This window comes from Arvicola amphibius, chromosome 1 (genome assembly GCF_903992535.2).
Source record: "Arvicola amphibius chromosome 1, mArvAmp1.2, whole genome shotgun sequence".
Taxonomy (NCBI): domain Eukaryota; kingdom Metazoa; phylum Chordata; class Mammalia; order Rodentia; family Cricetidae; genus Arvicola; species Arvicola amphibius.
The window spans coordinates 152,539,572-152,600,519 of NC_052047.1; the positions used below are offsets into that span (position 1 = coordinate 152,539,572).

Consider the following 60,948-nt stretch of genomic DNA (forward strand, 5'->3'; position numbering starts at 1 on the left):
CAGTAGAAGCAGAGTGAGGGTTTAATAAAAGAGACTCTCCCTCCCTCCCACCCACCCACACACAGGGTTTCCTATGTTTGGTTCTGGCTGTCCTGGAACTCTGAGATCTGAGTGCTGGGATTAAAGGCGTGTGCCACCACTGCCCAGCAAAAAAAAGATTTTTTTTAAATAAATGTTTTAAACCACAGTGTTAAGAGGAGGGACGACCTAGAGAAGACACAGCACAGATCATGGGTGTGGTTTCTGTAAGAGACACAGCTTCACAGTCTTTTCAGCAGCCATGTATAGCTAGCATTTGGTGGGTTCTAAATCTCTTGAGTTTTAAGAAAACTAAATGAGACCACAAGGTGGTTCTGAGGGGTATGGACAGGATTCCAACTGATATGGTAACACGCTAGGTCCCTGGGATATGGGAAAACCGGATCTCTTCGCTGTAAACAAAGTTAATTAGCTTTTTGGAGACTCTCAGAATATGTCTGGGGGAAAGAGTGAGGCCCTGGCTGAGGCCTTAAGCTTAGTTCATTGCTACCTTAACATAAGAAATCTGTGTATGAATGAGATGTAGCTTAGGGCCCACAACTTTCACAGCTGATGCTGTTTTGGGATTCCTGCTTCTCAGCTGTTGAGAGGTGTCAATCAGACTCTGGGGTGGGCTCCTTTGCTTTCCTACAGCCCCATAATTTTTCCTGGCTTTCTATCTTCAAAATCAGGTGAGTTAGAAACAATGTGCTTAGCTGGACAAGGTGCCCCACGCCTTTAATTCCAGCACTTGGGAGGCAGAGGCAGGTTGATTCCTGAGTTCAAGGCTAACATCGTCTACAGAGAGAGTTCCAGGCCAACCAGGGCTACACGGAAAAAACTGTCTCAAAATAACAAAATAATTAAATAAAAGAATATATGTGCTTAATTATAATTATTTTGAGGGGCTATTTTGTTTGGTTTAGTTGTTTGTCGGTTGTTTTTTGTTGTTGTTTTGTTTTGAGACAGTGTCTCTCCATGTAGCTCTGGCTGCTCTAGAATTCACTGTGTAGACCAGGTTTGGCCTGGAACTTATAGAGTTCTACCTGCCTCTGGATTAAAGGTGAGCACCCTCATACCCAGCACAACTGTAACTTGGAAGAAGTATAACTTGACAAAACAGAGGTTTTCAGTGGCGTCCTAAATTCTAGTCTCAGCCCTGGTGTCTTCCACGGGCTTTGAGAAGTGGCTTCCTAAGCTTAGTGTCATCTGTGTTCATTGTATCCACTCTGAGTCATCTTATGGGTACCCAGCTTCCTGTTAGGGACCCACAGGGAGAGCTTTTGGCTTCCCAGAACATACAGAGATGCAGTCCACCCACTACGTAGGAGAGGAAGCTGGAAAAGGAGGATGTGGCCCAAGAACTAGAGTTGAGGTACAGGGGCAGCAGAGGCAAAGCACCTCTGGGGAGGGGAACAGTCACGAGGCAGGAGACAAGGCTGGAATCACTAACTTTGTCCCACTCATGTCCCTGTTACTAACCACCGTGTCCCCACCCTATTTGCAATGGATTGGCCAATGGCTGGAAGCTTTGGTGTTAGATCAAGAAGAATGGCAGGTGTGGATCTTGTCCCAGAAACACCTCTGCTGGGGGCTCCAACTGTCTGACAGTCTACAGGAAGTGTCAACTCCCCGTTAGTGAAGGTGCTAAGGAGCAGTGATGGAGGGACTCAGATTCAGCCTGTCTGAAGTTCCGGGACGAGCAAGGCTGACAGAAGGTAAGGCCATCTCCTCCCTTGCAGCTCTTCTTCCCCTGCCAAGCCACATCTTCCTCACTCCAGGGCAGTAAGAGAATGGTCCAGGGAGTGCTGACAGGTCCAGCCTCCCTCCTCATTGTGGACACAGATGAGACCGACATGGGGTCAGACAACCTGGGCGCATGCACAGTAAGAGGCAAGACATGCTCCCAGAGCTGAGATGATGGCACAAGGCCTAGGAGCTGCTGAAGTCATGGATTCCCTGTGTGCTCATGCATCTAGAAGCCAGAGCACAACCTGGGGTGTCATTCCTCAGGTGCCAGCCATCCTTGTTCTTGGTTATTTTTCCAGATTTATTTTATTATTGTATTTTACATGTGTATGTATTGGGTCTCCTGTAGCTGGGGTTACGGGAGACCCCTGAGCCTTCATGTGGGTGCTGGGAAGCAAACCCCAGTCCTCTGTAAGAGCAGCAAGTGCTCTTGCCTGCTGAACCATTTTTTCTCCAGTCTCCTCTTTCCCCAGGCACATTCGTCTTGTTTTTTCAGTCTCTGGCCGATTTGGAGCTCACTAACTAGGCTGGGTCTAGTTTACCAGTCTGTGGAGTTGGCTTATGTCTGTCTCCAGCTCTGGGATCACATGAGCCCACCACCACGTGTACCAGGCTTTTTCATGTGGGCCACCGACCAGTTCCCAAATCATGACAGAGACATTAATTTTGAATGCTCCTGTCAGGGGGCATTGGACCCCCGACAGCTCAGCCTAGCTTAGGCACATTTCTGGCTCTTTTAACTTAAATTAACCTGTTTCTCTTTATCTACCTTTTGCCTTGGGACTTATTACCTTTCTTTTTTCTTTTCTTTTTTGTTTTTGCTTTTTGAGACAGGGTTTTCTCTGTAGCTTTGGAGCCTGTCCTGGAACTAGCTCTTTAGACCAGGCTGACCTCGAACTCACAGAGCTCCACCTGCCTCTGCCTCCCAAGTGCTAGGATTAAAGGGTGCGCCACCCCCACCACCTGGCTTTTAGAATTTTGTTTTGTTTTATTACCTTTCTTACTGGATACCTTACTTTCACAGCTTTTCTGTGTCTGTCTGTCTGTCTGTCTGGTGTCTGCCTGGCTTCTTGCCCTTGGCATGTCCCTCGTTCTCTCCTCCTCCTCCTTCTGTAGTTCCTCTTCCTTCTTCCTCTCAAGCATAGATTCCTCCCCCTATTTATCCTCTCTCCCTGCCAGCCTCACATATCCTTTCTCCTGCCTAGCTATTGGCCATTCACTTTTTATTAGACCAATCAGGTGCCTTAGGCAATCAAGGTGGAACAAATGCCACACATCTTCTCCGTAATTAAACAAACGCAGCATAAACAAAAGTAGCACACCTTTACACAGAGAAATATTCCGCAGTATAAACAAATGTAACACATCTTTGCCTAGTTAAAATAATAGTCCACAACAACCATGTCCAGCTTTTTCACGTGGTTTCTGAGGCTCAAACTTGGGTCTTCATGCTTTGCAGACAGCCATCTCCTCAGCACCCACCACAATTTCTAGGGCCACGTTACCTCTTTTTTCTCCCAGTACTAGGAACTGACCCTAAGGCCTTGTGCATGTGAGACAAGTACTCTTCCATGGAGCTCCAGCTCCTGCTTTTTACTTTTTATTTGAGCCACGGTCTCACTGATTTGCCTAGGCTGGCTTCAAACTCATTCTGTCTTCAGGCAGATCTTGAACTCGGATCTTCTTTTTTCAGCCTCCTGAGGAGTGGGAGTACAGCCCTGGATCACCAGTCTGTGCTGCACTTTAACTCTTAAGCTGTATTTGATTCTATGGAATGAAGAGCTAAGGAAGGCACCCGTATTAGAGCTGCTGAGCTATGAATGCTCCTTTGGCGGTAAAGCAGAGGCTACAAAGTCTAGGGCACTGAGCTAGCTCTCTGGTGGCTCACAACTAAGTGTAACTCCAGTTCCCGGAGATCCAATGCCCTCTTCTGGCCTCTGCCAGCACTGCACACACATGAGGCATATACATACATGCAGGCAAAATATGCACATAAAATAAATATCCAAAATGTAGTTCAATGAACAATAATAATACTTAGAGAACACTTAAGTCACATGGTATACGTCACATACCTCAGCCTCACAGTGACTTATGGAGGTGGAAAGAATAGGAATTACGTCACACAAATGGAGAGAGGACTGAGAAAGTTCTCTGCTTCCTGGTCCTGCTCTGCTCTAGACCTTTAAGGTCTCCCATTACAGGAAAGAATTAAAACCTGCTAGCCTCCCAAAGCCTGCCTTCCATGTGCACAATCCTTGCTGCAGGCAAACTGGCTTATTAAAAATTGATTGGTCCTCAGGCTCCAAAGCTACAGAGAAACCCTATCTCGAAAAACCACAAAAAAAATTTTTGATTGGTCCAATGCCAATCCATCAAAAACCACGCCAACAAATCCACCCTAGTGTCCTAAGTTGTAAGACTTCCAGAAAGTTTTTGACAACTTGCAGGAATCATTCCGCCACGTGGGGCCTGGGGACCCAGGGGCTCCCACTCAGATTATCAGGCCTACACCGCGAGTAAGTCTACCCACTTAGCTACTTGTCAGCCCTGGTTTCTGATACACAGTCTTTCAATGTAGCTTCTACTTGCTTCAAACTTGGCATCCTTATCCCTTGACCTCAGGGGTATTAGGATTATAGGCGTGTACCACCACACTCAGTATTATTGTTTATTTAAGAAATGACAATTCAGTATATAATTGAAGATTATCTCCGGCAGTCAGCTCCTTAGGCCCCTCCTTGTCTTAGAACTTATTCATTCCTTTTAGAACCCGGCATCTGTACGACGTGCTATGATACTATGCCTGTAGCTCCCGTGCCGCTACAGGTTGGGACATGAGCTGCGAACTGGGCTGACCCAAAAACACAGAGACACACACACAGTGACAGAGACGTGGCCACTCTTGATACAACAGTGCCAAGTTTACTGCGCTCAGGGGAAGCTTATATAGGGCTCTGGCCAGGCCCCAGCTCTCAGGATGCAGCTGCAGACCCACCAGCCTGCCATCAAGGCCTCGTGCTCAGAGCAGCTGCAGCTGCTCAGAGCAGAGGAAAAACAAGTTGTTTTGCTCAGTTCACTCCAGCAGGCAAAGGGTCTGAGGCAGGCAAAGAAAATCAAGGGGTCAGGGATCTATAGCTCCCAACACATTCCTAACCAGCATTGCTGAGGAGCGAGGCCTCTGAGTCACAGAGATGCACTGAGCCTGACTCAGAAGGCGAGGCTCGGGCCTCTGTTCATGAAGCATCTGTGCAACGCTTCCAGTTCTCAGAGCACAGAGCTTGGGTGTCTGTTCCCCGCCACACACGCCAGGTGAAGGGTTGGGCGGTGTCTTGGTTTTCCTCTCCACAAAGCACCAGCTCTGTGCTTTCGATGGACTGGATCATGTGCTAAGGGTGTATGTATGAACAGGTGGGTAGGCAGCTGGACAGATGTTGGTCCTATGTTCTTAGGGAGAAATGCTCCTTCAAGGGTGACCCTTAGTCACTGTAAAACTTTTAATGTTTGTTCCTAGCCATCTCTTCCCAGGAATGGAACAGGGGTCTCCTCCACCCAGTCCTCCTCCATGGCATCTTGTACTCTGCAAGTGAGTTTTCAGAAATTCTCTGTGCTAAGTGTGTTATTAGTATGGATTTGGACAAACAAGCTTTCCTCAGGTGGGAGGGCACTTTGAATCCCAGCATTTGAGGGGTTAAATCAAGAGGACTGACATGAATTCAAGGCCAGCCTTGGCTACACAGCAAGTACCAGGCCAGAACAGACCACGGAGACCCAGTCTCACTAGACAAGGTCCCCTTCTCAAGACCATCTGTCTCCAAAGCTTCATCTCCATGCCTGGAGCAAAGAACTGTTGACAGGTAAAGTATTCCCTTGCCCCAAAGCCAAACCCACCCTCTTCCTGCCCTGCAGATGCTATGCCTGGTGCTGTGTTGTCCTGGATAGGCTGTGCTTATGTTAGGGAGGGCCTAGGCAGAGGCAAAGGACAGGAGTTCACTCCTCTGGGGAATAGAATATGAACTCAAGAGAGCAGCCCTACTGCCGGCAGAGAAGAGGAAGAAGGCAGCACCCCAAGCCACAGGGGAGAATGGGTGACACCGGGCTAAAAGGAGGTCACATGGATTCAGAAACACCTAGACACCTCCCTTCTTCATGCTGCTGACCAAGAGGCCTCCCGAAGGGACTGGCGATTCAGATGTAAAAATGAAACTGGGGAGACAGGCGATGGTGGCACACACCTTTAATCCCAACACTTGGGAGGCAGAGGCAGGCGGATCTCTGTGAGTTCGAGACCAGCCTGGTCTACGAGAGCTAGTTCCAGGACAGGCTCCAAAGCTGCAGAGAAACCCTGTCTCAAAAAACAAAAAATAAATAAATAAATTTTTTTAAAAAATGAAACGGGGGCCGGAGATGTGGCTCAGTGGCTAGAGTGCTTGCCTGGCATGCACGAAGTCCTGGGGTGGATCCCCAGAACCACAAAAATCAGGCATGTGGCACTTGTGATTCTAGCACTCAGAGGGCAGAGATAGAATGGGGACTTCAAGGTCATTCTCAGACGCACAGTGAGTTGCAGGAGGGCAGCGTGAGAGTCATGAGAACCTGCCCCCAAAAGTATAACTATAACATTGTAAAAAATAATACAGATAAGGTCTCCTATAATTTAGGAGTAGGACAAACTTTCCCAATTCTCATACAACATCCAGAAGCCATCATGAGAAAGATGCACAAGAAATTGAATTCTGTATGGCCAAAAAACAAGTAATCAAATAATAAAATCGTTTCTATCAATAGAGGCTAGACAGGTGGCTGTGGTTAGGACTGCTTCCAGAGGACAGAAGTCTGCTTCCCAGGACCCACATCGGTGGCTCACAACCACTCATAACTCCAGCTTCAGAGAACCTGACGCCCTCTTCTGGTTGCCAAGTACACTTATACACATGTGGCATACACTCAGACACACATACACACAAATGAAAATAAAAAAGTCTTGAAAATTTATATAAATAAATGAGCAAAATTAAAACAACAAATAACTGCCTAAAAGCTTGATTTATATTGTAGACAAAATTTATACATTCAGTATAATAGATAGATAGATAGATATTGATATTGATATTATTAATATACAAGGGGTTTCTAATATAGATTAAAAGTTTAGTGACCTGGTTAGAAAATACAGTAAAGATACCAATAGTTAAAAGAAAAAGGCAAATGCTTCAAAACTGTGCAAAAAGACACTCAACCTTGCTTACAGTAAAGGAAATGCTAATTGCCCTGGAGTACTATTTCTCACTGATCAGATTGGCCAAAACACAAAGATTCAACAAAATGCTTTCTTGTTTCGGCTATGAGAAAGCCAACATGGTCACACATGGCTGGTGGGAATGAGGATGGTGCCATTTCTATAGAAAGGAACTTGGCAATGCTCAGCAAAAACAGCCTGCACTTGCCCTTTGAGCCACACCCACTTCCAGGAACCCACCCTAAAGATCCACTGCAAACAAAACAAAGTCCTGGGACAAGATTATTTACTGAAGCTCTCTGTGACAGTCAAGAAGCCAAATGTCCAGGGTGAGAGAGGATATAACCGGCACATCACACAACAGACCACTCTGTGGCCATGGAGGGAACAAGGAAGATCTCTACAAAGTGGTCCCCGGGGCACCCTGTGAAAGGGAAAAACCTGACAGAGAAGAGCGAGAGAGATGCACTCAGAAACAGGGAGAAAGAAGACAAAAGCAATTTTGAAAATGTAGATATGTACATCCTCCTAAACAAGGGTGGTTTAAATGGAGGGGAGAGAGAGAGAGAGAGAGAGAGAGAGAGAGAGAGAGAGAGAGAGAGAGAGAGAGAGAGAGAGAGAGAGAGAGAGACTAGAATACTATAAGTGGGCCTTCTTTTCTTTCTTTTTTTTTTTATTTTCGAGATAGGGCTTCTCTGTGGCTTTGGAGCCTATCCTTCCTGGAACTAGCTCTTCCTCCTCGCTCTCCCCCGCAAGACAGGGTTTCTCTGTAGTTTTTGGTGCCTATCCTGGAACTACCTCTTGTAGACCAGGCTGGCCTCGAACTCACAGAGATCCGCCTGCCTCTGGGATTAAAGGTGTGCGCCACCACAGCCCAACAATGGGCCTTATTTTTATATGTGGCATGATTCTATTTGTTTTACATAATTATAAAATTAGGCAATTATAAAATTATATTAGCTGGGCAGTGGTGGCACACATCTTTAACCCCACCACTCAGAAGGCAGAGGCAGGCAAATCTCTGTGATTTTGAGGCCGGTCTGGTCTACAGAGTGAGTTCCAGGGCAGGTTCAATAGCTACTGGGAAACCCTGTCTTGAAAAAAAACAAAACAAAACTATATTAGGGGTTGGAGAAATAGCTCTTGTTGCTTTTGCAGAGGACCTGGGTTCAATTCCCAGCACCCACATGGTAGTTCACAACCACCCATAATTCCAGCGCCCAGGGATCCATTGCCACCCTCTGTGGTCCTTGGGCACCAAGCACATACATAGTACACACACCTACCTGCAGGCAAAGCACTCACACACATAAAATAAAATGAACGGATCTTTTTTAAAATTAATAACATTAAATTAAAATTTGCATTTATTTATCTTGCATGTGTATATGTGTATGGGCACCTGTGCCACAGCATGCGTGTGGCTGTCAGAAGACAACTTTCAAGAGTGAGTCTCTCCTACGTGTGAGTCCTGGGGATCAAATTCAGACCATCAGGCTCAGCAGCAAACACTTTTACCCACTGAGGCATCTTGCTGGCCCTGTATTAAAATCTGAGAGCAATCTCAGGCCTGAGGAGCAGCTCAGTGGTAGTGTGTGTCTTAGCACGGTCAAAGCCCTGAGTTCATCTCCAGCACCACCGAGAGAACGACAATGAAAAGACAAACTGAGGACACCAAACACAACCGCCACCTCAACAGGAGGAAGAGATGATCTACTCTGAGCCACTGGAGTGTCCAATGGCTGAGAACTGGATTCAGCTTTCCCAAAATAGCATTCTCTAACAGCAGATCATGTTATAATAACGTTATATTGACAAAACAGGCGTTATAATAACAAATCAGCAAAAAGAGATGGCAAAGTCAAGGCAAAAGAGAACTGTGCAAGTCAACGCATCCTTTATGTGATTGTTTGGTTGGTTGGTTGGTTTGGTTTTTGGTTTTTTCCCAAGATAGGGTCTCACTATGTAGCTCTTGCTGCCCTAGACTTCACTTTCACCAGGCTGGTCTTGAACTCACAGAGATCCGCCTGCCTCTGCCTCCCAAGTGCTGAGATTAAAGGTGTGCACCACCACATCCAGCTAATCAAGGTATTTTCTAAACACACTACTGGGCACATCAGGTTACAGTCAAGCAAGGAAAACTCCGCTATGAATGTTACGGACATTACTTACAACATTCTTAGGTTTGGGTTGACAGAAGCCAAGAGTTTGTTAAGATGTTCCCAAACATTTCTTATGACAGTCACAAGAATGTTAGGGCAGACACAGGGGGAACTATTACGGACTCCAGGGGAATCAGGTTCTGGATGGGCAACACTCTAACTCTCCACAGTCTAAAATTCTCACCCATCACTCATCCTTGCAGATTTTTTTAAAACTCGGATCTGGCTTTTTTCTAACAACTTCATTTCATAAATCAATTCCTAAAATTTGAAAGCAAACTGTCCCTGTGTGCTGGCAGAACGTGTGCAGAGGAACTCTCCAGAGAGACTTTACCGCCGTCATTCCATATCCCTGGTGAGGTTTGCTCCGAGAACGATTCAGTAAATTGTCTGAAAAAATTGACAGTAAGCTGTCTTCAATAACATGAGTTTTAAAAAAATGCAGATAAGGACTTATGATGCTGTTCTTAAAAAAGGAGATTTAGGGCAGAGGGGAAGCCATTTAGACCCAATATCTAACTGCCTGTGTGTGGGCAGGGTATCTGCGACCTTCATGGCCAACAGAGTGACGAGCCAAGCCATGGGAGGCAAGAAGCCAGTTTGGCTCACCGCCACTCAGTAGTCGGTGTTGGTTCAAACTTCAGGAGTCTGACCCAGAGTTGTTTGTTTTAGGTATAGTTAAGCACAGCATAATCTGGTGAAAACTACTCTGGTGATAATTAACTCAGTTCCATGTGCACAACCAAACATACACAATAAATCTCCCTGAGGAACAAATTAAGCCAAATACAGATCAGATTGATTCCGTGGAAGCCAAGATACATTCTATAGACTGATGAAAAAACAAATTTATGATAAGGGTCTGGGGAGGACCAGTGCCAAAAAAGTCTTTAGCCATGTGGATAGCACAAAGGTCATTCGGCTAGAAGGCACGTCTGCTCCAGCCTTCTGAGCAGATAACATGTTCTGCCTTCCTTCCCATGAGGAACACCCTGTGTGTTTAACATTCCAGGTTCTTCTAGCGCGTGTCTGTGAGCACAAAGACCTCCGTCTGCCCATGCCACCGATTTAGAACTTAGGTAAAACCCCAGACTTATATATTTTAGTAGGAAGCCATTCTGAACTTATTTCTTCTTAAAATTAAAAAAGAATATTGATCAGGCATGGTGGCTTGTGCTATAAGCAGGCAGACTGCCCCAAGTCTGAGGCCAGCCTGGGCCACACAGTGAGAAGTAATCAAACCAGAACTCCATAGCAAGATGCTGACTCAAAACAACAAATAACAACAAATGAAAGAACTGTGTGTGTGTGTGTGTGTGTGTGTGTGTGTGTGTGATGCCCATGAGTTACATATGCATGTTCGCATGTGTATGGGCACACGAGTGTATGGTGCATGTGGAGGCCAGAGGGTAACATTATGTATCTTTGTGTTATGTAATTACTGCTCTCCACCTTACAGTTTGAGGCAGAGTTGATCTCTGAACCAGCTGCTTGCCAGTTCTGCTAGTTAGCCAGCTTGCTTCAGGAATTTCCTGCCTCTCTGCCTTGCTGATGCTGGGATTACAAATAGGCTGCTCCACCCACTCTGAATTCCATGGGTGCTGGGAACTTGAACTCAGCCACCTCACTCGTGTGGCCTCCATTTTACACATTGAGTCATCTCTTCAGCCCCCAAATAAATATTACCAAAAAACAAAAAACAAAAGCCAGCACAGTGGTTGTGGCGCACACCTTTAATCCCAGCACTTTGGAGGCAGAGGCAGGCAAATCTCTGTGAGTTCAAGGCTAACCTGGTCTATAGAGTGAGTTCCAGTACAGCCAGGGCTGTTACACTGAGAAACACTGTCTTGACAAAAAAACAAATAAATATATAAATAATATTAAAAGCTTTACTTGCATCCTCTGAAAAGACCTAGTGTTTTTGAGCAACACAAATTACAAGTGCACATCTAGTCTTCCACGGTGGTCTCTAAATGCCATTCAGAATAGAACAGAATGAGAACAGAATGGAAAGAGCTTGTTCTAGACCTCTAATGGCGAGATCGTGTCAAAAGGACTCAGGCACAAGGTGAAGAATGGCTACCACCAGATCCAAGGTGAGACCCTCTGAGAACCAGCACAGCTAATATCTGGAGTGCCAAAAACACATGAAATACACTAAGAGCCAGGCTATGTAAATGAATTTAACATTTATTTTTAATATCTCTGTCTGTATCTCTCTGTGTCTGAATCTCTTTCTCCGCCCACCCCTGGTGTGTGTGTGACTGTATGACAGAGAATTTGATACTGGATTCTCTGGGGCTGGCATTACAGGCTAGTTATGAGTGGCCTACATGGGTTCTGGGAACCACCCCCCCCCCCCATATTTTGGAAGAGCAACAAGTGTTCTCGATGATTCTGCTATCTAGCCCCTTCATAATAATTTTCTAAACTAAAAATTTACCGTGGTACACGCCTGTGACCCCAGCACTCAGTAGGTAGAGGCAAGACGGTCAGAAGCACAGGGTCATTCTCAACTACATAGTGAGTTTGAGGCTAGCCTGGGACACATAAGACCCTGCCTCAAAAACAAGACACCTTATTGTCTGAATTTAGTGGATGCTGTGGTTCAGATGAGTGTCCCTGTGTGATAGAGTCTTGGTCCCTATGGGTGACGTCCTTTGGGAAGCAGCAGGACCTGGAAGACATGGGGCTTGGTGGGAAGGTCTTGGGTATCAGGAGCATGCTATCACATACTACTATAATACTTTACCGGCTTCCTCTTCCTGGCATGAGGTCACTTCCTTGTGTTCCCACCATAATGTACCACCATCACCAGAGTCCAAAAACAGTAGTGTTATGTAATCTTGAAATGTAATTTCCAGTCCCATCAGCAATAAAGCCTTCTTCTCTTTATAAGTTAATTGCCTCGGTTTCTTCATTATAGTAATGATAGCTGACTGTTACAGAGGACACTAGAAAACCAACTTATTTAGAAAACAAAGGGGGGGGGAGTCAAGCTCTTATTTTGCCTTCTTTGAGCCTTCTGTGTCTCTGCATTGGAGGGATGTCATTCAGCGAAGGTTGAAGGAAAGGATGTTAGCAGGAAAATGGAGAGGAAGAACCTGCTGCAGAGCTGGTAGCTGCCCACTTAAACCAAAGTGTGGAGAAAGGAAGAGTTTGGGGGGTCAGGGAAGATGGCTCGGTGGATGGGAGCACTTGCTGTGGAAGCATAAGGACCTGACACTTGTGTAAAAGCTGAGCATGGCCTTACAGGCCAGTAATGCCAGCATTTGACGGGCAGAGACAGGCGGACCCCAGCTCATTGGCTGACCAGCCTAGGTGAAACTGTGAGCTTTGGGTTCAGTGAGGGACCCTGTCTCCAGGGCTCAGAGTCATGTCCTGCTGCTGCTGCCACTGCTGCCACTGCTTCTGCCACCACACACACACATGCACACACACACACACACACACTTTTCACATTTTTAAAAAAATGTAAAACAAGGTACAGTTTTAAGATAGAAAGGCTTAAAGAGAAGCAACAGAGGTAGGACCACACTGGACCTGCGGGGCACAGCAGAGACTGAGGTGAAGGACTTAAGGGACTCAGGAGACCTGAAGAAGGGATGTCAGGGAATGAGACTTCATTGCCTGCCCTGCCAACTGTCAGGCATATCTGAGCCTGGACTCAGAGGCAGCTGCTAAGTAGCAACTGTCTGAGAGGTGAGCGATGTCAGCTGTGGAGCTGGCAACATGAGGAAACAGGGCAGCCGGGCAGGGCATGGCACCTCAGCAGGCTCCCTAAATGACCTGGTCCCAACAGTCCTGTTCCTCTCTGTTTGACTATTGGCTAGAGATGCCTTGCTAGTTTGGAATTTGCCCTAACCACTCCTAGATGGTGATTTATCAGACTCCATTTGCGACGGCTAATTGCTGCATGCTGGCTTAGAGGTTACACCAGGGAGATAGTTGCCTGGGTCCACAGCAACCCTGGCACCGAGCAGGTGTGGCAGGCAAACGTGGTTATTAAAACATTTGCAAAGAATTTGTGTTAGGCGGGGCTGTGAGGTTCCCAAGGGCAGCCGAAGGCTTGTTTGTCACTGGTTCCCTGATGGCTCCACAGATCACTACCAGACATTTATTGAAAGAATGGCTTGCTAGATGGTTCATTTTCAGTCCTTCTCTCTCGTGCTACCAAGAGAGTAAATGCGAAGTGGATGAGGCTGCTTCCCGAATAACCTGGCATGTTGTTTGACAGTGAACTTGGTTCTCCATTTTGTTTCTCAAGTAAAAAAAGAACGGACTAAAAGAACGCTAAGAAATATGCCATAGTAAATAAGCTAAACCAGGAGCAGAGACATTTCTTACCAAGTATGACACACTGTGCATAATTGTATGTGTCGTACTTTTAGCCAAATGTCAGTGCGGTTGCTCTGTTTACACAGGCGTCGCCACACGTGCGTAAGTAAGTAAACGTCACCAGGTAATGGGAATGCAGAACCACTGTCGTATGAGCGATCCTTCATTAACCCAAGTGTACTGCGGTGTGTGACACTGCGTGTCCTGGCAACTACGCCAGTTACCTGGATTCTTGTTTCTCGCCTCCCTTTTCTCCTCGTTTCCTTCCCTCTGCCCCCAGCTCAAGAAACCGAAGACTGGGACATTATACCCATGCTTTTTCACGCCTTTAGAACTGTGAGTAAACACCCTGACAGGCTTTGAAGGAACACAATTAAAAGTAGCTGGCTCAGGGGTCGGAAGGCATGATCATGATTTTCGACTCCATCCAACTCTTCTCTCGTCCAGCACTGGGGTTGAACTCAGCGCTGACCACAGTGTAAGCACGCCCTCCACCACACATCCCGTCTTTTTAAAATGTTTTGTTGCTAATTTGAAACAGGGTCTCCCTAAGCCTCCCAGGCTAGCCCTGAACTCACCCTGTAGACCTAGATCTTGAACTTTTGATTCTCCTGCCTCAGCCTCACAAGTAGCTGAGGTTACTGGCCTGTGTCATCAGGTCAGGCACAAAATGCGATTTTAAAGTGAGTTGCAGCCCGGCGGTGGTGGCGCACGCCTTTAATCCCAGCACTCGGGAGGCAGAGGCAGGCAGATCTCTGTGAGTTCGAGGCCAGCCTGGTCTACAAGAGCTAGTTCCAGGACAGGCTCTAAAAAAGCTGCAGAGAAACCCTTTCTCAAAAAAAAATAAAATAAAAAATAAAAAAAAAAATAAAAAAATAAAGTGAGTTGCAGGCTGGAGAGATGCCTCTGTGGTTAAGATGGCCTACTGCTCTTCCAGGACCCAAGCTCCCCAATTGGGTGGCTCACAACTACCTATAACTCCAGCTCCAGGTGATTCAACACCTCTTCTGGACTCCAAAGGCACCTACACAGACACACAGACACAAACAGACAGACATACACAGACACACATGCACAATTTTTTTTTATCTTTAAACAACTTTTGGTTGAGAGGCAGGGAATGTAGCTTAGTCGGCCGAGTGCTTGCTCAGCACACACAAAGTGCTATTGGATTACAAGCACCACACAAACCGAGCTTGGTGTCACATACTCAAGGTCATCCTAAGTTACATAACAGGCTCAAAGCTAGCATGGGATACATGAGACCCTAGCTCCAAAAATGAAAGAAAATGTTAGTTAAATGACAGAATAAGTCTTAAATTAGTCTCAAAGGCTCCTTCCAGGCTTGACACACCAAGAAGTCAGCTGCCATTTAGGTGATTTAAATGGTAAAATGATTGAAGCTGGGTGTGGTGGGTCCCCCATGTAACCCCAGGTAGAGGCAGGTAGGAGTGCAAGGTCAGCCTCAGCCTTACAGCGAGTTCAAGGTCATCCTGGGGTGTGTGCAACGTAACTCAAAGTCAGGGACCATCGACCTAAAGGATAGCAGAGGTCATTGCCCTAAGGATGTTTACGGAGATCCCACCCCTCATCCCAACTATCTTGAGAACTATCTGTTAACGGAACAGCCCCTTACTCCAATGTTAATGGGTCACATGTTTCGGCTTACACCAGGTGCTGACTGATGACCTTCAGTTACCCTGGCAGAGTTCCTGCCTACCCCTACCTCCACCCCATTCAAGGGGTATATAAGCTGTAACTGTTGTGTTCTTTTAAAAAATGCTATGAAGTCCCAAATGGTGGTAGCAGGCCATGTGGCGGCAGACAGCGGGCCCTGCGAGCAGCCAGTCCCAGGCAGAGAAGGCTGCCGGTCTTAGAGCGGTGGCCTGAGCAGTGGCGGCGGCCCATGTGGTGGCAGGCAGTGGGCTCTGGGAGCAGCCAGTCCCAGGCAGAGATGGCTGCCGGTCCCCGAGCAGTGGCTGGTCCCGGGCAGGGAGACACATGGCGGGCGGGCAGAAGACAGAGACATGGGTAGACATGACTTACAGAGTTAGGTTGAATATTTATTCAGGGGGGTTATGAAGGGGGAAAGGAGATGGGGGAGAGAGGGGGGTAAGCTGAGAAGTTGGGAGAGAGGCAGAAGCAAAGCTGCCTCTCCGAGAGGAAGATGGAAAAGAGAGCAAGCTCAGGCCGGAAGCTGAAGATCAGCCTGCCTCAGCGGAAGGGGGAGGGAGTGGGCGTGGCTTGTCTCTTAAAGGGTCAGGGACCAAAACCATAACAGTAACCTTCACCCCAATAAACGGAGACCTTGACAATAGAATCTTGCTTGGTCTCCATTTCTCTCTCCAGCCCATGTTCTTTCAGGTTAGCGCCCCTTCAGAGGACCCTGAATAGCTGACCTGCCAAGCGGGGTTACAACTCAAAAGAAACTACAACAACAACAAAAATAATTTCATTAGAAATTTTGTCCCAAGTAACAGAAAGCATGACTACTGCTGAGTGTGGGGGGTGGGGTGAACAGTTCTAATTCTAGCATATAGCAGAGGTAGAAGGGAGGAGACAGCTTACCAGAGGAAAATCTAGATGTGGAATCTGGAGAGAGGTAAATTCTGGGAAGTGGATGAGGATCTAGAAAAGTCAGCAATCCCAGAATAAAAAAGAAAAAACAGAATCTGCCCCTCACCTGTACAACCATATACCCACACACAACACCTGCACAACCATGTACCCGCACACAACACTGGAAAATCAGGTAAACAGTAGAACGAGTTGGGAGGGATTAGAGATACTTAATTCCAATTAATTAAAATTCCAGGGAACTGAAAAAAGGCGGGGATGTCAGAGGGGGTTAGAATATCATTCGTACCTCTAAAGCTAGAGAGATGGAAGAGGAGAGACATGAAAGATGCTGGTCCCTAAGAGAGCTTCTCCTGGGTGTCACTGAAGGTACAAGCCTCAAACTGCAGAGGAAGCAGGGGATGGGGTCTGGGGCTCTGCCTAGAAGCTGGTACTGATGGATTTCACAACAGATCACCCCAAACTCTATGTGTGATTTACTTCTGTTTCAGGGATATCAGACACTGACAAAGTTGTACAGTCCTCAGCTGCCACACAGGAATGAGAAGCCATGAGCTCCTTGGAGAGACCTATAGCTCCCTGATATGGTCTTGCTCGGCTATGACTGGCAAGAGGCTCCAGCCTCTGGGGGAACAGTCTAGTTTGCAGAGTGCACTGCGTAGGCAGAGGCTGCTTGTTCATTTCCCAGCCGCCCAATCTGAAATAATCACATCGAAACTATATTAATTACAACACTGCTTGGCCAATAGCTTAGGCTTCTTATGAACTAACTCTTACATCTTAAATTAACCCATTTCTATTATTCTGTGTATTACCACGAGGCTCATGGTTTACCAGGAAGGTTCCAAGGCATCTGTCTCCTTGGGCAGCTACATGGCATCTCTCTTACTCCGCCTACTTTCCTCCTCTATCTGCTTGAAATTCCTGTCTTATTCTATTCTGCCCTGCCATAGGCCAAAGCAGCTTTATTCATTAACTAATAAAAGCAACACATATACAGAAGGATTTCCCACACCAGCCTGGGAGGGCTGAAGAGTCAGTCTTGGTTCCTAAAAACAGTCAATATATACCTTATGTCCCCTCAGGCCTCTGATGAGCTGCTCAGAGACATCCTGCAAGATGTCCTTTACACACATGTCTTGGCATGTGTGGGCCCAAACACACACACACACACACACATATGCACTCACACCCCATATATTTAATATATATCATTAATATAATTAATTTAAAGAAAATAAAGAGAACCACAACAATGGGCCAGGGAGATGGCTTAGTAGATTCTTACTGTACAATCCCTAATGACCTAATGGCTCCCTGGGGGCCATGTTAAAAAAGAAAGGAAGGAAGAGGGGAGGAAGGGAAGGGGAGAGAGACAAAGGGAGAAAGGAAGGAAAGAAGGAGGGAAGGAAGAAAAAAGGCTAGACACAGTGGTGTACATCTGTAATCCCACTCTCCTAGTCAAGATGGGAGGCAGAGACAAGAGAATCTACCAGAAACTCATGGTTCAGCTAATCTGAATTCACAACAGTAGTAAGCAACAAGAAACATCCTGCCGCTGGGTGGTGGTGGCGCTAGCACCTGGGAGGCAGACGCAAGTCAATCTCTGTGAGTTTGAAGCCAGTTTGGTCTACAAAGCAAGTTTCAGGACAGTTAGGGTTACACAGTGAAACCCTTTCTCAAAAACAACAGAAAAAGGAAGGAAGGGAGGGAGGGAGGGAGGGAGGGAGGGAGGACGGAAGGAAGGAAGGAAGGAAGGAAGGAAGGAAGGAAGGAAGGAAGGAAGGAAGAAGGAAGACCCTGCAAAACAAGACCTCCACACATGCATCAAGGAACACACATACAAAATACATAAATATTGAAAAGGACCATAAAAGTGACCTACAGTGCCAGGCAGTGGTGGCACACACCTTTAATCCCAGCACTCAGAGGAAGAGGCAGGCCTCTGTGAGTTGGAAGCCATCCTGGTCTACAGAATGAGTTCCAGGACAGGCTCAAAAAGCTACACAGAAAAACCCTGTCTCAAAATAACAAAAGCAAAACAAAAAAAGTGGCCTACAGTTAGTATGCAACACTCACTAAGGTAGGAGAACCAGGAGTTAGAGGCCAACAAAGACTACAAATTGAAGTCCTGGGTGCTGGGGCGGGGAGGGAGGGGGCTGTGAATGGGTAGTGGATCACAAAACTCCACCAACAAGCAAACTTCAGTTAGGAATCAAATCACGAATTAATTTGGAAAAGAACCTCTTATAGCAAACCCAATGGCTTTGCTACTGGCAGGGTCACAGCGAGCTCGGAAGTGGCTGCTTCTGACTCCAAGTCCCGAAGCTGGTCCAGAGGGCCCTGCCTCACCACTGCCTGGGGATCAGGCTGCACCTACGGTACAGACACAGAAGGTCGTCTGTGCTAGCCGCTACCTTCGAGAAAACCAAACTGGCCCCCTTGTCATCATTCCATAAACACAGCATTCAGTATTATAAGTAAACTAGACGGGATTTAAAGTCTGCGAGAGAGGCCTGTGCTGGTGGCCCACATCTTTGTAATCCCAGAACTCAGAGCCTGAGGCATAAGGATTACTCTAAATTTGAAATTAACCTGAGCAACATAATAAATTCCAGGCCAACCTGAGCTACAGTGAAACACTGTTTTAAAAAGAGAGGGTACACAGCACAACTGATTCATAACACAACCTAAGGCTCAGGGAACAACACTGAAGAGGGGACAGAAAGACTACACTTGCCAGAGGCCCAGAAAATCTGCTCCATTGTGTCTTCCAGCTATGACAGGGAGGCTACATCCATGAAATCTCAACAATATGGCTGCCTAAACAAAACCTGAACAATGATGCCAGTTGCTATGCCAAGATAGATGGGGGAACCTCAAAGGGTTCCACCTCCATATGAAGAGCTACAGGGGCAATTAAGAGAGAATGGAGAATACTGAGAGCAGAAGAATTCATGTTCCTTTAGGGACAGATAAGCCCCTAACTGGTTATCCGATACCAACTGATCAGTCCTAACATCATATATATGCAAGCAACACTAATGGGACTCAGCAGGTTATGTATATATATATATATATATATATATATATATATATATATATATATATGTAGCAATGATTATTATTGAATAATAATTGGAGAAAAAGAGCCATAAAGTTGAGAGGTGTTGGGGCCACAGTGGTCCTTGTACTTACAGAGAAGCACTAAGAGAACCAGGAATGTTAATTACGCAGGGGTGTCTCCTCAGTGGAGGCAATAAAATCAAATGCCTGTCCCATCCAGAAAGCTGAGGCTGTTAACGACCTAGTGACTTTTGGCTATCTGTAGGGTTAGACGTCACCCTAATTCCCCAGAATGATTACCCCAGACTCTTCCCTCCCTAAACCATTCCCCATGCTGAGGGGAGATGTCACAAGTACTTTATGGCCTGCTGACCTCTACACTATTGGTCAGAGATCATACTAGATCCTAGGCCTTTTGGCTATAAAACCCACCCTCATGGTCACATGTACTTTGTAAGAGTCTCTACGTAGTCATACCTTAAGCTTTATTGTACATCTGGAATTGGACTGATTGTTGCCTGGAAACCTTTTCCCAAGTTGTACTGCGTTTTAAATATGCTGACAGTGAGCCGCCTGGTACTAGACTCCCCAAAGTCTGATCCAGGCTGACGAAGTCAATCTCCACAGGGTTTTCATTCTCATCTCTTCAAATGGTTCACCTCCTTATGTGACCCCTGTAGCAATCCCCTCAGAGAGGGATGGGGGAGAGGATAAAAGATGTCATCATAGTTTAATCAAATGTTTTATAAAGAGGTGGAATGAAGAGATGACCCAATGGATAAACTAATTGTCTGCTAAGCAAGTGTGAGGACACGAGCTGCATCCCCAGCAGCCGTGTAAAACTCCAGGTGTAGTGCACACATCTACAGTCCCAGTGCTGCAAGGGCAGAGAGCAGATCCCTGACGTCCACTGAGCAGTCCAACCAAACTGGTGAACACTAGGTTTCAGTGAGACCTCGGGGTTTTGTTGTTTTGTTTTGTTTTTTGGGTTTTTTTTTGTTGTTGTTTGTTTTGGTTTGGTTTGGTTTTTTTGGTTTTCCGAGACAGGGTTTCTCTGTAGCTTTGGAGCCTGTCCTGGAACTAGCTCTTTTAGACCAGGTTGGCCTTGAACTCACAAAGATCCGTCTGTCCCTGCCTCCCAAGTACTGGAATTAAAGGCATGCACCACCACCACCTGGCTGAGACCCCGTCTTAAAAAATAAGGTGGAGCATGAGAGAGAAAGACACCGGTGAAGGTCGACCTTCCACACACATGCATACAAATGCACTCATGCATCTACATACATGTACACACATACACAGACACACACATACAGAGACTGTGTGGGAAGATGCACCTAGATCATGTGTAGACACTATGCCATTTAATGTGTTAGAATTGACGCTGGGGGTGGTGCTCAGTTGGTAGAGAGCTTGCCTTACGTCCACAACATCTAGGGCTCTAACTCTAGCACTGCATAAAACCACTTCTGGTGGCACATGCAGTCAAAAGGTAGACACAAAGGGACAGAAGTTCAGATCATCCTTGGCTACACAGAAAGGCCTGCCTGGGACACTGGAGACCCTGTCAAGAAGGAAAAAAGAAGAATTGAGTATCCATGGTTTGGGGATTATACTGGGTCCTACCTAGAAGTCACACCCTCAGCTCAAATTCCAATTCCTATGGATACCAAGAAGCAGTGACATTTCAGAAGTCTCTGACAACCAGAATCTGGGGACTCTTCCTCCACACCTTTGCACAAGGCCATGGGTTTCAGGATGTTGCCACCGCGGCTGCATCAACATGCCCCATTAGAACATTTCCCCACAGTGAGGACCCAGGTTCCAGGCAGGGCCCCGTCTCCTGCCAGCTATGCAACCTTAGGCCAGGCAGGCAGTGACTTCACCTCTGACCTCAGCTTCCTCATCTGAGGACAGCATCAGGGCTGCCCAGCCTTCTCAGCAGGGGTGTTGTCAGTTTCAGCCATAAGGGATCAACAGCTTTGTGTAAGTTCTCTGGCACAGTGCCCAGTACCACCCTCATGGGGTGACAAGGATCTCAAGATCATTCTAGGCCTTCACCAGGAAGCATGTGGGATTTCCTAGTCGTGAACTTGCTACAGAAATCCTTCACTTCTGCCCTGGCCTCTGTGACAGTTGAGGAACTGTTCGTCATCCACGGGACGGCAAAGGACTTACTTGGCCCTCACAGCCGTGGAGCCCGTGACCGGGAGTCATCTCATTGTCCCCATAGCCCAGCTGGTCCTGGGCCCCCTGCATTACATCCAGGACATAGTCCTCAACCCCAGAAAACTGGCCTATTCTCTGTACCTCCCATGTGCGAGGAGAAGCTGGTCTGAATTTGGTGAAGGGGGAAAACCAAACTTCTGAAGCAAAGGGTGTGGTGACTGAGCTCCTCAATAATGGTGAAGTAAACAGTGAGCTAAGGCCAAGGTCAACCCAACCTGTATTTCTCCATAACCCAAGGCTGCTATTTTGCTGGATACTGAGGTGAGGGGCAGGAAAGGCACTGCCATGAGGAACAGGGCAGGCCTCCTTCCAATGACGAGGGTTGGCAAATGCAGGCCACTCCAGCAAGGCATGGTATTGGAGACACCAGAGCAGAAAGAGGCTAGAAATTCTCCCCTTGGCAAGGAGGGAAGTCACCAGGGATATCTGAGCTGGAGGCTGTTGAAAGCTAGGTTGTTTTTCTGAAATAAAAGCCAGAGGCAGGAAGTCTAGGCTGAGCAAATGAGGTGAGAGGGGATTTGTGAAGGGAATAGGCTCAAGAGGTGAGCAGTGGAAAAGATGGTATCTGCTTACCCCAGTCCATAGAGAGGACGGGGTTCCAACATTATCTCTGGAGCAGGGGTGAGCCCTGCAGGGCTTTTAATACCAGAAAGGGAATGTTCACCTTTGCTTTTGCAAGACTGGGATAAGTAGAACAGAAGGATCCTGGGACACTGGTAGTGTCCCCATGATGACTGAGACCCCTTAGGTACATCTAGTGAGGCCACTGGGATCCTGATTCTTTCATGGGACGCTCAGATTCCTGTCTACTGCCCAGCTGCTGGTCCACATAGACATGCTAGTTCTTTTAGAATGGCACCCCAGGGACCTTCATCAGAGAGAGAAATTGCCTAGCTTTTCACCTGTGAAGACTTCTTTTGACTTCCCAGTTAGTCAGTCCTAGGTTTGTCCTTTGTATCCACCCCATAGGCCAGGCTGCCAACTAGACTTCCACTGGGCTGTGTCCGTTCCTCTTGTCTTGCAGACCACGGCAAGTGAATCTAGAATTCCCAGCCTAGGCTCCGCAGCTGGACTACTAACTCAGGTCTCCTCCATCAGCTCCTCAACCTTGACCCAGTGCGGGATGTTTACACTGTGTGAAGCTCTGTCATTATGATTGGTTTAATAAAAAGTAAAATGGCCAACAACTAGGCAGGAGAGAATAGGCAGGAAATCCGGAGAGAGAAGAACTCTGGGAAGAAGAGAGGCAGAGAGACAACAGTGAGAGCAAGTAGGATATACAGAATGGAAGAGAGGTAAAATGCCTCAGGGCACAATGTAGACTAATAAAAACAGGTTTAAGTTTTTATGTTGTAAGAGCTGGTTGGGAATAAGCCTAAGCTAAAGGCCAAGCTTTCATAATTAATAATAAGTCTCCGCAACATTATTTGGGGGCTGGCAGCTGACAGTAGGTTTGCATAGCCTCCCCTGAACAGGTGAGTACCTGGTGACAGACCAAGACATCCAGAACCCCCATTTCCTCAGGAGGTCTCCCCAGGCCCAGGAGGCGGAGGCCTTTGCCATGGCTTAGAAGTCATCTTTCTTCTCTTGTCACTACTGAAGCTTCCGGCTGTCATTCCTGCTGATCCTAGCCTTCCTGACTTGGCCAGGATGGGCCCAGCTGAGCCTAGACTAGGTAAAGTAGGCACAGCATATGGCTGGGTAACTGCTGATAGCCTGGACCATGAACTGTGGTGTAGAGGGACTGTGAGCAAAGGCATCCTTAAAGAAGCTGCATTTGTTAAGGCGGTTGACTGCCTAGAACTCCAGTGATTCTGGAAGGATCGGAATGCGCAAGCCCAGAGCCTCACTACAAATTATCTTGAGCTATCGTTAGCTCTCTTAAACGGCCACTGATCTTACACCTTCGTAGGTGGCCTACCGACCTTGTTCCTGTTAGATAAATCCTTGGAACATAAACAGACCCTGGAGCTTCTTCAACTCAAAAATCGACGAATATCTTCAGGTAGCATCTGAGGCCTTTCTCGCTTTTCATTGTTAACTCGCCTATCTGCTGTACCCATGAATACACTGCAAACGTCTGATATGACTTTCATTTGTTCTGTTATTATGAGAACTTCACAAAATTGCTGCCATGCTAGAAAGTTATATTTGGCGTAACCTAAACCTGCATTACCAGTTACCACTCCCATTTGGTTTCACGAGGAAAGATGTATGGAAAGATGTATGGGGGAAATTGGGCCTCAAATACTGTACCTCAGTACAGGAACAGAGCTCAGAGAGGCCAAAAGGGATGTGGCAGATATCCAAGGGGACACTGAGAAGGACAGAGTAGAGCCCTGGTCCCCAAGGGCTCTTGGGCCAAAGCAGGAACCAGACATTCCATAGGGTAGGATAACCAGAGGGAAATTAGGCTGCAATCGGCAGGAAGGAGAAGGGCCTCTAGCAGGGGACAAAGTCTGGAGGGAAGGTGAGCAAGCAAGCAAACAGTCAAGGGAGGCAGGGCTTCCATTCACAACAGTCCCCTAACATTCCAGGTTGTGAATCTCAACAGAAGAGAGGGATTCTGGGTGTCTGTCTAGACTTTTAAGTCTACATGACCTCATGAATTTTTAAGAAAAGATTTAAGGACATGCTCTCTGAGTGACAGTTGCTTCACCTAGAATGTACCAGACAGAATCTGGCTGAGTGGCGCTTTTGCAAATGTCAGAATTTCCTGCACAACTCTCAGGGAATCCCACATTTTTGCAACACTGGCTGTTTAGCCTCGAGAGCCTTCAGCCCATTTCCACGGAGTCTTAACCTGTTTGCAGTCCTGTGATGTTCTTTCGGTACTGGCTTCCAGGAACTATTTTGGACTCTGATTTCTCACTTGACATTATTCCATATGCACACTCTGACAACACATTCATCATATATCTAACGAGCACAGGATGTTTAACGATCGCCCTGGTGTTCCATGACACACTCTGCTCTGCACTTCATTTAACGGTCACATGATGTGTAATGATTGCCCAGGTGTTCCAACGCATACTTTGCTCCACATTTCATTTAACGGTCACATGATGTGTAATGATCACCCTGGGGTTCCACCGCAACACAGTTTTAGTTGGTGATTATTTCCCTGAGCAAGCCTCACCTTCTTTGGGTCTCACTTTCTGCCCTACAAAGTAGAGTGATCTGTAAGCTCTAGTGTCCCTTGGACCCTAATGTACCAAATGTCTAAGGCTTCTTGGATGTGGCATCCTCAGCAGCTGTAACTGCGGAGGGGCAATTACTAGAAGGAAAAGAGTTCCACTATCTGCTGAGAAGTCCCTACAAGAGACAGAATTTCTCTTTCTGGCAAAAATATCATCCAAGCCTGGCTGGGTGATCAAGACTTCTTTAGTCTCAGTCCAGCTTCTGTGTGCCATGGGGAAAGGGGGAGCTCTCACATGTTGCCTCTTGCTCCTCTCCCTCTCCCCCTGCCCTCTCTCCCAGAGCAAAACCACAGCCTCCCAGACTGCCCTACCCCTCCATGACAAAGCACTTTTGGAGCCCAAGCCCTCTGAAAGAGCAGAGTGCTGAGTCATGGTGAACAAAGCCTTCCACCACAAGGCTTCTCCACCCCCACCTTCTGTCAGCAACAAGCTAGGATTCTACAGAACAGAGGGGCCTGCATCTCTCTCCAGGCCTGCATTTGCTGTGTGGCTCCTGGCTCTGGGAGGCCACTGTTCAACTTGTTCTGGGCAGCTAGCCAAACTCCCTCCTCAAAGTCACGAGGAGTAGAGGCAACATGGGGGTTGGGGAGGCAGAAGCCTGATCTACAAACCTCTTAAGACCGGGCCACATCTTCAGAATCTGGAGGCTTGGAGATGGCAGTTCTGGCACCCAATGCTCCCAAAAGGTGGGAACCAGACCCAAGCAAGATGCTCACACACTTCCCGTTCCCTTTGGAGACCTCCTCCCTCAGTGACCTTCTACAGTACACAGTACCCCTGTTTTACTACGCTGTTTTCTGTAACAAGGGATGTATTTAACAAGCAAGGAGCTAATACTGATTCACAAAACTTACTTTGACAGCCCAAACTTCCTTTCAGTGAGGCTAACTTTAACTTTATGCTGTCCTGTTCACCTGGGACTCTTAGAGACTCAGCACAGCCAGTCCAAAACCAAGCTGCCCTTTCCCAACAGCCTTTCCCCAAACTTGTGCTTCTTCTGTGTTTCCCTGGCACCATGCAGGGCTGCAGCAATCCAGCTGCCCAGGCCTGAAAACTGGGGGACCTCGTACCCACACCCCACCTCTCAACCCACAAAATATCCAGTCTCTCTTCTGCTTTTCTGTCTCCCACGCTCATTAAAAACCATGGCAGCTGTCTCCCAACTGGTACCCAGCCCTCTGGCTTGACTGGAATCCAAACTCTACACAAAATGCAGCCATTTGTTCAAGCTCCAAGTCACAAGCACCTTGCAAAGGACTAAGTGTGCTAGAAATGCCTTCAATCTACGGTAGTAGGGAAGTCAACCAAACGGTCCGTATAAAAGGAGTGGTTACAGATATCTCATAGACTGGTGCAGTGATACAATGGAGTCTGGGTATTAGAGAGGCTGAATTAAAGAGGATCACTTGAGCCTAGGCTTTCAAGATTAGCCTAGACAATACAGTGAGGCTATCTTTAAATGAAAAACAGAATTGGACAGCAACAGGAGCACTTCAGTGGTAGAGGGCCTGGGTAGTCTGCCCCAGGCCCTGGGTTCCATCCCCAAGACGGAAAGCAGCAATTATTATACATACACATTCTGGCTCTTGATCTTTATCCTTTCTGTGGACAACATATACCACCAGCCTAACACACCTTTTCTATGTTAACTTTGTTTAAAATATCTTTATCTAAACCTTTTTCATTTTTAAGCAATCAAACCTGCCAACTTTTGACAGACTCAAAAGAACATTCCCTACTCCAAATTTGGATAATCTCCTTAAAAGTTTTCTTAAAACTTTATAGCTTTGAAACTTTTTCAGCTTTAAGGGTTGTATTTTTAATTCATCTGGAAGGTTATTTTTAAATAGAGAATGATTCATTTTTTCCACATGATAATTGTGTCGACATTATTGGTTAAGCCCGTTCTTCCCTAATTTGAAAGGCATGACTTTAACTTATATCAAGTTCCTATACGTACATGGGTAGAAATATTTTGATGTTGATCTAATCTTCCTGTGCCAGTACCATACTTTTTAAATAATATATACAAATGTGTGTGTGTGTGTGTAAAATAGTGATCTCAAGCAGTCTTCTCTTATAGCTTTGTTTTCTTCCAATGTTTACCAGCTAGTCCAATGACTCCATTTGAACCTCAGAATCATACCCTACCAAGGAAACACTGCGATTTTACATTTCAGACTGTTGAATTACAGGGTTAGAGCTGACATCGTAATATGGAGGTTGACTCGTCAGGACTCCTTATCACGGTAACTGTTGTTTTTGTTTTTTGTTTTGCCTCATGTTACTGTTAATCTTATTACTTGGTACTTGGAATATATGCTACTGATCTAAGTGAAAATATGTGATATCACCCCCCACTCATTTTTTTCCATCATATTTCCTGATGGTGGCTAAAAGCAAATGGGTATGGTATCACCATATTGCCTGCAGGGTAAAGTTTAATGACTTTTTATGGCACACCAATCTAACTGTAGTCTTTCCAGCACTTCCCAAGATGTACTTTGTCTCCCAGGCCAACAAACACTTTCCTTAAGGTTTCTGGAACAGGAAGCCTTTCCACACCTGTGCATATGCAAGTCCCTCTACTTAGAATTCCTTTTCCCACCTCACTCCTCCACTTTCCAATGGGAGTTTGTTCATCAAATTTATCTCAGTATCACTTAGGGTCGTCTTCCTGAAGTTTGATACTAGGGTATTTATCCAGCAGCATACTGCAGCGAGGACACACGTTTTTAAAAGAATAAACAGAATAAACACCAGCTGGGCGGGGGGGGGGGGGGGGGGGGGGGGGGGGAGGGCACGTCTTTAATCCCAGCACGCCTTTATCTCTCTGAGTTCAAGGTCAGCCTGGTCTACAGAGCAAGTTCCAGGACAGGCTCCATAGTTAGAGAAACACTGTCTCGAAAAACCAATAAATAAATAAATATCGTTAGTAATGTAGGGTTGTAATCCCAGCTCTCTGGAAACTGTGGCAGGAGAACCAAGAACCAGCCTGGGTTACAGTAGTGAGTTCCAGACCAGTCTAGGTTGTACAGTAACCTTGTCAACATTGTCTCAAAACAATAACAACAAAATGTTTGAAAAGTCCAGCTCCCAGCTTTGACTATCTGGAGAAGCATCGACTAGGGCTTCCACCTGTGTCAAAAGACTAGCCTGAGAGCAGCAGATATAGATGGCAGGGCCTAGCTAGATGCAGTGGCTAACCTCTAGTTCTGCTACCTAAGAATTCACAACCTTTTTGAAGCCGGGCCACAGCTACCAGACACACACCGTTGGCTTGTCCCTCCAAGGTTTCCTGCACCTGTCACCTGCCATTCAGCCCCACCAGCTTTTCTCCAAGGACAAAGTAACCCAAAGTTACTGAGAGTGATGAAGGAGACCATTTTGAAACAGATACACGTAGATAGCCAGAGGCCTCTCTTAATTTTCAGCATCACCGGGGACTTTCTCAGAAACCTAGATGGTTCGGCCCCAGGATTCCCCCTACAGAAGGCTGTCCCTGCTCTCCAGAGTAAACGCCCCCTCAACCTTTGTTTTTTTTTTTTTAACTGCCCGGAGCCATCTTTGCTGTCAACAAAAGGCCGGGGCTGCCAGAGTCAGAATGAGGGGGCGGACCTGAACCCCCTTCTCCCCAATAGGACCTCTACTCCTCCTTAACGCTTCTCTCCATAGACTGAAAGAGATAAAGCCGCTCTTTCCCAGTCCAAGTTATAACTCGATCGCCAGCTACACACACAACACCACGCTTCCATTTTCCTATTTGTAAGACGTATGTCACGATTTAACAACAACACGTACTGAGCTTAGGGATGTTCTGTGGGACTTGAAAATCTCCCTCCTCTGCACCCTCTGTCCCCAAGGATCCCAAGGACCCAGAAGCCACTGCCATAGGGCTGGAACCAACTACCACCCGCCACGGGGCACAAGAACAGGCGCTCCTTGCCAGGCACTGCGCTGGCAGAAGAACAGCGCCCATTGCGCAGCCTCCCACACAGGATCCCCGCCCGCGCCCTGCGGGTCCGGGCCGCACGCTCACCGGAAGGGGCGGGTCTCGGCGGCCCGCGGCGCTGATTGGCCAGAGCGCGGCCTGACGCGGACTCCCGCTATAAGAGCTGCCCGCTGGCCACCAGCGCCAGACGTTCTCGCCCGGAGTCGTCGCGGTTTCCTGCTTCAACAGTGCTTGAACGGAACCCGGCGCTCGACCCCTCCGACCCCAGCCGGCTGCTCCAAGCCAGAACCCTCTGCAACCTCGTCGCTCTGCCGCTCCAGCGTCGCCAGCCGCCGCCACCATGACCACCGCGTCTCCCTCGCAAGTGCGCCAGAACTACCACCAGGACTCGGAGGCTGCCATCAACCGCCAGATCAACCTGGAACTGTATGCCTCCTACGTCTACCTGTCTATGGTGAGCGCGGCCTGGCCTTTAGCGGGGCGGGAGTCAGCCGCGTCCTCCCCGGGGCCTCTGGGGGAGCGGGGCAGCAGGCGGAGTGCAGGCGGGGCGCGGGCTGGGGCGTGGCCAGCTGCAGGCCTCTCGGCGCCCTTCTGGAAAATGGAGTTTGCTGGGGCTCTCCCTGGGCAGCCCTGGCGCGCGATGTGTGTGTGTGGGGGGGGGGGGGGGTCCGAGCTATTAGCCCCTAGCAACTCTTTCAGAGACAGGCGCGTCGTTATATACACGCCCCCGTTCTTTGAGGTCTTAAGGCTGCTGGACTGTCAGCCCGTCCAATCAAGCCTGCAGTTAGGTGCTTTTTTTTTTCTTCGCTCTCTTCTCCGGTCACGTGGCCTGTAGGCTTCTCTGCCTCGGTATGCATCCTGCTCAAGTTCCTCTGAGTATGGCGGGGCTGCTTGGTCATGGTGTCGAATGGCAGCGTCGGGGCCTGGTGCAAAGAGGCTTATCTCTTGTGAGCGTACCTTGACCCCTTCTTAAGCAGCCGTCTCCACCTCTCCGCTCTGCTTATCACAGAGCCTCACTTGTATTGAAACGTTATCTCTAAGAATCGCCCCTTCTGCAGTCATCAGTGTCACCCGACTTTGTCCCTTGAGTACTATATCGGGTTTTGCCTCTGCGAGTTGTGACTTATTAACAGAAGCGGTGGGTAGTTGTTGGATAAAGCCCACCATCAGTTACTGGGCAAGGAAGTTTGCCATGCACTAATATGTTCCTGAAAAACAGGTTTGGGGCAGTGTAGTGAGAATCACGCTTTGATTGCCTTGTGATTGTGCGAATTATCCAAAAATAAGCGTTTTCCAAATAGATTTAAAACAGGCCTGGGCTTCTGTGGCTGTCAATTCTTTGGAATGTCCAAACACACCGATTGCCTGAAACTAAATCAAATCTCCTGATATGTTTGTGCTAAAGTACAATCCCCTCAGATGTCATCAGGCATGGTGTGTCAGGAAAAGCTTGTAAGCCTGTGTTAGCTGTTTTTTACATGAGGAAGGAGAAGAAAAATGGCTTCCCAGTTCAGACTGGGTACTCTAGCACCCTCCCCCTCGGACAAGTAGACATGGCCCTGGCTTAAAACTTTTTTCTCTGCACTAATACCGAGCCATAGGACACTTGCTGAAGCCAAGTTCCAAAGTCTTCCCCTCCTTACTGAGAGGAGCAGCAAATAGCCTAACACCTACAGCGATGCCAGCTGCCTCGCCGTGGGAACCTGTAACATGTACCCTTTGCTTTGTCAGTCTTGCTACTTCGACCGGGATGATGTGGCTCTGAGGAACTTTGCCAAATACTTTCTCCACCAATCTCATGAGGAAAGGGAACACGCTGAGAAACTGATGAAGCTGCAGAACGAGCGAGGCGGCCGGATCTTCCTGCAGGATATCAAGGTGAGGAGATGTAGGGCGTCTTACAGATGAGCAGAAGATGGGCAGACAGCAGTGATCAAAGACATCCAGGGAAACTGTTGTCAGAGGGAACTTAAGTCAAAGCATTGTGGTGAGGTGTTTACCAACAGGTTGATTGGTAGAGTCTGCGGATGAACTGACCTAACGCTCTTTTCAGAAACCAGACCGTGATGACTGGGAGAACGGGCTGAATGCAATGGAGTGTGCACTGCACCTGGAAAAGAGTGTGAATCAGTCACTACTGGAACTGCACAAACTGGCTACTGACAAAAATGACCCCCACGTGAGTATTGAAAACATGGGGGATGAATGGAGGCAGTCATTTGCCCCAGGGCTTGGGAGAGCTGACCAATGACTTTCTCCCATGTTCTCTTCCCTAGTTGTGTGACTTCATTGAGACGCATTACCTGAATGAGCAGGTGAAATCCATCAAGGAACTGGGTGACCATGTGACCAACTTGCGCAAGATGGGAGCCCCTGAAGCTGGCATGGCAGAATATCTGTTTGACAAGCACACCCTGGGACACAGTAATCAGAGCTAAGCTGATTTCCCCAAAGCCACAAGTGACTTTACTGGTCACTGAGGCAGTGCGTGCATGTCGGTCTGCCTTTATCTTTTCTAAAAGTCTCACCGAAACATCCGCTTAAGTTCTTTCATTTGTACCATTTCTTTAAATAAAGAATTTTGGTACCCAGCTGTTGTCTTGACTGAAGGTGTGTCAGCGTGCAGTTGTGTCCCTGTGACACTGATGACACCGAACACCTAAAAGAATACTTGTATTTATTAAACTCCTTAGTGTGGGGAAGATGGTATGACACAGGTGTGTGCGGACAGGATTGAGCCCCTGGTTCTGAATGACTTTGCCAGACTGTCTCAGGAACATATTCTTTGGGTGTCGACAGCTGTGTGCCTCTGACTGGATCAGTGTCCTGCTGGCATCCGTGCAAGATGAGGACCAGGCCAGGAAGCATCACTCTGAAGAAACACGTTAGGTGCCAGTTTCATCCCTAAGGAGGATTTGAGAAAGTTCCCCCATGAGTTGGGAAGTGCTCCACTTGGGATTTTATGAGGACTAAGGTTGAAGCTTATCTTAAACACACCCAGGAGATTTGTGACAATTGTCTAGCCCTAGAAACAAGTTAGACCAAAAAGGTGGACATTCCGATCACAGATGAAACCAAGAATGGGGAAGTGGGAAATCGACTCCCCATGTGATCAGTGTGGGGGTTGAAAGTTCCTAACTTGACAAATGTCCAAGAAATTTCAAAGAGAAGTAACATGATGTAGGCTCGTGACAGCTTTTCGGCTGCTTTGGAAGCCCTGAGAAGGTATCCCCAGGAGACCTGGCCAGTGCCTGGGGGTGGCCCATAGACAAGTGTTTGTCATCCAGCTGATAGAGCAGTAAGGCTGGCCTTTGGCCTACTACTAGAGACTTAGTACTATCTCAAGGCTTTTTGTCCACCATCCCCATAAAAAGTAAACAGCCTGGCCAACTACCCCCTTCCCCAAGATAGCCCACCCTCCAGCATTCTGTTAGTGTGGTTTCAGTTTCCAGAAGTGTTCTGAAGTGGGCAAAAGGCCTCCAACACATGGTTCTTGCCAAGGTGGCTGTTAACTATGTGGGGACATAGGTCCCCAGACCCATCACCAATAATGGGATCTTTAGATACTGGGTCACAAACGTGGCAATACAGTTCCTCATCGGGGTGGACAGACCTGTTTTCCAAGGTGGGATGGGGTTCTACATGGTCCTTCAGTATGGTGTGCATGTTGATTGGCTGCTGGTCCAAATGGGGTTCTCTAGGATATCCTGTAGGACTCTTTGGAATGTTCAAGTTAAACTCCACAGTTTTCTTCTTCATGTGACTGCCTTCTTGTTGCTCCGGGGAAGCCACATCACCTAGGAGCAATTCAACGTTGGTCTTGAGAAATTGCCTGGATGTCAAAAGCACTTCCCACTCCAGAGGACCCGAGTTTGGTCCCCAGCACCCATACCTGGCAGCTCACAGCTGCCTATAACTCCAGCTCCAGGAGATCAAACACCCTCTTCTGGCCTCAGTTACCAGCACACATGTGACATATACTCAAAAATACATACACACATACATCTTTAAAACAAAGTGTTCTTGGTCTCAGAAGTCATGGGTGTGTTAGGCTTTTGTCTTTAGTGTCCATACCTGTGACTAAGTAAGGCTTGGAGGGAGCTGACTGCTCAGGAGGGAAGACCATGGGAGTGTGGCTGAGGGGTGTCTGTGGGGCACTGTGATAGCCTGGCCTCTCAAACAGTGGAGCAGCCCTGAAGATGTCCAGATTCTTAAATCTCCAGGCATTATCTTCCTGGTCACTAGAGTTCTTCCTGGAGTTATGCTGGCTCTCGAGGTAGGAGTCCTTCTTGGACCACAATAGTTTGGTCTTTGAGTCTGTCCTGGGAGGTTGGTGGTCATTGGACTGCAGCCCTAAGAAGCGGCTAATGACACTGCCGTGATTGTTCTCGTCGTCGTCCTCCTCGTTTGGCTGAAATTCCATGTCTTCTTTCTGCAGGCTGGAAGGAAAAGGTGTGCACAGGACTAAGTGGGTGGACCTGAAAGATGGGCACAGGTCTCTGGTCAGGACCGAGGCTGCACAGCCTTCCCAGTGCCTCAGCTCTCACCTCTTCTTCCCAGGGAGTCTCTTAAGGCCTAGTTCACTCTAGGCTCCCTCTTCCTCACTGGCAACATTCAGTTCCCCAGCCTAGCGTTACAGATTTGGGGAGTGGGGGGGGAGAGGGGGCGGGAGGGTGTGCCTGTGTATGCCTATGTGAAAGCCAGAGGATAATCTCTGTTTGCATTTTCAGGAATGCCATCTACCTTCTTTGGGACAGGGTCTCCCATTAGCCTCAAACTCAACAGTCAGGCTAGTCTATCTGGCAAGCAATCTACAGGGATCTTTCTGCATCTTCCTCTTCACTAGGATTACAAGTGCGTGCCACCATGCCTGTCACTGTCATGTGTGTTCTGGAGATCAAACTTGGGCCTTCCTGCTTTTACCAAGAGTAATTCCCTGAATCCCATGGGCTCCTGTTTATCAGCCACCCTGTTCAAGCATCTCTTTCCAGGCAATGGGAATATCTGCTCCTGGTAAAGCCAGCTCAGATAAGGCCCAGTAGTGTCCACGCAAAACCAAGAATTTATGTTTCCCAGTGGGGAACAGTATCTTCCAAAAGGGTGTTTGGCTTCCTGGCAGCAGACTTCCTGAGGCTTCAGGATCTTTATTTAGCCTGTAAGAAAAAGCTTCTTACCCAGAGTAGAGCCTTTGCCCACATCCAAAGTCTCCCTGGCTCTAAGACCTACATGCAGGCCCAGAAAATCAAAAGCAACCTCTGTTCTGCATCCTGCCCAGCCTTCGGCCATAGGTTGGAGCTTGCTCAACTCACTAGCTTTGCACAGTCCCTGGAGGGAGGGACCCCACGCAGCTTCAGTGCTGGTGTTCAGATGAAACAGGTTCAAAAGCATCTTCCAAAATTATCCTAGCTAATTCTGATTTCAGTTCAATGGACTCTTTGGGTCATAAAAGAACAATGAGAAAACAGCACAGTACAGTGTGCAAATTATGTCAGATACTCCAGCACCCTCTCAGCTCTGTCACCCAGAGAACTGTGTGGGATGCAAGAAGGCCCATTTGGCCCACTGTATCCAGGAGGAATTCAGATGAAATGGGATTGTGCGGTAGCTGTGGGTGGAAGGAGACCTTTCTCTGTAGGACAGTCTATTCAGGAGACTGGGACTCCCTCACTGTCCCTCCTCTACCCCAGGCTTCCCATACTTCCGTGTCCACACAAAGGCTAGTTTTTCTGGTCAGAGTTAGAAAGCCGGTCTCAGCATCTCACTGCATCGTCAGGCACTAGCTGCCCTTGGAAAGGTCCTGTTTCTTCCTAGGCCTCTACACAAGGGAGTAGAGACTGGATCAGAGGGCCTCACACAGCACTGTGGAGGGTTAAGAGTGTGGAGGTAGCTGGGTGTGGTGGTGCACAGCAAGTCTTTAATTCCAGAGGCAGGAGGATCTTTGTGAGTTCTAGGCCAGCCTGTCTAAACAGTGAGCTGTGTACAGAGATCTGTCTCAAGAAAATAGTAATAGTAATAATAATAATAATAATAATAATAATAATAATAATAATAATGGTAGAGCCACAGAGTGATAGTTCCCACCTATAGTCCTAGGCCTGGAGAGGCTGAAGCAGGAGAATTGTGAATTCAAGGCTAGCCTGGGCTGTCAAAGATTCAAAGCCAGCTTGGACTACATAGTAAGACACTTGTCTTCAACAAAACAAAACACCAAAAGCCAAGGTAGTAGAACCTGTCTGCAACCCCCCAGCAACATAGTGAGTATGTTTCTTCCTGTTTGAGACTACCTCAAGGAAAACCAACCAAAGATAAAGAATGTGGCTCTTTCTCTTCGGGTCGTAGGCGCTTCAGGAGCCGCCGGTTATCCAGCTCAGAGTGACAGGTGGCCCGGGCTGAGGAGCCCCAGCCCTCATCTTATGTCACTCCTGTAGGTCCAGCCATGGCCAAGTCCAAGACCCACACCACATACAATGGCACAGAAATGGCATCAAGAAACCCCAGTCACAAAGATACGAATCTCTCGAGGGGGTCGACCCCAAGTTCCTGAGGAACATGCACTTTGCCAAGAAGCACAACAAGAAAGGCCTGAAGAAGACGCAGGCAAATAATGCAAAGGCCATGGGTGCACGTGCGGAGGCCATCAAGGCCCTGGTGAAGCCCCAGGTGGTGAAGCCCAAGGTGCCAAAGGGCCCCAGCCGCAAACTCACCCGTCTTGCTTTCATCGCTCACCCCAAGCTTGGGAAGCGGATTAGAAGCTACATGGCCAGGGGTTGTAGGCTCCAAAAAACAAAGCCCAAGGTTCAAGCCAAGGCAGAGGCCTCAGCTGCAGCTCAGGCTCCCAAAGGTGCCCAGGCCCCTGTGAAGGCCCCATAAAAAGGCCTCAGTCTGCCAGTGTGAAGACAGATGAACTGGTGTGGATAGCTATACAGTATTTGCAGATGGTCAGGACCTTGTGCTGTTTTTACAAATAAACTTGAGGCAAGTTCTGTTGAAAGAAAGAAAGAAAGAGAGAGAGAGAGAGAGAGAGAGAGAGAGAGAGAGAGAGAGAGAGAGAGAGAGAGAGAGAGAGAGAGAAAGAAAGAATGTGGAGCTGGAGCTAGAGAGCTAGCTCACATGTGTTCTTTCTCACGTAACTTTGGGCTGGGCAACTTTATTGTCCCTTTTAAACTTACTTAATTGTCTGAAAAGTAGAGATAACAAAGGTTATTGGGAGGGAAAAAAAATGAATGTCTGTAAAAAGCATAGTCCAAGTTGGGCAGTGGCAGCCCACGCCTTTAATCCCAGCACTTAGGAGGCAGAGGCAGGTGGAGCTCAGTGAGTTTGTGGCCAGCCTGGTCTACAGAGTGAGTTCCAGGACAGCCAGTCCACTAGCTGGTCCTTACTGGCATGCATTGTGTGGTAGTAGCAAGAACGGTTCCAAGTTGCTAGGGAAGCCTTACTTGAGCGTTTCCGTTTCCTCGCCCAGGTCTCTGGCATTGCCTACCTGATGTTGAAGGTAGAGCCCAAGAAGGATGACCGACGAGACTGGGCAGAAGCAGCTGTGTAGGGAGGTTGAGGCTCTATCTCATTCCAGTACATGTCACGCTCCATGGGAGGCAAATCCTGGTGCATCTCATCCACAGACAACAGTGATACCTGGTTGCCAAGGACAGAGGGGAGTATCCAATAGCATGGGCAACCCAGACAGGAGCATGAGCTTGAGTGCCGCCTTAGGGGCCTCAGTTCCCCCTGCCCCCCCCGTGGTATGGAAGAGACTCATGCTTACTTACAGCCTCCAGAGTTGAGGTGTGAGTCCTGGGAGTGAATGATTGACTGAGAAAAGGGTTAATGTTTGAGAAGGGGAGGATATTTGCTGTGGAGTCAAACTGCTGAGGCCCCTCTTGGGATCCAGTTTGAGAAAGATCCATGGCACAGTCTTCCCCCCTTCCCCCATACCTGAAGGTTTCTGTCAATGATAAAGTTGGTCTCAAAATCATCATCATCCTCTCCGAAAGGGTTGATGAGCTGCTCTGCCACCTTGGGGATGGGGGTGGGGGTGGGGTGAGGCTCTGAGAACCTTGACACCCTGGTTCCCATCCTAAGCCTTGGGTCCTGCCATTTCCACTCACTCGTGATACCCTTCCTGCCTGTCTTCAAGGCCACAGCATTGGGCCCGAGCACCCTCCCCACGGGGCTTCCATGTACTTGGTCTCTGCTGTTCTGCTCCTCTCACCCTCATGAGGCAACCTACCCCCGAAGACCAGCTGTCCCTTCCTATGTCACTCTGCCGAATCACCACCTTGATCCCACTCGAGTAACTAACTCACCTCAGGTTGCATTGATTCTTTTGTACACTTATTTATTTCCCAATGCGCATGGATTTGTTGTTTCATGGTGTTAGAGACAAGTGCTAAGGCTGTGCTGAATTACAGTGGGCAGGAGGGGCGTGTCCTGGACACTAATATCTAAAACACTAAAGCAAAGCTCCACAGGGGTGATGACCGTTTTGTGGGTCCAGGGGACATCCTGATAGCTAGTGAGGCACCTCAGATAATTTTAAGCATAAAAGTAGTATAATCTAGATGAGCTTTTAGAAAACAAAGGTAACTGGGAGAAGGTATATGGAGACTACAATTCTCTCTCTCTCTCTCTCTCTCTCTCTCTCTCTCTGTGTGTGTGTGTGTGTGTGTATGTGTTGGACAGAATAGTTTGTGTGTGTGTATGCTCATGCATGTGTGATATGCATGACCTCCTTTTTTAGCTGCTTTATCTCCCTCCCAGGTGGCTGCTGGCCATAGCCCCTCAGTCCATGCCTATAGCATGGGGAGGGTAGTATCCAGTGAGGCCTACCTTCAGCCAGCCCATGTAAAATAAGAATTGTAGGATTGTGAAGATAGGTACAACGAGGTCCATCTCATGACCTGGGTAGTTCTTGGCTGGGTTCAAAAACTGCCGTCCCACCAAGCATGCAAGGAAAAAGCTGTATACTGCCACTGTTACCACCTGGAAGGAGAAAAGGCTCAGGTGCAGGAAAAGGGCTAAGCAGAGACCCACCCTGGAATTGGAAGCCCTCAGGCTTTGAGTCTAAAGCCTTCCTTGGACCTCCACACTCATGTGACTGAGTTTCTGTTTGCCTTTTTTTTATTTGTTTTTTGCCTGGTGTGTGTTGTTGTTGTTGTTGTTGTTGTTGTTGTTTTACTTTAATTTTTTGAAACAGGGTTCATGTAGCCCAGGCTGGCAGGAAACTCACTATGTAGTCAAGGATGACCTTGAACTCTGCCCCTCTGGCCACCAGATCCCTAGTGCTGGAAACACAGATGTGTGCCTCCATGTCCAGTTTCATGCAACGCCGAAGATCAAACCCTGGGATTCATGCATGTGCCAAGCACAGCCCAGTGAGCTCTACCCCATTTGCTCCTCTTTAAGACCAGGATGGGGGCTGGAGAGACGGCTCAGAGGTTAAGAGCACTGGCTGTTCTTCCAGAGATCCTAAGTTCAATTACCAGCAACCACATGGTGACTCACGACCATCTGTAATAAAATCTGGTACCCCTTCATCTATAATAAAATCTGGTACCCCTTCATCTATAATAAAATCTGGTACCCTTTTTTGGTGTGCCAGCAGAACACTGTATACATAGTAAATAAATAAATCTTAAAAAAAAAAAAAAGACTAGGATTCTCACATACCCTCCCCTGGGCTGGACCAGGCAGGAGCACAGATGCCTTGACCTCAATACTAGGAAGAATCTTCCAAGTCCAGGTCTAACTCCCAGGATGGGAATCTGTACTCAGCCTCTAGGGAAAAGCCTCACCAGTCTCGTCCTTACCTGTGTATACACCAGCGGGATGCTGATCCAGTCATAGGCATACAGATGTCCACACTGAGTACGCAAGGTGCACATCTCCTGGAGGGTGGGGGAGAGGGAGGAGGTGCTGGCCGCCACCTGTTCCCCCAGAACCTCCCACAGCTCTCCCCCAGATATAATGCAATGATGTTAATGTGATAGCTTTGGCTGTGTGGTCACAGACAGTTCACTAGACCTCTGTGTCTCAGTAGCTTCATCTAGCAAAAAAGAGCCAGGACTTCACAGGCTCACTCAGAGAGGGGACAGAGGGGAGATTTGGAGAGGGGCCACTTTGGGCTGTGGATTCTTGTTCAAAAATATCATACACCACCAGGACAGGCTGGGGGAAGAGCATCCAGCCTTCTCTTTAAAGGAAGCCACAACCCTTCCCACTGCATCCCATCTGTGGGCTCACATTTATCAGGCTCTGGAGCAGGACAGAGTCCCGGATTCGACCTCCAACATAGGCTTTCATTGACAGGTTGGCAAACCACACCCAGGGCACCCAGTATGTGTTGTGTGGTAGGCCCAACTTCTGCAACTGCTTATATTCCCCAGGGGTCATAAAGCCTGCAGGGCAGAGTGGACAAGGCAACAGGTAACCCTGCAAAAGAAGGTAGTCTGCACCAGGAAACCCAGCCAGCCTGTCTGAGCTCCTAGGGATTTCTGTGCTCTTTTAATATGTTTGTTTCAACACACAAAATGACTGAGCCCCAGTTAGGTGCTGTTCTGGATCACATGGGATAGGAGGTGGGAGGGTAGAGGGCTTTGCTATTAGCTAGAGTCAGGCCCTGGAAAAGTGAAGTGAAAGACAAGGACCCATGTTAAGCCATCCAGTCTGGAAACCGGAAATCAGGACAGGCAGAGAGAAAGGACGTAGATCCAAGTTCCATCAGTCCCCAAACCCCTTCATTTAGCCCTGAAGGGTTCTTAACCTTTCTCAAATCCTTACTTTTTTAGTTTACTCTGGCCTCGCCCCACTTCTAGCACTGATTCTGGCCTGCCCAATTCTGTCCCAATTCCTGCCCCACCTCAACCTCTTCAAGTCCAGAGGACTTTGGCTCCACCCAGCGTCAGCTCCTGCCACTCCAAGTCTCAGGTCACGCCTCGGGTCAGCTCCGGCCTGAGGACCCGCCCACTCCAGGTACTGCCTACCGGCTTGCACCAGGTGTTGAAGACTGGGGAAGCGCTTGTAGACCGCGGTGCTGATGCTGCGCAGGATGAGCACTTGGCCCAGGATGGCATACCGGATGAGTGTGCGCCGCAGCAGCCGACCTTGCTCGTCCTTGCCCTCCACGAAGCCTGACACCTGGCTCATGAGGCGGTCGGGCCAAGGCAAGCTCTCGTACTGGTTCCACCAGCGGGTCACCACCAACGTCACATAGAAACCTGGGCAGGAGGGATGAGGAACGAGGGGCGAGGGGACGGGCTGTGGCCAGAGACCAGCGCCGGGAAAAGCCTCGGTTCCTCTGTCCTTCTGATACATGTGGGCCCAGCCTCAACATGTATAGAAGACCACTGGCCCATCTTACCCCACTCCCCGCCTCTGGTGGAGGCCCGCCCATTGTGTGCCTGGAACTAGGGGGACGAACACTGGACCCCGAACAGCCGCAAGGGGGCGCTCACCCAGAACAAAGGATATAGGGATGAGCTGAATGTAGTTGTCGCAGTACAGAGCCAGCTTCTCAAACAACAGCTGCTGGTCATTCGTGAGAGCCATTCTGAGAGTGAAAGAGGCATTGAGAGAAGTGTCTAAGAATGTGTTCCTACTCCCCGCCGGGGTGGGTGGGGGGAAGAGTTGGGGCTATCTGGACTATCTGGATGTTGTCCTTTCAACTGGTCTGGCCCAGGTACCCTTCTGGTCAAGGTGGGTTCTTGGAAGAGGTTACTTTGGGCTTTGTGAATGTGTGTATGTGGTGGGTGCTCTCTCTCTCTCTCTCTCTCTCTCTCTCTCTCTCTCTCTCTCTCTCTCTCTCTCTCTCTCTCTCTCTCTCTCTCTCTGTGTGTGTATCTATGGAACCCAGCTCTTACTTAGTTAGGAAAATACTCCACTCCAGCACTGAGATATATTATATTCCCAGTCCTTTACTGACCCTTTTGAACAAACCCAGGGACAGTTGTTTAAAAGTGGTTGACAGAACTGGAATGATAATTCAGTGGTTAAGAACATTTGTTGCTCTTGCAAAAGAACCAGATTCAGTTCCCAGCATCCATGTGGCAACTTAGAATTATCTGTAACTCCAGTTCCAGGGGGATCTGATGCCCTCTTCTGGTCTCCTTGAGCAATGCACACACATGGTGCACATACATACATACCAGTAAAGCACTCATACACATAAAATAAAAATAAATAAATCTAAAAAAAATAAATAAAAGCAGGTGGAAATGAAGGGTTTGGTGTTTTTAGAAAGTATAAGGTAGAAGACTTGGTAGCTCAGTTGGCACAGTGCTTGCCTAACACAAGTAAGTTCATAGGTTCAATCTTCGCACCACATGTGGGACTGAACCCAAGCATGATGTCACACACCAAAAAAAAAAAAAAAAAAAAAAAAAAAAAAAAAAAAAAAAAAAAAAAAAAAGGAAGGTGGAAAGGGATGGCCAGGCTGAGCATCTGGTTTTAGGGCAATGAAGTGACTCTTGATGGTACTCTAATGGTACATGCATGTCATGGAAAATACATTTGTCCAAACCCATAGGATGCAGGAAACCATGCATGAGCCCTATTGAAAACTATGTACTTCTAGTGACACAAGGAAAGTTCCCTGACTGCAGCAAAGGTGCCAATGTGTGGCTGTGCTTTGCTAAAGTAGAGGGTGGGATGGGCACAGATGAGAAAGCTTTGTAGTACCAGAATTAGAGGTATTTTATATTTTTCTTTTTCTTTTCTTTTTTTCCCTTTTTTTTGGGGGGGGGGTTGGAGTCTGGAACTAGCTCTTGTAGACCAGGATGGCCTTGAACTCACAGAGATCCGCCTGCCTCTGCCTCCCGAGTGCCACCACCACCCAGCATTTTGTATTTTTCAGTACATGGTAGAATGATTGCTTTTTAATTTTTGTGTATTTATTTCTTGTGTGTGTGTGTGAGAGAGAGATCAAGTATGTGTGTACGTGTACCGTACACATGCATGGAGTTCAGAGAACAGAGTGTGGCAGTTGGTGCTCTCCTGTAATTTGTGGGTCCTGGGGATTGAGCTCAAATCCTCAGGCTCAACTGTAGGTACCTCCAATTACAGAGCCATCTCTCCAGCCCATGCTTTTTTCACTTCAAATGTTATCAGGTATTCTATGACTATACCTGCCCGGCATTCTTTTGTTCATAAAAACATTTTCTTGAAATAGGCGTGTTAAACTGTATTGTGGCAGCCTGCATAGGATTGCTCAGGCCTGTGTTCCAGGTCCCTCCCTGGGTTGGAGAGAAAGAGCTCCTGAGTCACTTCTGGTCTGGTCTGGTGTGTGTGTGTGTGTGTGTGTGTATGTACGTATGCACATGTGTGTGTGCATGTTGGGGATCAAACCCAAGATGACACACGTGTCAGGAATCCCTTCTGGTCTGATTTGTGGTGTGTGCATGTGTGTATGCATATGTATGCATGTGTGCGTGCATGCATGTGTGTTGGGAATCGAGCCCAAGATGACACACATATCTGGCAAATATTTCTCTAAGCTACATGCCCAGCTGGGTTTTTTTCTTTCTTTCTTTTCTTTTCTTTTTCTTCCCAGCCTCCACCCCCAGTGGCCAGAACCTGGCTGGAAGTTCAGCTCAGTCTTATAAACAAGCTGGAACAATGGACCCTCTCCTTCCCAACTCCTCCCATTTTCACTGCAGGCTTGGAGAGCCCTCCTGCAGATGCTCCACCCTCCACCCCCCGACTCTCTTACCTATAGACTCCACGAATGGCATAGTAGAGAACCATGAAGATGAGGAATTCCCCGTACAGCAGCTTGTAGATGCTGCCACGCCAGCACAGGAGCAGGCAAGAGAAGGAACCGAGACGGGCATCGGCTACTTTGTTTGTGTAGGTGATAGTCATGACTTGGCACTGGGCAACAGCAGGTGGGCTTGGGTCCTGGTCAGCAGGCAGAGGGTGACACAGAGGGATAGGGTAGGAACACATGAAGACCTTGGGCAGGTCTGTGACTTGCCGTGTGCCCATGACAAAGGCGGCTGCAAGGGCAGCAGCAACATTCACACAGAGCTCAGGGTCTCAGAGCCAGGCAGCACGAGTGCTCCGCCCGGTTCCCCAGCTTCCTCAACTGCACTGAAGTGAGTAGCTCAGGGATACAGGCTAGTCCTGCTCACAGCCATGTCCCCATTCCCAGCACACAGTCTGAAAGGAGGAAATGCCCTGCTAATAGTTACTGGATGGTGACCCCAGAGCCTCTTCACCTGCTGCTGTAACCAACTCAGGGGGCACTTCCATCTTGGGTCATTTCCTAGGAGAAATGTCCCCAGCCATCCTACTGGAAATAATGCCTCAGTTGTCACCAGTGGTGTCGTCCCACTTTGCTTGATCCTTCTACGAGTTATCTGAAGTCATGTGACACAGTCTACTCCTGCTTACTGTTTATTCTCTTCTCCCACTGGAAGCCCTTAACGTATTCTTGGAGCGGGTGCTCAATACAAACTGATTAAAGCCTCGATTGACTACTCCCTTTCCACCGTACAGAGTCAATCTTCCCCACATGTGCGCCAATATGTGCCCATCACACCCACAATCACCCACCCCTTAAGGTCCGCAAAGCCCCAGCTCTGTCCACTTGGGCAACCTCTACTCACAGGCAGGGTTCCGGCAGTTCAAGCAACCCCATAAGTCCTGGCCACTGGGTTGATGGGACTCCCTGAGACCCTGAGGCAGGTACCCCTGGCCATACTTAGAGGCTGGCACTGCCCACCTACATATGTACTGAGTTGCCACCTGACTTTCTAAGCCAAAGCTTGAACAAAGGAGCCCTTGTCTCGGCCCCTCCTGTAATCTGCTCAAGTGAAGCAGCCAGCCCTGCCTGGGCAGTGTTCCTCTAATTCCTTCCTGGGGGTGTTGAGCTAAGAAAAGGCCTGGAATTGAGGAGTACACCCCTTCTTCCATGGCTCTAAACTTTAGAATCAAGAAATCTGTGTGGCCACCACTGTGTCCTGATTTCTGAGGTCTTTCAGAGAAAGTTGGGGGCAGGATTAAGCCTCATCTAAGGTACCAGGAGTTCAGGGGAATAAATTTTGTCCAGGCCTCTAGAGGCCCCTCCAGAAATGACTATAGCCTGCTGCCACAAGTCCCTGGCTTCTAGTGACCTGTGTGCTAGCCCTGACTGGGCCTCAGCATCAGCATCTCAAAAGGATGTATTGCTTTGGAATTTCATCAGCACAGTAACAGCAATCTGCATGCACTGGTAAGAGGCTCTGATTGGCTGCTGGTAACATCATAGGTTGTGGTGGCTGTGATTGGTTGGCAGGACCTACTAGTAGGTACCTCGGAGGTAGGGAAAGAAAAGTGGATTTGGAAGGCCAGGTGTGGCAGCTGGCCTTGGTGGAAGAAAAACCAAATACCAGATGTCAAGCTACCTAATTCCAGACAGCCTGAGAGAAACAAAGGCTCTACCCAAGCCCCCAGGGGCAGCTGGGCGGCATCTCCACAGCTGGGCAGACCTTAGCACACCTGTCCTTTCTAAAGGCTCTTCTGAGTATCCGGCTAAGACGGGGGTTTATCAACAAGTTTGTCCTCCACGAAGAGTACAGACTCCAAGGAGTCTCAGTCTCCACTGGCTGAAACAGTTGCCAAGACATGTACCAAATGCACAGCTCCTCTGGGTCTTTCTTGGGAGTCTGGTGCTGCGTCCTTGAGACGTTGCATTTTTATCAAGTGCTGCAGGAGTCTGATTTGGGTGGTCTTGGGAACCACACTTCTGGAAGCCCCAGCTTACAGTTTGACCCTGAGTCTTCAAACGAAGCCGCCCTCCTACTCCCCGCTGCTGCCCTCCTCCCACTGCTTAACTCCCTAAGGAGGCTGAGCTTGCAGGTGATTCTCTGTCCAAAAACGGGGAAATAGCTATTTCACCATGACCTTGACTACTTTTCTAATCACAACAAACAATAAAGCTGGTGTTATCCTGAGAGTCTGCTGAGACCCAGGACAACCTTGGAGGGAAAGCAGCCACCCCTCCCTGCCACCCTGTTCCTGTCCTTAGTTGAACAGAGAAGGGACAGAACTGGTGCGAGCCTCAGTCCTTTTGTTTAAACACAGGGTGAGATTAAGTGCTACCCTGCTGCAGGGTGAGCAGGCGGGATGACAGACAAGCCAGGCCTGGGGAGGATCTGCCACACATGGTTCCTGTGCCCCACCTGGCAGGTGCACAGGGGCAGGCTCGCCTGGCCTAGGTGCTGGTTTGCAGTTGTAATATACAGCGTGGGCTGAGAATCACTATGGATTCTTACCTTGCTTTTCCTTAGCCCCAACACATACTGACACTCAGAAGAGAGCTTACCACCTACTAGACTTTACACACACACACACACACACACACACACACACACACACACATACACACACACACGATACGATGCTTGCCATGTGCCCATGAGGGCATAAGTTTGGATCCCCAACATCCACCCATTTAAAAAGCGGGGTATGGCATGTCTCTATAACCCTGGTGCTGAATGATATAGACAGTAGGGTACCTGGAACTCACTGGCCAGCCATTCCAGTCAACATGGGCTCCAGGTTCAGTGAAGAGACCCTGTCTCAAAAAATAAGATGGTGGTCAGATGTGGTGTCTCTAATTGCAGCACTTGGGATGCAGAGGCAGGCTGAACTCTATGAGTTCAAGTACAGCCTGGTCTACATAGTGAGTACCAGGACAGCTAGAGATACACAGTGAGACCTTGTATCAAACAAACAATAAGGTGGAGATCCATGAGGCAGACAACCAACAATGTCCATGGCCTCTGCATGCATGTGCGTGCACACACACTCATGCACACCCCCACCGTCTACATGTTTTATTTGAGGTATCTTCTCATGTAGCCCAGGATAATGCTGATTTGCTATGTAGCCCAGGAGGACCTTGACTGTCTAATACTCCTGTTTCTACTTCCTGCGAGCTAAGATTACAGGAGTGAATCACCATACCTAGTTTATGCAGTACTGAGGATCCCATGAAAGACTTCATGCATATTAGGCAAGCTCTCCTTCCACTGAGATACATCCACAGCCTAATAAATATATATTTAAACTAAAGTTGAACACATTCTGTTTCAGATTTAAAAAAAAAAAAAAAAAAAAGAGCAAACCCTGACTTTAATAGATGCAGGAGCATCCCTCATATTGGCCACTAGAGGGAGCCATCGACCTGCTTTTTGCTGGGGAAGCCTGGTCCAGCTGTCAGGGTGTCACGGAAGATGCAAGCTGGCTTTGGAAAGCTCTATTGTCTCCCTGATCTTTCATTACCAGTAGCTGTAGAATCCTTTCAAGGAGCTGGGAGGTGCTGGATCCCTTCTTCCCTTTTCCATGAAGCCCCCCTGCTCCTCATCATTAGCCCAGCAATCCCTACAGGCCACACTTCCTAGGGCTGTTCCCCATCCCACATGTGCCAAGATGTCTGCAGAGACGCTCTGTGAACAAGCTGTTCCTGGACTCACTCCACTCTAGGCACACTCCAACACAAGGCATGGTCTCCCACAGATTTCCAGACACGAAAATGTCTCCAGCCGAGCAAGCAGACCTCAGGGAAACAGTAAAGCCGAAGACATACCTGGGTGTAGGACCCCGAGTAACCAACTCAACCCAGATCCACAAAGACGGTATTCAACAAAACATCTCTGAGGCCAGCATGGAATCCATTCTAACTCTTGCCTCTAAGAAGTCACAGTGGAGTGACAACTAGAGAAACATCTTAAGCCTCTAGCAGAGAATGAGATCGACAGCATCTGAGAGACCAGGAACTTACAGAGAGGTAGCATTGGGGTTGGGGCTTGGAACGGGAGTAGGACCTTAAGGAGCCAAGCTGTAAGTGCATAAGAGCAGCCCATGGCTGGCATTACTGAGGGACAGTTGAGTACATACACTTAGGCGACACCGAGGTCACATCGTTATCCACAATCTAAGGCTAGGACCTGGGACTGTAAGTGTAGTGATAGTTCGTTTGTATTTTAATAAATAAAGCTTGCGTGACGATCAGAGTGTAAAACAGTTGCGTGCTCAGTCACACAGACCAGGCAGTGGTGGCACACACCTTTATCCCAGTAGCCACACTAGTTTGCCATGGAAGCTGGCGGTAGTGGTACACGCCTTTAATCCCAGCACTAGAGACGAATATAAAACAGGAGGAGACAGGTTTCAGACAGTCTCATTCTGAGGATTCCTGGAGGCAAGATTGCTATTTTGGACTGAGGTAAAGCCAATGGCTGGCTGCTTTGCTTTTCTGGTCTTCAGGTTGAACCCCAATATCTGTCTTTGCTTTTTTATTAATTGTGCTACATATAAGTCTTCTGACTTTGGATCCTGGGCCCTTTCTACCCCCAACCATGACCTCTGCCCTGGACAGGGGCTATCCAGGACCTGAGACTTACCTCTTAGGGTCTCTGTTGGCGTTGAAGGGAGTTCTGAGGAATGAGGGGTGTGCAGAGAAGACTTTGAGGGTAGCAGAGCCCATGCTCTCGAGCCCCCTGGGAGAGAGACATGTCAGGGAGCAGGTAGAGCACAGCTGGGCTGACAGGTGAAGGTTCCAGACCCAGAACATTATGGTCTTCCCATCTAGGATCACCATGGCAACAGGAGCATCACAGAGGACCTGACCTCTGCCAGGCAGGTAGAAGAGGGCCAGTAGGCAGGAGGTCTTCGGGTGGGTCTAGTGGGCCTGGCTGCTGTCTCCAGGCTCTGTATAGGGTGCCTGCCAGCCTGCTCTACTCCCATAGGCCAATCACAGAATAAATAGGGCAGAAGCCAAAAAGAAGAAAGAAGCAGATGAACACAGCTGGGCAGGGAAGCAGAGGACAAATGGTGCCACTCCAGGGACAGGAAGGAAGACAGTCAACACTTCTTCCCTGATATCAGGCAGACCTGGTTCCTAAAAGCTCCGGGGGACTTTGACACATAACCTCTGACCCCTTCAACCTGAGGCAGGGAAAGGTTAGGGCATGTCAGTCCAGCATCACCAAGCCATATCCGGCCAATAGCAATGAGATAGTACAGAACAGATCAGAACCAACCCAAGAAGAGACATGTGGTGAGTTTTCAGCACCGCCTGGGTGAGAGCTGGGATCCCTGCACTGTGCTCTGCTTCATGGACTCTACCCTGCCGAGACCAGCCAGGTGAGGCCCTGACCCTACCCCATCTTTTCACCCCTTCCCCACCTGTTTGGTGAGTTTGTTTTTTAAAACAAAAAACAGGGCACCCACATTCTGAGAACATACTGTAATGCTGAGCTGAGTCATTTCTGGTTTTTATTTTTTTGTCTTTGTGTGTATGGGTGTTTTGCCTGCACATTTATCTGTGTAATACACGCATGCCTGACATTCCTGGCAGCCGGAAGAGGGTATAGGATCTCTTGAGACTTGAGCTATAGACAGTTCTAGCCATCATGTGGGTACTAGGGATCAAAGCCTGGTCCTCTGAACTGGCAAGCCACCTCTGCAGTCCCACGAGTGAGTTCTTGATGTAACTATGTACTACATAGTCTAAGCTCCCGAGAGAGGGGCATGGTTCTAGAGGACATAGCTTTTTCTCCAAGGGCTCCCCAGTTTCAGTGAACTGCTTTACCTGTCCATCTCCTCATGGAACTCTCACACCGAGGCCACTTAGCATACATACCATACAGAAGTCTGCTAGAGAGCAAGACTCTCAGGCGCTATCCCAGATCCCCTGAGTCATAATCTGCATTTACTTTTTTTGAATCATGTTTATTAGTTTGCGTGTGTGTGTGTGTGTGTGTGTGTTCACGCGCGCGACGTGTGCACGCGCGCACACTTGAGAACCACAGCACACATGCAGAGGTCAGAGGACAACTTTCGGAAGTTAGTTCTCTCCTTCCACCTTGTGGGTCCCAGGCATCCACCTCAGTCTTGGCTGCAAGCAGTCTTTCCAGCTGAGCCATCTTGCCAGCCAGGAATCTACATTGGAAACAAGTTCTCTAGCTGAGTTCAGTGCAGTATACAGTCTAGGTTGTTGAGAGGTTGGATTCAGGTGATGATGAAAGAAAGTTTATCATTGTATACATTTCAGAGCACTGGATTCTTTTTTGTCTGTTTGTTTGTTTGTTTTTGTTTTTTGAGACAGGATTTCTTTGTGTAGCTTTGGAACCTGTCCCAGAACTCATTCTGTAGACCAGTCTGGCCTTGATCTCACAGAGAGATCCACCAGCCTCTGGGATTAAAGGTGTGTGCTGGGATTAAAGGTGCACACCACCACCACCACCACCACCACCACCACCACCACCATCACCTGGCAAAGCACTGAATTCTTTTGTTTTTTTAAGACAACCCTTGAACTTGATTAGTATCTGAAGATGACCTTGAACTCCTAATCTTCCTACCTCCATTTCCCAAGTGTTGAGGTTTCAGGCCCAATTTTATGCGGTTCTGAAGATTGAACCCAGTGTCTCTTGCATTGATAAAAATTCCACCAACTGAGCTACACCCCAGAACTCTTTATGCTTAGTTGAGAATGTTCTTTGACACCTAAAACTTTTTAATTTTCATGAATTTTGATCTTGCCAAATCTAAGGTCATGAATATTTGCTTACTCCCTGTTTTCTTCTGAGAATTTCGTGGTTTTAGCTCCTGCATTTAGGATTTGACATATTTCACTTCATTTGTACAGAGGGTGTGAGGCACAGGCTCAAGGGCTTATGCTGCATATGGATACCCAGGTGGCCAAGCACTCTTTGTTGGAAAGCTTTGTTTCCCTCATTCAGTGGTTTTGGCACCGTTGTTAGAGATCAGTCCGTGACAGATGTATCTATTTCTGGAGTCTCTACTCAATGCCATTGATCTCTGTGTCTGTCCTGAGGCCAATACTACACTTGTTGTTTGTCTGGTTTTGGTTTGGTTTTTCTTTATCCTTTGCATGTGCATGTATGTGTGCTATGTATGTGTGATGTGCATGTGTGTATGCATAATATGTGTGTGAGCATATGTGTGTGCATGCATATCGAGGCCCTAGCTTGATGCCAATGCCTTCCTCAATGGCTCACTACTTCATTTACTCAAGCATGATCTCTTGCTGAAGCCAGAACTCAGCAATTCTGGCTAGTCTAGCTTGTCAACTTGTCACAGGGATACCCTGACTCTGTCTCCTGAGTGCTAGAATGACAGGTGTGTGTTAAGTCTCAGACCCTGGGACAAATGGCTGAGATACCTATTTAACATATCAAAATGAACCTGGCCATCAGGAGCCCCCTAGCTCTCAGGGCTTGCATACCCGTTCTCTACCTGAACTCTCTAGTCCAGAGGACTGGGCTGCTCTTCCCTATGTAATACAAGCATATTGTATTGTATTGTATTGTATTGTATTGTATTGTATTGTATTGTATTGTATTGTATTGTTTACCCACTCACTCCTTTAGTATCTTTGGGTCTCCTAGCTGCTGCACGTGGTTCTCCGCTCCCCGTGCCTTCATTAAATACCTTAAATGTTGTAATCAACTGATCTCTGAAACGTTTTGAAGACCGTTATCTATTATGTATATTTGATTTTAGGCTCAACCTTGAAAACACTTAGAGGAGGCTAAAGAAAGCTTGTCATTAAATGAATTAATAACAGTTTACAAGTTAGTAACTTTTATAAGATTAGTATTTTATAGCTTTACTCCTGTTAAGTTTGAACTTTAAAAGTTTGAGTTGAAGATTTAATTGAAGATAAACTTTTACCATTACAGAATATCACAGTTTCTTTGATCCAAATAGATAAAGCTTAACAAAGGAAGCAAAGACAATGAAGCTACACAAATATTACAAATGAACAGACGTTAGGAATTTATGAATCTCATTTGCTAAATATTTATCAAATACGTTGTTACTTACCTAATTTTCCTAGAAGCTTGATGTTGATCGGTTAGCAAAGCTGTCTTATAGAACCACAACCACCACCAGGAATGACACCACCCACAATGCACTAGGGTCCTCCCCTATCGATCCCTAGTTAAGTAAATGCCGTACAGCTGGATCTTATGGAGGTGTTTTCTCAAATGTGGTTCCTTCCTTTCAAAGAAGTCTATAGTTTGTATGTCAAGTTGACATACGACTAGCCATTAGAACCTCTATAATCTTAAGTGTCTATCATCACAGATATCTCAACCATTTGTCCCAGGGTTTGAGACTTAACAGTGTGCACCACCAAGCCTGGTTTGACAGTGACAGGCATTGGGAAGATATGCTGTTTTGAAGTCAAAAGTGTGAGTTAGGTAGGCTCAGTAGGTAAGATGCCCAAAGTTCAGTCCTCGGAACCCACAAATGGAAGGAGAGAACTTACTCCCACAAGTTATCCTCTGACTTCCACACTTGCTCCATAGAACATGTGTATCAACTTTCCCTGCTCCCCTAACCACACACACACACACACACACACACACACACACACACACACGCACGCACGCACGCACTCATGCACTTCAAGTAAGCAAATGTTAAAAAAAGAAGTGTGGGTTCTCCTACTTTGGTCACTTAGGATGTGGTTCAGGTTCATTTCTGATTGTGATGACACTCCTGACAGAAGCCCTTTCAGGGAGGAGGGGCTTGTTTGGTTTATGATTCCAAGTCACAGCCCATCATTATGGGGAAGTCAGCAGTCGGAACTTGAAGCAGCCAGTCATGTACACAGTCAGGAGCAGAGAAAGAGATGGCTGTCCTTTGCTAGCGACGCAGCTCTCTTCCTCTGCCCTATGCAGTCCAAGACTCAAACCCAGGAAATGGTGTCTCCTACCTTCAGCCAGGGTCTTCCACATCAACCAATGAATGTAATCAAGAGAATCCCCAAGCTGGGCAGTGGTGGCACACGCCTTAGTCCCAGCATTGGGGAGGCAAAGGCAAGTGGATCTCTGTGAGTTCGAGGCCAGCCTGGTCCACATAGTGAGTTCCAGGACAACCAGAGATACACCGAGAAATCCTGTCTTAAAAAACGAGAGAGAGAGAGAGAGAGAGAGAGAGAGAGAGAGAGAGAGAGAGAGAGAGAGAGAGAGAGAGAGAGGAGAGAACATCCATCCCAGGCATGCCCACAGGCAGCCTGACCACAGCAATCCCTCTTGGAGACTCCTGAAGTTATACTAGATTGTGTCAAGTTGACAATTTCAATGAACTGTTGCAAGGTGCCTTGAAATTCCTGTGAATTTTAGGATCTCCTGCCATTTCTGAAGAATGACAGTTGGACTTGTGGCAGGATGACTTTAATTCTGTAACTCACTCTGTCGTGTATAGCATATTAGTCTTCCTGTCTGTGAACATGACTATCTGTTCATTTACTTAGGTTTCTTGCACTCAGAAATAGTTTGCAGTTTTCAATGTATATGTTTTTGTTTGTTTGTTTTTTCTTTCTTTTTTTGAGACAGTGTTTCTATATAGCCCTGACTGTCCTGGAACTAGTTCAACCAAACTAGCCTCAAACCCACAGAAATCTGCCTGCCTTTGTTTCCCAGGTGCTGGCTTTAATGGCCTGCACCACCATGCCCAGTACAGTGTGTAAGTCTTTTTTTTTTAAAGCAGCATTTTTAAATTTTTATTTATTTATTTATTTATTTATTTATTTATTTATTTATTTATTATGTATACAATGTTCTGTCTGCATGTATGCTTGCCCACCAGAAGAGGGCACCAGATCTCATAGATGGTTGTGAGCCATCATGTGGTTGCTAAGAATTGAATTCAGGACCTCTGGAAGAGCAGCCAGTGCTTCTTAACCTCTGAGTCATCTCTCCAGCCCCCCAGTGTGCAAGTCTTATATATTCTCTTGGTTAAAAATAATCTTTCTATTTTTTTACAGTACTGCAGCCAGAATTGTTTTGTTGACTTCACTTGTGGAGTCTTGCTAGCAGACCGAACGTAACACGTAACTGCTCTGAAGCTGTCCTTGTTTGTCAGCGGCATGGTTGTGTTTTTGTTTGTGTGTGTGTGTGTGTGTGTGTGTGTGTGTGTTCTGGGTCTTGTGGATGCTAGACAAGCTCTCTACCACTATGTTATATTCAAAAATCTTAGTATCATGAGACAAAGTATGTAGGTCAGGTGCAGCAACTCTTTCTCTGTACCACCAGCTCCCAAATAATGACATGGAGACTTATTAATTATGAAAGCTTGGCCTTAGCTTAGGTTTGTCCCATTAGTTCTTACAACTTCAATTAATCCATTTATTTTAATTTACTTTCTGTCACATGGCTCATTACCTCTTCTCTCTGTATTGCTCATTCTGATTTCTCCACATCTCTCTGGTCGCCTACTTTTCTTCTTCCCAAAGTCCTCTTGTCCCCAGAAGTCCTACCTAACCTCTTTCTGCCTAGCTATTGGCCATTCAGTTTTTTATTAAACCAATCACAGTGACACATCTTCACACAGTGTAAAGGAATATCTGCAACAGTCAGGCTGGCTTTGAACTTGTGATCCTCTTACCTTATGCAACCCACCTAAACAACTGATTTTTTTCTCTTTTGGTTTCTCTGTGTAGACTTAGCTGTCCTGGAATTAATTCTGTAGACCAGGCTGGCCTTAAACTCAGCTCCATCTGTCTCTGCCTCCTGAGTGTTGGATTCAAAGGCATGCAACAAATGATTTTTATGTTTGCTCTATATCTTGCAACTTCACTGAATTTATCTACTAGTTATAACAGATTCAGCGTGCCTTTTATTTATGTATGTGTGATGTATGAGTGAGCGTGTGTGTATATTTGTGCGTGTGTGCATACGCTTGCGTTGTTAATCCAGAGCTTTGCACATGCCAAGTAGGTGTTCTGTCACTGATCCCTGACCTCCATCTCCAGCCCTTGTTGGAAGTAGAGATTGGTATTTAGAATAGAATAGAATATACCAGGCTGGCCTGGGACTTGATGGATAGCCCAGGTTTTGAACTTGCAAGCACTTGCCTGCCTTCCAAATGCTATGATTCTAGGCATGTAGCACTATGCCTGGCCCCTTCCCTGATAGATCCCAGTTTACCACGTTCTCTCTCTCTCTCTCTCTCTCTCTCTCTCTCTCTCTCTCCCTCCCTCCCTCTCTCTCTCTCCCCCCCCTCTCTGTCTGTCTCTCACTCTCTCTTTATTTTTCTCTTGGATCTCTGAGTTCTCTTAGTAGTTGTCCCAGAAATCACCTTTACTGTCTTTATCTTGCTTTACTCATTTTTGAAACGAGGTCTCTCCATGAGATCCATCTGCCTCAGCCTCCTGAGTGCTAGGATTAAAGACATGCCTCTGGCTCAAATTTAATCTTTAGCTGTTTTTGAGTTCAAAGTCACCTTGGGTTACATGAGAACCTGTCTCAAAATAAATAGATAAAATTAAAACATTTCTGTCACTAAGATGGGGTCCATGCCTTGAACATATGAGCATTTTGGGGGGACGGGTTAGACCCAAACTATAGCACATGTGTAGATAACTCAAAAGTTCATACAGAGAGACAGGGTTTCTCTGTAGCTTTAGTGCCTGTCCTGGAACTAGCTCCTGTAGACCAGGCTGGCCTCAAACTCACAGAGATCCGCCTGTCTCTGCCTTCCTAGTGCTGGGATTAAAGGTGGGTGGGCCGCCTGGCTAAAACAAAACCCTTAAAACACAGCAGTGAATGGGTAGAGACAGAGGCAGGTGGATCTCTGTGAGTTAAAGGCCAGCCTGGTCTACATAGTGAGTTCCAGGACAGCCAAGGCTCCACAGAGAAACCCTGTGTTGAAAGACAAACAAGCAAGCAAACAATCCCCCACCAAAAAAACCAACAAAACACACACTTCAGTGTTTTGCTTCAGTCCTTCATCCCTCCTTCTTCCTCTCTAGTGATTTATACGTCACCATATTTTTAAACATACCGGTGGCTTTTTAGTGATCGATTTGAGACATTAGCTATTGGATTCCTACTTGGTAAATACAGATGCCATTCTCCTATTAGCACCATGATTAAAACAGGAAACGGGGAGAGAAGACGGCCCAGTTAGTTAAAGTGCTGGCCTGCAAGTCGGAGGACCTGAGTGGGGTGCCCAGAAGTGATCCTAGAATTCCCATTAGGAAGCCAGTGGTGGTGCGCACTGGTGGACGCATGGTCGCCAGGTCTTCTGTCACTCATTTTGGAATCTTTGCCTGCCTGCCTGCCTGCCTGCCTGCCTGCCTGCCTGCCTGCCTGCCTGCTTTCAGATGGTCTCCTGTAGGTTAGGGTCTGCCACCTTTTTTTTTAATTTTTAATTTTTAAATTTGCTGGGTTTGATTTCCTCCATGTCAGAAAGCTTCTCACAGTTGGTTGATAATCTTCGGTTGCCTGTTTATAGCCAAGAACTCTTGAAGTGGGGCTGGCAAGATGGCTCATTGGGCAAAGGCACTTTCTGCTAAGTCTGATAACCAAAGCTAAATCCCTGGGACCTACATGGAAGGAGAAAACCAACTCCCACAAACTGTTCTCTGTTGGACACATGTGCACTGTGGTTCACGTGAACCCCCACCCCCAATAAATAAATGTAATACAATTTTGTTTTGTTTTGAGACAGGGTTTCTCTGTGTAGCCCTGGCTGTCTTGGAACTCCCTCTGTAGATCAGGCTAGCCTCAAATTTGGAGATCCATCTGCCTCTGCTTCCAAAGTGCTGGTCAAAGGTGTGTGCCACCACTCCCAGGATTAAGGATGTTTTTTTTAAGGTTAAAGAGCTTTAAGGGGCATAAAGAATAGGCTGGAAACTCCAGGCCCAGCTTGGGCTACATAGCAAGACCCCAGACCTTGCCTCATGCCTCAAAAACAAATAAGATGGAAGTTGGGTGTGGTAACACGCGTGGGAAATGTAAGCAGGAAGGCTAGGAATCCAAGGTTATGTGCCCTTGTAGTGAACTTGAGTTCTGCTTGGGCCGCGTGAGACCTCATCTCAATACAAAACAAAATATTGATGAGATGCTCCTAAGTGTGATAGTCAAGCTGACCATGCACTGCTTTTCTGGTTGTGTGTGTGTGTGTGTGTTGAGACAGGGTTTCTTTGTGTAGCCCTGGCTGTCATGGAGCTAGCTCTGCAGACAAGGCTGGCCTTTAATGCAGAGATCTGCCTGCCTCTGTCTCCCAAGTGCTGGGATTAAAGGCATGTGCCACCATGCACCATGGCCAGCTTCCATACGTTGTTCTTAGTTAGATGATTATACTAGTCTTAGGCCTCTTTTCCAGGTTGGCCACAGTCCCAAAGTGGGGAGTTTGGAGGGTAAAAGTCTAACAGTCAAGTAAGAGAAGTTGTGTGTGTGTTTGTGTGTGTGTGTGTGTGTGTGTATTTGGATCTCAGTGTTTAACACACCTGCAATTGCTAAAGCCCCTCAGGCAACCACAGGTTCACCAAGATACTCTGTTTTACTATCTCCAGAGAGTAGTTTCCAGGCTTATGCAGGATTCAGAAAGGGCAGCTTCCCAGAGAGTTTCAGGGAACAGACTCAGTGATCCAATTGCTTCTCAGTTTTCTTGGAACTCAGTGCTCCATGCTTAGGCCATTTCTGCAGATGCAGAAGTCTCTGCTGCTGCCAAGCCCTGGCATTCTGCTTCCCAGCTCTGTCCATTAGTCTGTTGAGACTCATCCCCTGATGGCAGATTTATCTAATTGCTCCTTGTAGCTCTTAAGAGTGTTTGCTTTAAATATTGTATTAGGCATCTATTAATTTAGAACTTTCTGATGAATTTAACTTCTATTTTTTAATTTTTTTATTCCTTGACAGTTTCCTACATGTATACAATATATTTCAGCCAGTTCTACCTCCTTCTCTCTCATGCCCCTCCTCCTTCCTAGAAAGTTGGCCTGCAACTTCCATGTCTTTTTGTGTGTGACCCTCAGTTAGGGCTGCATGCATGAGCACCAGTGGATGTTATTCACTGGAGTATGGGCAACGTGTTAGTGGCTACACTTCTGAAGAAACTTATCCCCTTCCCCCCCCACAAACCCTCAACAGCCAGTGGCCCATTAGGGATGGGTGGGACATCATAAAGACTCTGTCTTCTGAGGTGAAATGTTGAAGGGCCCACTCTTGTGCAGGTAATCACAAGTTCATGAGTGCATGGCTGTGTTATGTCCAGAAGGCAAAGGTTCTCAGCACGCTTCTCAGCCCTCACCTTTGTATATAGCCTCCAGAGACTCAAGTCTCTCTCTTGCTGTGTCTAATTTGTTATGTAACCCTTTATTTTGAAAACATAAAGTATTCGTTTGGCCATTTACATTCTTTTTCTGTTCTCCTTAATGATCTCATGTTGCTTATTAACCTGAAATTCATTTATCACCTTTCTGCTTTGCATAAAGGAATCTAATATTGGAGCCCGAAGGCACCCACATCTGTCTGTGAGTTGCTTCTACTGATCCTCACTTACCGTGGCTGGCATCTTTATGTGCTGGTGATCTCGGGTTGACAGATCCTTGCTCATTGTTGATGAATAGGAATTCTGCACGAATACACTCAAATGCTTTCTCCCAAAGTTTCACATACATTTCTGTCAAAGGATGTCACCAACATGGCATACTGTGGCTCTCCTCGAGGACTCTGGGTACAGTAGTTGCTCCACATCAAGCTCCCACCCTCCCTACTGGTCCTGCTCCCTGCTCCCATCCTTACTTCTCTTTGTAAGGCAGGAGGTGGCTTCTGGAGATCTTGGCAGACAAGGCCTCAGAGAATCCTGGCATCTCTCTGGGATTTATTTGTTTGCTCAGAGTCACAGGAATTGCACAAGCTGGTCTCCAACTTTCCAGCTTTGGGCTTAAATCATCCTCCTGTCTCAAGTAGCTGGAATCCCAGATGAGCTCTACCACGCCTGGCTTAGGGTATTTTTTTTTTTCGAGACAGGGTTTCGCTGTAGCTTTAGAGCCTGGAAGGGTATTTGTTTTCAGTAGCAGAAGGGCCCCTCATTGCTTCGAGGCCAACATGTCATGAATGATTCCACATGCATCTCTAGGAGCCTTCTTGCTTTGAGACAGGATCTCAGGAAGCCCAGACTGACCTTAGACTTATGTAGCCAAAGCTGACTTTGAAGACTATCTATTTGCCTCTACCTCCCAAGTGCACGGATTACAGGCTTACACCATCATTCTTGACCCTTAGAGCCACCCTTTAGACATGGAAATCCAGTCACATCACACATCTTCCTAAATCCCCCAATGACGTCCCTTATGTACAAAGTCTAAACTCAGGATACAAGCCCCACCACTCCCATGATCTGGTTCCTAATTCTCACATTAGCCCATATCTTCCAATAATTCCCTTCCTTCTCCCAAACTTCTCCCTTGACAGTTTTTTCCCCTGACCTCTAGGTCCAGGTTAGGAGTTGCTGGGTGACCCTCCAGACTAGCGTATGCTCCCTTATCTGAGCATCATCTTCCACCCTGTGCTCCAGTCAACTGTTTAAATCTTTTCCCCTAAACACAACATCTCCCAAGCTGTACTTCATGAATGGAGAGATGCTCTCTTGATCATTAGCATACCATCCCCCGACTTAAAGTCAAATTAAATGACTGAATGAGCAAGCGTCTGCTGGGCTCCCAGTGTTTCTCCAACTGATTTTTGTGAATTCTTGACATGTTACAGATGTGGCACCTTTGCGTGAACATGTTCTCCCTGCTCATCTGCCTATTACTGGTGGTTACTTTTGTCATGGGCTGATGAGAGGCCTTGGAAAACTTTTCAGTATTGATAGGAACAGATCAATTGATTCTCTTCTGTCTATCCTGTCCAGTACTCCCAAGCTGACCAAGTCTCTCTCGCGGGAGATTTGATGAGTAAATGGTCACTTCTGTTTTCTGCTGCCAGTAGGGCCTGAATCATTCCACTCTCTTGCTAATTGAATGAATGAATGCATGACTAAAACAAAATGTAAACAGTGCTCCTAAAAGCATTTAGAACAAATTCCAAATCCTTTGGCTTGGCCTCTGAGGCTGCAAGCCTGGCACTCCCTCCCCAGCCTTTTCTGGAGGCTTCCCACCCCTATTGAGCCCCAGCTCCTGGCAGGATGAAGGGTCTGCCTCTCTCTCTCTGGATGTGTGTCTTTTGCCACTCCCAAACTTGCTGGTCCCTAAGCACAGATTGCCCATTTCTAAGTAGATCTTTAAATCCTGCATATTTCTCAAACTCTATTAGTTCTAAAAAGCCTCACTTTGGCCCTCAGGAGCTCGAGAAAGGAGTGTAGCCATGAGCTTAAGATTTCATAGAAGACCCTATCCAGTGTATACCTTGCTCAGCCTAGACATAGTAGGGAGGGTCTTGGATCGTCCACAAGGCACTGTGCCTTACCCTCTCTGAGGATTAGATGGGGGTGGTGTGGGAGGGTGTGTGGAGGGAATGGAAGGAGGGGAGGGAGTGGGAACTTGGATTGGTATTTTTTTTAAATCTAATAAATTTAAAAAAAAAAAAGACCCTATCCAGAAAAACAAGAAACTTGGGCTGATGAGATGGCTCAGTGGATTGCAGGGGTTTGCTGATCAGTCTGACAACTTGAGTTTGGTTCCTGGGACTCATGGGTGGAAGGAGAGCACAGACTGTCTAAAGCGGCTCTCTGACATGTGTGTGTGCTGTGGCATATGCATGTTCCGTCCAAACTAAATAAATGTGAGAACAAAGCAACAGAGACAAGCCCGGGGATGTAGGTCAGTTGGTAGAGGGCTTGCTCAGCATTCATGAAGCCCTAATTTAAATCCTCAGCACACGCAAACTGGGTTTAAGGTCAAATATTGTAATCCCTGCACTACAGGAGTTCAAGGTCATCCTCAGTTACCTGGCTAGTTGGAGGCTAGCCTGGGCTACGTAAGACCTGTCTCAAAACTAAACAAACCCGTAGTCTTTCTGGAAAGGTGAACAGTGGAGAGACCTGAGGAAGTGAGCTTTGAAGTCAGGCCCAAGTGTCTCCTCTTGTTTGTGATTGGCCATCGCCTTTAACTTTCCCAGTGTTTTCATTCCAGCCCCCTTCCCCTGCTAAAGATGAAACTTGGGGGTCTTATGCATGCTAGGCAGGTGCTGTACCATGGAGCTATGCCACCAGACCTCAGTTCCTACCTTTTAAATTGGGACCAAAAGCAACGAGGATGGGCATAATGTCCTACGTTAGCAGGTCGGTGCCACACCCCACACACCTTTATCTGGAGCCTTCCACTCCAGTCAGACCTTCTCATAGTTGTCTTTCCCTGAAGGTCTGAATGGCTCTCAAACTCCTCCACCAAGTGACTGAGTTTTCCCTCGGAGCAGATTTCATCTCTGAGAACCAGCTCAGGCCCCGGGGGCACCTGAATGCGCTTTACACACCTATTTGGCTTATGTAATCCCCTCCTTCCTTTCCCTCTGAGCTCCAGTGGTTTCCCCAGTCTCCATCTTAAATCTCCAAAGAGATCCGCCAGCACCCAATACTCTCAACGACCAGCAACCTCAATACAAAGAAATTAAATGAAGGATAACCCTACCCCACTTTAAGGTGGGTAAAATGAATCTCAGACTAGAACTGGTATGGTTGGGTCTAGAGCTTGTGTGTTTTCAAAGTCAGAGAAAAGGATTTACTCATAAGGTCCTGGGGATGGACAGTGCTAGGGAGCAGACCAAAGTCTGGACCAGAGAGAGACGAGCAGAGGTGTCCTGGCTCTCAGAGTCCCTCCCTTGGTCCCCAAAGCAGCTGATGGCACACTGTCAGAGGTCACCCTGGCATTCACTTCTATTATTTTGTGAACATGGATTACCATATACTGGACACTGTCTCTCCTGTGTCTTTGGAGAAAGAGCAGAGATGATTGATGAGTGTCTCTAGGGTTGAGGGTGAGGATTCCCTGGAGAGTGAGAAGTACAAGTTCAGCATCAAGAAACCCAGTTCAGCTTTAGGTCTAACTAAGCATGCTGTGTCCACCGAGGCGAGCACACCTGCCCCTGGGACCCCAGCTGTCCTATCTATAAAACGAAGAGGCTGTGGGATGGAAGATCTATGCTAGCGTGATTTCCACATTCTTAGAATTCTCCAAGAGTTGTTCCTCACCCAGCCCAGACTGTCCCCAGGGTCTGACTTCATCATTGGCCCGACCAAGTCTTTGACACCATACAGCTGCCTCCACTGGCCATGCGGCCTTTCCTTAGGATCCTGGCCAGACTTTAGAGCCCCAGCGGGACAGGAGCAGCAGGCAGTCACCTCTGTCAGGCCTGAGTGCACAAGGACTGGGGTGTCCAAGCCTGCGTTTGAACTCCCCAATCTCTCCCCTCTTCTTGGAGCCAGCATCCTCCTTTCCCTCCCTGGTGAAATCTGAGCCTGGGGATCCAGGGAGAATTCTGGCGGCAGAACATTCCATCCAGTTGTCCAAACACTACACAGCTGGCGGAGGGAGGGGCAGCCAGAGGAGGCATCAGGAGCCCAGAAGTTGTGTTGTTTTCATGGAAATGAGGGAGACCTTACTGAGGGAGTAGGGGGACCGGGTGCAGTGTGTCTTCAAACCCTTGCTGCCTGGAAAGGCTCACAGGACAAGGA

At 47.5% G+C, this 60,948-nt stretch overlaps 2 protein-coding genes across 2 annotated transcripts; one reads left to right on the top strand and one right to left on the bottom strand.

The window, feature by feature from the left end:
• Positions 1-28,703: 28,703 nt before the first annotated feature.
• Positions 28,704-31,121, top strand: Fth1 (ferritin heavy chain 1). Its single transcript, XM_038334623.1, has 4 exons — positions 28,704-28,984; positions 30,262-30,408; positions 30,584-30,709; positions 30,807-31,121. Exons 1-4 carry the CDS (start codon positions 28,871-28,873, stop codon positions 30,966-30,968), a joined length of 549 nt encoding a protein of 182 aa, XP_038190551.1. The 5' UTR covers positions 28,704-28,870; the 3' UTR covers positions 30,969-31,121.
• Positions 31,122-31,971: 850 nt separating this feature from the next.
• On the bottom strand, positions 31,972-42,384 carry Best1 (bestrophin 1). Its single transcript, XM_038313996.1, has 10 exons — positions 42,233-42,384; positions 39,981-40,075; positions 39,510-39,743; positions 38,770-38,924; positions 38,337-38,414; positions 37,357-37,509; positions 36,463-36,543; positions 36,011-36,162; positions 32,605-32,969; positions 31,972-32,327 (listed from the first exon to the last, which is right to left on the bottom strand). Exons 1-10 carry the CDS (start codon positions 42,382-42,384, stop codon positions 31,972-31,974), a joined length of 1,821 nt encoding a protein of 606 aa, XP_038169924.1.
• Positions 42,385-60,948: the final 18,564 nt, after the last annotated feature.

Bases quoted from the DNA above. Each gene is read 5' to 3' on its own strand.
- Best1 (XM_038313996.1), bottom strand. From the start codon at position 42,384: ATGACTATCACCTACACAAACAAAGTAGCCGATGCCCGTCTCGGTTCC. The intron at 40,076-42,232 runs GTAAGAGAGTCG...TTTCACTCTCAG, and splicing joins GCCATTCGTGGAGTCTATAG to AATGGCTCTCACGAATGACC. The intron at 38,925-39,509 runs GTAGGCAGTACC...TCTGCCCTGCAG, and splicing joins TCAACACCTGGTGCAAGCCG to GCTTTATGACCCCTGGGGAA.
- Fth1 (XM_038334623.1), top strand. From the start codon at position 28,871: ATGACCACCGCGTCTCCCTCGCAAGTGCGCCAGAACTACCACCAGGAC. The intron at 30,409-30,583 runs GTGAGGAGATGT...CGCTCTTTTCAG, and splicing joins TCTTCCTGCAGGATATCAAG to AAACCAGACCGTGATGACTG. The intron at 30,710-30,806 runs GTGAGTATTGAA...TCTCTTCCCTAG, and splicing joins CTGACAAAAATGACCCCCAC to TTGTGTGACTTCATTGAGAC.